The 70822-nt window shown below is 48.4% G+C and overlaps 2 protein-coding genes across 3 annotated transcripts; both read right to left on the bottom strand.

Annotated features, from left to right (window-relative positions):
• Window positions 1–16618: 16618 nt before the first annotated feature.
• On the bottom strand, window positions 16619–38687 carry ACTR5 (actin related protein 5). Of its 2 annotated transcripts, none has more exons than XM_047771103.1 (10): window positions 38166–38687; window positions 36761–36990; window positions 34094–34263; window positions 29626–29843; window positions 28626–28769; window positions 23619–23735; window positions 22760–22899; window positions 21607–21739; window positions 18010–19594; window positions 16619–16985 (listed from the first exon to the last, which is right to left on the bottom strand). In XM_047771103.1, the coding sequence occupies exons 1-9, from the start codon at window positions 38670–38672 to the stop codon at window positions 19358–19360; spliced, it is 1896 nt and encodes a 631-aa protein (XP_047627059.1). In that variant the 5' UTR covers window positions 38673–38687; the 3' UTR covers window positions 16619–16985; window positions 18010–19357. The 2 variants fall into 2 exon arrangements, with proteins under 2 accessions (XP_047627059.1, XP_047627058.1); XM_047771102.1 differs by having other exon boundaries at window positions 28587–28769.
• Window positions 38688–46499: 7812 nt separating this feature from the next.
• On the bottom strand, window positions 46500–51277 carry SLC32A1 (solute carrier family 32 member 1). Its single transcript, XM_047770318.1, has 2 exons — window positions 50658–51277; window positions 46500–48415 (listed from the first exon to the last, which is right to left on the bottom strand). The coding sequence occupies exons 1-2, from the start codon at window positions 51048–51050 to the stop codon at window positions 47228–47230; spliced, it is 1581 nt and encodes a 526-aa protein (XP_047626274.1). The 5' UTR covers window positions 51051–51277; the 3' UTR covers window positions 46500–47227.
• Between the last annotated feature and the right edge of the window lie 19545 nt (window positions 51278–70822).

Here is a 70822-nt window from a genome sequence, read left to right on the forward strand (position 1 = left end):
GTCCAGTTTTCTACAATATTCCATCAAATATCATATTTCTCATGTTTTCTTTTTTCTCTTATTCTTTTGCTCTAGATCCAGTCTCATGGTTGGTCTGTGCATATTCATAGCAGGTATAAGCCAGGATCCATAAGGTGCCATCTCAAAACACTGCTGTCGTCATGGAAACACTGTCCAGCTCACCCCACCCCCAAATGTTACCAAAAAACTCTCAATGTTTGTTTTTCAAACACCATGAAGAGAAATACAGACACAAAATTCCCAGAAACACTACTCAAACCGTCTATTCTGCCCTGTCCACTTACCTCACATGCCCCAAGTCCTCGCCTCTGCCTGGCTTCTGCCTCTCTCTCCCCTGTCTTTTTCTTTTTCTTCCTACTTCTACTTTCTTCCAGCCTCTGCAATTCTGTCTTTCTCTCCCAACTTCCTGGGCTCGACATCATAAGACTTAATTACTTGTTGACCATGTGGCATTAAACATGTCTATAATTTTATACATTTTTTTTGTCTTTTTGCCTTTTCTAGGGCCGCTTCCCATGGCATATGGAGGTTCCCAGTCTAGGATTCCAATTGGAGCTGTAGCTGCCAGCCTATGCCACAGCCACAGCAATGTGGGATCTGAGCCGGGTCTGCGACCTATACCACACTCATGGAAACACCGGATCCTTAACCCACTGAGCAAGGCCAGGGACCGAACCCACATCCTCATTGTTCCTAGTCGGATTCGTTAACCACTGCACCACAACAGAAACACCTATGATTTTATACATTAAAAAATCTGGAGTTCCCATTGTGGCACAGTGGAAAGGAATCCAACTAGGAACCATGAGCTTGCGGGTTTGATCCTTGGCCTCACTCAGTGTGTTAAGGATCTGGCGTTGCCATGAGCTGAGGTGTAGGCTGGCAGCTGTAGCTCCAATTGGACCCCTAGCCTGGGAACCTCTATATGCTGTGGGCGTGGCCCTAAAAAGCAAAAAACAAACAAACAAACAAAAAAATCCAACAGATTCTCCATTCAGGTCATGGAACTCTCTAATAAGAGAGTTCTGCAAGATTGTGAGATACAACATCAACAAACATCAAACAAACGTCAGTGGGGAGTTCCTGTTATGTTTCAGTAGTGATGAACCCGATTAGTATCCATGATAATGCAGGTTCCATCCCTGGCCCCACTCAGTGGTTAAGGATCCAGCATTGCTGCGCATGACCTGTGGGGGAGGTCAAAAACACAGCTCAGATCTGGAGTTGCTGTGGCTGTGGCATAGGCCAGCAGCTGCAGCTCTAATTGGCTCCCTATCTGGGCATTCTCATATGCCACAGGTACGGCTGTAAAAAGAAAAAAAAGGAGTTCCCGTTGTAGCATAGCATAAATGAACCTGACTAGTATCCAGGAGGACACGGGTTTGATCCCTGGCTTCGCTCAGTGGGTTGGGGATCCGGTGTTGCTGTGAGCTCTGGTATAGGTTGCAGACACTGCTCAGATCACGCGTTGCTGTGGCTGTGGTGCAGGCTGGCAGCTGTAACTTGGGGAAACAAAAGAGCAAAAAAAGAAATAAATACAAATCTCCAGTAATCAAAGAAGTATTCACTAAAACCACAGCATGATATAATTTACTGGTTATTAGAGCTTTTAAAATTGGAAATATGCACACTTCATCAAAGTGTGAAAAATGGATAGATACTTTTAGGGAGAGTATAAATTGATACTGGTTTGGGACAGTGATTTGACAATATCTGCAAACATTAAAAATCTCTTTTGGTCCAACAGTTTCACTTGCAGCAGTGTACCTTCCTGAATGCATGTATATGAAGGGGTATTTATGGCAGCATTATTTGCGATAAAGAATCTTGGAACCAGATTTATTCAAATGCCATTCAAAAGTAGAATAATTAAATAAATTATAGTATGAAACATAGTAGAATAGTATTCAAACGTTTAAATGAATGAGCTCCTTCACAAAGAATGGAAATATATGAATAAAACCCTCACAGTCTATTCTGTGACATAAAGGCCTGAATAAAGGGAAAAGGCACATTTCCATTTTAGGTTAGAAGATTCAATAAAGAAAAGATACCATCTTTCATCTTTCAATCTATAATTTTAATGGGATGCAAATAAGTATTCAACAGGATTATTTTGGAACTTAACAAATAGTATTCAACAGGATTATTTTGGAACTTAACAGACTCCAAAGATTATGCAGAAAAATCAAGAAAATCTTGACGAGAGAGAGATGGAGGGAGAAATCTGGGTAGATAACTCTGCCACATCTCAAAGTGTATTATAAAGTGAGAATAATAGTTCATTATGAGTTCAGGAATAGACAGAGAGATGAAGATGAGTCTGGAAGTAGACCAAAAAAATAAGGTCATTGAATAAATAATAAAGGTGACATTTAAATCAGTGGAGAAAAGATGAATTACTCAATAAGAACTGCTGGTACAACTGGCTAGTCATCCGAAAAGAAATTCCACTGGAAGACCCACAGCAAGACACATCATAATAAAAATGGCAAAAGTTAGTGATAAAGAGAGGATCCTAAAGGCAGCAAGAGAAAAACAGAATGTTACCTACAAGGGAACCCCCATAAGAATATCAGCTGACTTCTCTACAGAAACACTACAGGCCAGTGCTAAAAGGAAAACATATGCAACCTAGAATACTCTATCCAGCAAGAATATCATTTAAAATAGAAGGGGAAATAAAATTTTTTTCCAACAAACAAAAACTTAAAGAATACTGCAACACAAAACCCAGGTTAAAGGAAATATTGAAAGGGCTTCTCTAAACCAAAAAGAAAGGAAGGAAAGGGAAGAAAAAAGAAAAGAAAAAAAAAAGAAGAAGAGGAAGAACTAGGACTGAGGAAACTGCAATCAGAGAGCAGTCACTCAAATAAGCCAGCATACAGATTTAATCATGAACAGGCCTCAAACAAAATAAAATTAAAAAGAAAAAAATAAAAAAGAGTCATCAAAACCATAAAATGTGGGCAAGGGATGTTAGGAAGTAAATAACCCTTTTTGTTTGTTTGTATGTTTCTCTTCTTAATTTTAATATAGTAATGAAGTGTTTGAACTTACAGGACCATCAGGCTAAAACACACAATTATGGGAAGGGGTTAGCATACTTAAAAAACAGGGCAACCACAAGCCAAAACCAAATATTGCATTTGCAAAAAAATGAAAAAAAAAATACACTCAAGCAGACCATCCAACCGAAAAAAAAAAAAAAAAGAAAGAAAGAAAGGAAGAGAGAACCATAGAATCAACTGGAACACGAGGTTCAAATGGCAATAAATAATCATCTATCAATTATCACCTTAAATGTCAATGGACTGAATGCCCCAATCAAAATACACAGAGTGGCTGAGTGGATAAAAAGGCAAAAACATTCAATATGCTGCCTACAAGAAACTCACCTTAGGACAAAAGATACATATAGATTGAAAGTGAAAGGGTGGGGAAAAATATTTCACGCCAATAGACATGACAGAAAAGCAGGAGTCGCAACGCTCATATCAGACAAAATAGACTTTAAAACAAAAGACATAAAGAAAGACAAAGAAGGACACTACTTAATGATTAAGGGATCCATCCAAGGAGAGGATGTTACTATCGTCAACATATATGTCCCAAATACAGGAGCACCCAGATACATACAACAAATATTAACATAAAGGGAGATATTGATGAGAATACAATCATAGTTAGGAGACCTTAATACCCCCCTCACATCAATGGACAGATCCTCTAGACAGAAAACCAATAAAGCAACAGAGATCCTAAAGGAAACAATAGAAAAGTTAGACTTAATTGATATCTTCAGGACACTACATCCAAAAAAAGCAGAATACACATTCTTCTCAAATGCTCATGGAACATTCTCAAGAATCGACCACATATTGGGACACAAAGCTAATCTCAATAAATTTAGGAGCATAGAAATTATCTCAAGTATCTTCTCTGACCACAATGCCATGAAATTAGAAATCAACCATGGGAAAAGGAAAGAGAAAAAACCTACTGCATGGAGACTAAACAACATGCTACTAAAAAACCAATGGGTCAATGAGGAAATCAAGAAGGAAATTAAAAACTACCTTGAAACAAATGATAATGAAGACACAACCGCTCAAAATCTATGGGATGCTGTGAAAGCAGTGCTCAGAGGGAAATTTATAGCAATACAGGCCTTTCTCAAAAAAGAAGAAAGATCCTAAATTGACAACTTAACCCTCCACCTAAATGAATTAGAAAAAGAAGAACAAAAAAGTCCTAAAGTCAGCAGAAGGAAGGAAATTATAAAGATCAAAGAAGACATCAATAAAATAGAGACTCAGGAGTTCCCGTTGTGGCGCAGTGGTTAACGAATCCGACTAGGAACCATGAGGTTGCGGGTTCGGTCCCTGCCCTTGCTCAGTGGGTTAAGGATCCGGCGTTGCCGTGAGCTGTGGTGTAGGTTGCAGACGCGGCTCGGATCCCGCGTTGCTGTGGCTCTAGCGTAGGCCAGTGGCTACAGCTCCGATTCAACCCCTAGCCTGGGAACCTCCATATGCCGCGGGAACGGCCCAAGAAATAGCAACAACAACAACAACAACAAAAAGACAAAAAGACAAAAAAAAATAGAGACTCAAAAAACAATAGAGAAAATTAATAAAACCAAGAGCTGGTTCTTTGAAAAGGTAAACAAAATTGACAAACCCCTGGCCAGACTCACTAAAAAGAGGAGAGAAAGAACCCAAATAACCAAAATTATAAATGAAAAAGGAGAAATCACAATGGATACAGCAGAAATACAAAAAAACCATAAGATAATACTATGAACAACTATATGGCAACAAGTTTGACAATCTGGAAGAAATGGACAATTTTCTAGAATCTTACAGCCTGCCAAAACTGAATCAAGTAGAAAACAGAACAACTGAATAGACCGATCACTAGAAATGAAATTGAAGAGGTCATAAAATCACTCCCTACAAATAAAAGTCCAGGACCAGATGGCTTCACAGGTGAATTTATCAAACATATAAAGAGGAATTGGTGCCCATCCTCCTTAAACTCTTTCAAAAGGTTGAAGAAGAAGGAATACTCCCAAAGACATTCTATGATGCCACCATCACCCTCATTCCAAAACCAGACAGAGATACCACCAAAAAAGAAAACTATCACCCAATATCATTGATGAATATAGATGCAAAAATTCTCAACAAAATCTTAGCCAACCGAATCCAACAACATATCAAAAAATTATACACAATGACCAGGTTGGGTTCATCCCAGGTTCACAAGGATGGTTCAACATCCGCAAATCAATCAGCATCATACACCACATTAACAAAAAAAAAAGTCAAAAATCATATGATCATCTCAATAGACGCAGAAAAAGCATTTGACAAAGTCCAACATCCATTCATGATCAAGACCCTCGCCAAAGTGGGTATAGAGGGAACATTCCTGAATATAATCAAAGCCATTTATGAGAAACCCACAGCAAATATAATACTCAATGGGGAAAAACTGAAAGCCTTCTCACTCAAATCTGGAACAAGACAGGGATGCCCACTCTCACCACTGCTTTTCAACATAGTTTTGGAAGTCCCAGCCACAGCAATTAGACAAACAAAAGAAATAAAAGGCATCCATATAGGAAGAGAAGAGATCAAACTGTCACTGTATGCAGATGACATGATACTATACATAGAAAACCCTAAGGACTCAACCCCAAAACTACTTGAACTGATTAATAAATTCAGCAAAATAGCAGGATAGAAGATTAACATTCAGAAGTCAGTCACATTTCTGTATACCAGCAATGAAATATTAGAAAAGGAATACAAAAATATAATACCTTTTAAAATTGCACCTCACAAAATCAAATACCTCGGAATACACCTGACCAAGGAGGTAAAGGACCTATATGCCAAGAACTATACAACTTTAATCAAAGAAATCAAAGAAGATGGAAAGAAATGGAAAGATATTCCATGTTCCTGGATTGGGAAAATCAATATTGTAAAAATGGCCATACTACCCAAAGCAATCTACAGATTCAATGCAATCCCTATCAAATTACCCATGACATTTTTCACAGAACTAGAAGAAACAATCCAAACATTTATATGGAACAACAAAAGACTCAGAATTGCCAAAGCAATCCTGAGAAACAAAAACCAAGCAGGAGGCATAAACTCTCCCAGACTTCAAGAAATACTACAAAGCCACAGTCATCAAAACAGTGTGGTACTGGTACCAAAACAGACAGACAGACCAATGGAACAGAATAGAGAACCCGGAAATAAACCCTGACACCTATGCTCAATTAATCTTTGACAAGGGAGGCAAGAACATCAAATGGGAAAAAGAAAGTCTATTCAGCAAGCATTACTGGGAAACCTGGACAGCTGCATGCAAAGCAATGAAACTAGAACACACCCTCACACCATGCACAAAAATAAACTCAAAATGGCTGAAAGACTTCAATATACGACAGGACACCATCAAACTCCTAGAAGAAAACATAGGCAAAACACTCTCTGACATCAACATCATGAATATTTTCTCAGGTCAGTCTCCCAAGCAATAGAAATTAGAGCAAAAATAAACCCATGGGACCTCATCAAACTGAAAAGCTTCTGCACAGCAAAGGAAACCAAAAAGAAAACAAAAAGACAACTTTCAGAATGGGAGAAAACAGTTTCAAATGATGCAACTGACAAGGGCTTAATCTCTAGAATATATAAACAACTTATACATCCCAACAGCAAAAAAGCCAAACAATCAATGGAAAAATGGGCAAAAGACCTGAATAGACATTTCTCCAAAGAAGATATACAGATGGCCAACAAACACATGAAAAAATGCTCAACATCGCTGGTTATAAGAGAAATGCAAATCAAAATTACCATGAGATATCACCTCACACCAGTCAGAATGGCCATCATTAATAAATCCACAAATAACAAGTGCTGGAGGGGGTGTGGAGAAAAGGGAACCCTCCTGCACTGTTGGTGGGAATGTAAACTGGTACAGCCACTATGGAGAACAGTTTGGAGAAACCTTAGAAATCTATACATAGAACTTCCATATGACCCCGCAATCCCACTCTTGGGCATCTATCCGGACAAAACTCTACTTAAAAGAGACACGTGCACCCGCATGTTCATTGCAGCACTATTCACAATAGCCAAGACATGGAAACAACCCAAATGTCCATCGACAGATGACTGGATTCGGAAGATGTGGTATATATACACGATGGAATACTACTCAGCCATAAAAAAGAATGACATAATGCCATTTGCAGCAACATGGATGGAACTAGAGAATCTCCTACTGAGTGAAATGAGCCAGAAAGACAAAGACAAATACCATATGATATCACTTATAACTGGAATCTAATATCCAGCACAAATGAACATCTCCTCAGAAAAGAAAATCATGGACTTGGAGAAGAGACTTGTGGCTGCCTGATGGGAGAGGGAGGGAGTGGGAGGGATGGGGAGCTTGGGCTTATCAGACACAACTTAGAATAGATTTACAAGGAGATCCTGCTGAATAGCATTGAGAACTTTGTCTAGATACTCATGTTGCAACAGAAGAAAAGCTGGGGGAAAAATGTAATTGTAATGTATACATGTAAGGATAACCTGACCCCCTTGCTGTACAGTGGGAAAATAAAAAAAAAAAAAAAAAAAGAAATTCCACTGGAGCCCTATCTCCAACCTACACAAAGATGAATTTACACTGGATAAATAAATCGTGGCACAGGCACACAATAAACTACTACACAGCAAGAGGAACGAAGGAGCCATGGCTACAGGCAACATGGATGCATATTAAAAACAATGTTTAGAGATGCAGAATTAGGTGGTAAAACTGTAAGAGGCATGGACAGGAATGTTATATAAGCTGGTATAGTGGTTTCCTACATGGGGAAAGGAGATTTTTGATCAGAAATGATCATCCTGGGGGCTCCTGATGGGGAAGGGGAGGAGCGATGCTCTGTTTCTCGACCATGGGGACTGGCTGCATAAGTGTTCATTTTACAATTTGCTAGACTGTCCGTATATACATATATAGTATAGTATATTTATATATAGTATTTTTAGAGCCACACCTGTGGCATATGGAGGTTCCTAGGCTAGGGGTCGAATCAGAGCTGTAGCTGCCGGCCTACACCACAGGATCCAAGCCATGTCTGTGACCCACACCACAGCTCACAGTAACACCAGATCCTTAACCCACTGAGCAAGGCCAGGGATCAAACATTTGTCCTCATGGATACTAGTCAGATTTGTTTCCACTGAGCCATGACAGGAACTTCATCCCTTTATATTTTATGCCATCACTTAGGTTATTTTTTACATAAAAAGATTGAAAATAACTACATGGGACAAAAACGTAGGGTTTTTGTTTTTGTTTTGTTTTGTTTCATTTTCTTAGCGTGAGTAAGGCTTTGCTATCCAAAAGCAATTTTAAAAGATCGCTTGATTTGAGTCTATAACAAACTCTGCTGGAAAAACATCTCAACAAAGTCATATGACAAATACCGACTATGGGAAAACATCTGCAATTATATGACATTGCTTAGGATAACAGAGCAAAGGATTTGAGGGTAGCTTTTCAGAATCTTGTGAATGCATTGTTTATTAAACATAACATAAAAGTAAAGGAAAAAAGAATTGGAAGTTGTTTTTGTATTAATGGGAGGTATGTATCTCCAAGGTATACCTTTTACTGGGGGGGGGGGGGCAGGGCCTGCAGCTGCAGCATGTGGAAGTTCCCAGGCTAGGAATCGAATCGGAGCTGCAGCTGCCAGTCTATGCCACAGCCATGGCAACACCAGATCCAAGCCATGTCTGTGACCTACACCACAGCTTGAGGCAATGCTTAACCCACTGAACGGGACTAGGGATCGAACCCACATCCTCACGATCCTAGTCGGGTTCATTTCCACTGAGCCACAAAGGGAACTCCAAGGTATATACTCTTGTGCTGTGTAAAGTATGCTACTCTTTGTGTAAAAAGTATGCATACATGACGTGGATAGCCTGATTTCATCCTCCTGGTGTTGATTCTCATGTTTGTGGGAGATGGACACGTACATTTTTTCCCCATATTCAAAGAGGAGAAAGAAGCAAGCAGCTCCACATGTAGCAATACTGAATGACAGCTAAGACATACCGCTACATGACCAACAAAAAAGGACTCGGCAAGAGTAGTGCTATGTTTGCATCTTTTAATGGAGAACTTCACATACAAGAGCACAGAGAGAACAGGGCCCCTTTATGTATCTGTCATAGTCATGACAATAAACACATGGCCACTCTTTTCCATCTATACCTCCTCCGACTTCCCCACCCCACTTGACTATTTTTGAGCAAATCCCAGACCTTCATCTGCAATTACTTCAGTACGTTTTGCTCTAAGTTTTTTTCTCTCTCTAAAAATTTTTTTAAATGTTATGGCCATGCCCTCAGCATGTGGAAATTCCCGGGCCAAGGACTGAATCAGCAACCCACATCATAGCTGTGGCAACGCCAGACCCTTTAACCCACTGCACTGGGCTGGGGATCGAACCTGTGCCTCCACAGCAACCAGAGCCACTGCAGTTAGATTCTTAACCCACTGTGCCAGGGTGAGAACCGCTCTCTCCCTCTCTCTCTTTTCCACAGTCATATCTAAAACTGAGAACCTATCCATAATTCTTTCACATAATCAAATATCTAGACACTGTTCAACTTTCTCAGATTTTTTTCAGGAATTGAATTGATCTTGCTTACCAGTTGATTTCTTAGAAACAGGATCCACAGGTCTATGCTTTTGTATCTGTGCATGATTCAAATGTCTTTGAATTTACAGGTCCCCTTTTTTCATCCTCTTTGTAAATTCTTTGTTAGGGGGAAAAGGGTTGTTTAATGCAAAGGTTCTCCTATGCCGTCCTTCCTCCATCTGCCACCCCCAACCTTTGCAAGTTATTTGATGGAAGCAAAAAAAAAAAAAAAAAAAAGTTGTTTGTCCTGGAGAGTTTCCTGTGTTCTGGGTTTTGTGATGGCAGCCCCATGGTGTTATCATGCTTGCGATAGATTCTACTCACTTGCCCCATTCAGGTCTGCCTTCCATCCTTCTCCAGGAGGCTACATCAGCCAGGCTCGATAGCCCTGGGGCTTCAGTTGGGTGTGGCCACTAGGGGGCCCTGGAAGGAAAGAGAGGGAGGGAAAAGAATGGAGGTCAGTGTTTATTTCCCGACTCCTTCCCTGCAAGGTCACCTTGGGTTGGCTGTGCTTCTTGACTGAAGGTAACTGTTCCTTTCAAGACAGCTGCTCCTCACAGCTGCCTCCTCTTTCAGTTCTGGTCATTTCTCCCTCAGATGGTACAGGCTTCTTTGTCCCTCATCCCAGGACCCTGCACCATCCACACTCTGCCTTCACCTTTGTAATAAGTCCTCTTCTCATTTTCCTAATCCGAGTGCACCATCTGCTTCCTGTTGGAACCCTAATTTATAAGAGGTTTCTTTGTCCCCGGTATGTCCAATAAACTGGTAGTTAAATCTGGAGGCTTGATCAGATTTGGACAAAACATTTTTTATAAGAATACTTCATAGATGAGGTTTGACATGTTACATTGTTTCACATCAGAAGGCACAAAATATCCATCTGTTACAAAGATCCCCCTCAGCCTTTTACCAAATGGTTTTTAACTGGTGTTGGTGATTGTCTCCTATCAACACCGTGATCAGGAGCTAGAACGTAATGGTATTCCATCATTCTTTCTTCATGCATTAGCTAGAAAACTTCTATAAAGAAAAATTTCCTGGAGTTCCTTAGTGGTGAAGTGGGCTAAGGATCCAGTATTGTCACTGCTGTAGCTTGGTTTGATCCCTGGCCCTGGATTTGAACTTTCACATGCCGCAGGTGCTGCCAAAAGAAAAAGAAATATTTCCTCACCATCGACTTGGTTACCATGGGGTCCAGTTGGTACAGGACAAGCAGGATCCATGCCTGCTTCTTTCCCTTCTTTCTCTTGAATGATTTTTCAAAGGATGAGCTGGGTTCTCCAAAGGTAACCAATGGTGAATACATGGATTTCAATATTTGATGTTTTAACCCTTTCATTTTGGTTCTTTCTGATAATCAAGTTGTCCCATTTTTTTAGCCAGTGGGTGGGAGCTACTGAGCTCTTTGATATGACCTCGGGAGTCTTGAGGAGTCTTTGATCATTCCCTGCTTTCTGATGCAACAAGATATTCCAGGCTTATCTTATATATTTCCTGCCCCAGAAGTGGAATCAGCCATTTCTCCAAGGAGCCCTGGCTCCTTTTACTGAGAACTGGTATTTGAGAAGCCACTTGGGGGGTTTCCTGATTTCTAGATCATATTTTGCTAAGAAATGAATCCTTTTAGAGAGAAAATGCATCTTGTGTTCTTCCTGATATTTGTGATTCAAATTTAGTATTCCAGGACTTTAATTTTTTTTATTTTATATTTTTAGGCCTTGTAACTTATACTGAAAAATCTGGGTTCCTAATGACATTAACATAATTATTTACATATAGATATAAATATTTATATCTTCACAATAACTGTATCAATGTTATTCCTAACAACGTAATTACTGAAAACAGTAAGATTTCTTTGCAGTTCTTTTTTGTTCTTAGACTATATTCCACTAAAGGTGTATATTCAACTACTGTTTTTTCCTCACTTAAAGTCCCCTAATTCAAGACTTAAAATAAGACCTCTGTGAGTAAGCTACCAACTTTATATATAATCATGAGTTTTATTTGTTTCACTTTGCTTTTGATTTTTAAGGATCGTGCCTTTATTTATTTATTTATTGTCTTTTTGCCATTTCTTGGGCTGCTCCCGCGGCATACGGAGGTTCCCAGGTTAGGGGTCCAATTGGAGCTGTAGCCACCAGCCTACGCCAGAGCCACAGCAATGCAGGATCCGAGCCGCGTCTGCAACCTACACCACAGCTCACAGCAACGCCGGATCGTTAACCCACTGAGCAAGGGCAGGGACCAAACCCGCAACCTCATGGTTCCTAGTCGGATTCGTTAACCACTGCGCCATGACGGGAACTCCTCCTTTTTTTTTTCTTTTTAGGGATGCGCGCACAGCATGTGGAGGTTCCCAGGCTAGGGGTCTAATGGGAGCTACAGCTGCCAGCCTACACCACAGCCACAGCAACGCCAGATCCAAGCCTCATCTGGAACCTACATCACAGCTCATGGCAACGCCAGATCCTTAACCCACTGAGCAAGGCCAGGGATCGACCCGGTTGGATTCATGGTTCCTATCTGGGTTCATTTCTGCTGAGCCATGATGGAAACTCTAGATCATCTTTTCTTTCTGAGATTCTCTTCACTAAAAATTATCAATAAGGAGGCTCTCCATTCTTTTTTTTTTTTTTTGCTTTTCAGGCAGAACTGTGGCATATGGAGATTCCCAGGCTAGAGGTTGAATCTGAGCTACTGAGCTACAGCTGCCAGCCTACACTACAGCCACAGCAACAGCGGATCCAAACTGAGTCTACAACTTACACTGCAGCTCATGGCAACTGGATCCCTGACCTACTGGGCAAAGCCAGGGATTGAACCCGTGTCCTCATGGATACTGGTTGGATTCATTTCCCCTGTGCCACAACAGCAACTCCAGGCTCTCTATTTTTAAGGTGAAGACCTGGAGTCCCATTGAACAGCAGGAAGCAAAAACGAGCAAGCTCAAATTCAGAATCTGTGAAAGAAGAGGGCAATGAGAGGTTTTAAGATTCTGCCTCCAGAATTCATGTTCCTAAGATACACCTCCTTTTTTTTTTTTTTTTTTTTCTTTATAAGGCTGCATGTGTGGCATATGGAAGTTCCCAAGCTAGGGGAGGAACCAGAGCGGCAGCTGCTGGCTACGCCACAGCCACAGCAACACTGGATCTGAGCTGCATCTGCTATCTATGCTACAGCTTACATCAATGCTGGATCCTCAATCCACTGAGCAAGGGATCAAACCTGTACCTTGGTGGATATTAGTTGCATGCTAAACCCACTGAGTCACAACAGAAACTCCTGCTCTTACTTTCTTCATCCAAACAGATCCTTCTGGATTTATTTGTCTTTTTAGGGCCGCACCTGAGGCATATGGAAGTTCCCAGGCTAAGGGTCGAGTCAGAGCTGTAGCTGCCACCCTACACCACAGCCACAGCAACGCGGTTCCTACACCACAGCTCATGGCAACGCCGGATCCTTAACCCACTGAACGAGGCCAGGATCTAAGCTGCATCCCCATGGATACTAATCCCACATCAGTTTTCCTCTGAGCCATGATGGAAACTCCCCGGGATACCTTTTATTTGACCCTTCTCCAGAATCAGAAAAGAACCTTTGGGAGATTTTGCATCAGTGTCATCTTTGGTGCTCCCCAGAAAACCACTAAGTGGCACCAAAGAATTTGTCCCCATAACCCAAGACTTGGCCCATTAAGAGGGGATGTTAGCTAGGATTAACTGGGTGTAATTGGTTGGTCCTCAGATTTCCCAGTGTGTCTCAATAATCTTCTAAGTGATTCCTATTGTCAGATCCAGAATGTGGGAAAAACTGCCAAGAAAAGGAGCAGATCATCCTCCCCCGCGCCCCCCCCCCCCCCCCGGTGGGGTGGGGGGTGGGGGGGACCTCTGTTTATATTCCTGTCAATTTTACTCAGACTCTTATTTGTATACTTGAGCCTTTGTGCCTAACTTCTCACAATGGCTAAAGGAATGTCTACGACAAAGGCTGACAGGATAATTATCACAAAAGGATTAGTTCATACTCTTGGAATGTCCTTTACTGTGACTAGTGGCGAAGACATGGATATTGCTGGTTTACAAAGCCTTACAGATTTACAGCAATTACGATGAAACAAAGTCCACCTTACTGGTGACGTGTCCCAAGCTGAGGAATGATCCAGCAGATCAAGAGGAGCTTTACGTGCAGCCTCCACTAAAACGAGTTTCCAGGAGTTTGTCCAGGCTGGGGAATGCCTATCAACCCAACTCCCAGGCAAGCTGCAGATGGCTGCCCTGGGTAGGGAAGGGCTGGAGGAAAAGATACAGCCCGCTGTCAGCCAGATGGTTATCAAAATGTCAGGCACACACGCAAAGAGCAAGCAGCTGAATTCATCCCCCGATTCTTGCTGTTCAGGTTGAGGGATGACTGTCAGAACCCACTGCTTTTCCTCTGAAATGGCTAGGCAGGCAGAGCAGAAGCCCCTGAAGCCCCCTGCCCCATCCTGTTGCACACTCCTGAGAAGAAAGTGCAACCAGAGATAAGCAGCCCAGGAAGTGTCCTCCTCCCAGCCCAACTTTCCTGTACTGGAAACAGGCAAAGTGGAGGTACATGTAAAGGCATCTTTCTATTGACTAAATAAAACCACATTAACAATGTCATATGGGGTTTAGAACATAAGTAATAGTAAAACATGTAATATGCACGGCAATATCCCACAGTGGCAAAAGGAGATCTATTCACGGTAACATTCTTCCATCACATGTGAAGAGTGACAGATTAATTCATGGCAGGCAGAATGTCACAAATTAAGGATGTGTAGTTTAATCCCTAGAGCCACAATCAAAACTAATAATACAGAGAGGCACGATTAGATGGAGGAGATGAGATGGAATACCGAGAAATTACCAGTGGCTAAATGATGTGTGTTGGCCACTGAAAGTGGAGGAGGTATGGTTTGTGTCATTGGGGGCCGGGGGTGGGGCATTTTAGAGCCAGGACTCTCCTGGATGTTCTCTTTTCTTGCTTTGTGTGGCGACGGCAGGATCCTAAGAAGGTGTACCGTGATTCTGGTCAACAACACACTCCCCAGCCTGCACACACTGCTGACATTCCCTGGACACGCAGCCCAGGAAGTTAACCTTGTGTTAAGCTCTTTCTTTTTCTTTCCTTCCTTCTTTGTGTGTGTCTGTGTGTGTGTGTATGTGTGTGCTTTTTAGGGTCACACCCTCAGCATATGGAAGTTCCCAGGCTAGGGGTCGAATCAGAGCTACAGCTGCTGGCCTGCACCACAGCCACAGCAACTTGGGATCTGAGCCATGTCTGCGACCTAGACCACAGCTCATGGCAACACCAGATCCTTAACCCACTGAGCGAAGTCAGGGATCGAACCGACAACCTCATGGTTCCTGGTCAGATTCGTTTCTGCTGCACCACACTGGAATCTCCTATACATACACAATTTTTAAAAATTCTTTTCCATTATAGGTTCTTACAAGATATTGAATATAGTTCCCTGTGCTACACAGTAAATTCTAATTTTTTAAAAAAATCTTTGACAGGAGGAGTTCCCATCATGATGCAGTGGTTAAGGAATCATGAGGTTGCGGGTTTGATCCTTGGTCTTGCTCAGTGATTTAAGGATCCGGCATTGCCATGAGCTGTGGCATAGGTCGCAAATGTGGCTCAGATCTTGTGTTGCTGTGGCTCTGGCATAGGCCAGTGGTTATAGCTCCGATTGGACCCCTAGGCTGGGAACCTCCATATGCCGTGGGAAGCGGCCCTAGAAAAGGCAAAAAGACAAAACAAAACAAAACAAAACAAAAACAACTTTGACAGGTCAATTTTAATCTATTCACATTATAAATCATTTACTCATCGATACCACATTACTCTGTACTTTTTACTAGGTAGGCTCCCTCTTCTCCGCACTCCACCCATCCCTGAACTTTCTCTTGCTGGATTTGGCTTTCCCCAAAGTTTAGATTTATATGCTCTATTTCTAGTCTCTTTGAAGTTAGCCTTTGCTGTATCAGCATTACTTTCTTAAGGAGCTTATTCCAGTTCCCTCACTGCACAAGGGTGCAGGTGACATCTCTGGACCCTCCACAGGCATAAAACTTGCCCCTAGGGCTTATTTCTCTCTGAAACCTAAGACTCGCCTCAGTGCCAACTTTTGGTTACCAATCTTTTGATTTTTTAAAAATTCATTTCTGATTCCCATGATGCTGGGGCAGGGGTGGGGGAAAGCAGGGAGAAATGGCATGCATGAGCTTGATGTGGGATCTCAGTTCCCAGACCAGAGACTGAACCCAGGCCGCAGTGGTGAAAGCACCAAGTCCTAACCACTAGACCACCAGGGAACTCCATGATTTTCTAAGTTCAGCATTACAACTTTTAAGTTATGTGTCATACCAACTTTTCACAAAAAGTTGGTGCAAGAAGGGGGCTCTTTCTGGGTCACCTTAGTCTGCCATGTTTCCTGAAATCCTTAGATGATTTCATTTATTATCTCATTTGATCTTCCCACAGGATAAAAGGAATTATTCCCATTTCCATTTTTTCTTTTTTTTTTTTCAGGGCCACAGCCAGGGCACATGGAGGTCCCCAGGCTAGGGGTCCAATCGGAGCTGTGGCCACGGCCTATACCACAGCCACAGCAACAGGGGATATGAGTCACATCTGCGACCTACACCACAACTCACGGCAATGCTAGATCCTTAATCCACTGAGTGAGGCCAGGGATCAAACCCACAATCTCATGGATGCTAGTCAGATTCATTCCTGCTGAGGCACAATGGGAACTCCTATTAGGTTTAAGCTTTTCCTTTTCTTTAAACAAATAGCCCGATTAACACAAAGTTAATGAAGTTGTTTTTATTTACTTTTCACCTACAGTTTTAGTTAGAATAATGCTAGCTGCTGCAACAGATAAGGCTAGAGCGCTCAGTCGCTGATCACAGTAAAAGTTTATTTCTCACACGGTGAAGAACTTGCAGGGCCTCTGCTCCAGTCATTTTAGGGTGCAGCTCCTTGCATTCTGTGGCTCCACACTCCTCTTGGGCCACAGGCAGCTCTCTATTCAGCCAGAGGATGGGGAAGAGGCCCATGAGAGGTTTAGAGAAGCCAGGCCTGGAAATGGTGACCATGTCTTCTGCCCACAGCCCATCAGCCAGAACTCAAATGGCTGCAAGTGTGAGCTCGAGGGAGGCCGGGAAAGGTACTGCAGCTGTGTGCCCAGGAGGAAAGGAACATTCATTTAGTAAACAGTCTCTCTGCTTCCATTTTTTATTCTATTTTTTAATGTTCTTAAAATGATTTAATCAGACAGTTCTGTAATAAGGCTCCATCCTTTAGGAAGGCATAAAATCATCTGCATACTGTATGATTTTGCTCTTTCCATTTCTTGCTTTAGTGTTCTCTGCCCATATTTTAACATTTATTTTACTCTTAACTTCTATTTTCTTACCTTTTCACCTTCTTTGTTGCTTTGGCAAAACTGTTTATTTCCAGAGGTGCCAATGGAAGGTAAAGGGGGCCAAAGTGGGGACACCCCTACCACATCTCAGCCAGGGAGAGGGGCCCTGATCACTCGAGGTGCTCCCCCGCCCCCCAACTTTCAGAGCTGCCCTGACTCAAACCCAGAGCCAGGTGGGACCCACAGGCAAGACTCTGCTTCCCCTGGGGACAAAAGCCCGAACCTGGACCATGGGAGTCAATTCCTTCACAACACTTGGCTACGTCATCCCCACCTTGTCTTCTGGAACAATCCTGGCAGGGTCAGAGGGAAGGCTTAAGACGTCTCAATAAGCAGGGCCCCCGGCTGAGGGGAGGTCCGTGGTATGGACTCCTGATTTGTTGCTCTCAACAGAGAAGACAAGCTAGTCTCAAACTTCCTTTGTTCTCAGGTTTAGTTTCACTTATCTATCCCACCGGTTGGTCATGCATCAAAAGTCCTGTGAGCCCTCAGCAGCCCTCGGTCCAGCACTGGGCTGTGTGTGCTCCAAGCTGAATGAAACCACCTTCTGCTCTTGGGGATGCGTTACACTTTATAAGAGACCATCCGAGGGCAGAGAAAAGGCTCATGGTATGTGACAAGTGCTCCGTTGGCAGTTTGTGTGAGTGGTTGAGAGGGAGCAAGAGAGCTCAAGGCCCAGCCTCACCACAGCCCCAAACCTCCTCAGGTCCAGGTGACAGGCACCTGAGGGGCCCAGCTTACCACTTTTGATGGACTAGGCTGCGGTCCAGCTTACCTGCCCACCCAGGGTCCTTCCTCATCCAGGCTTGACTTCCATGGCCATCTTTCGTCCTCACCACTATTCCGGCTGTTTTTAAAATGTTGACTGCAGGGAGGACCCCTGTCTCCCCAAGCCTAGTGGCAGTTAGTACAACTCCTCTTCCCAGAAGCATGATAGGAAAATCTCTCATGGAGGCCGGTCCTGCCTTCCTCGCATCTGTCCTTTCTTGGCAGCTCCCGCTGTCACCAGCTCCCCAGCCCTGGGGCCCAGCTGGGGTCGGCCAGTGGCTCTGGCAAGGCCCTGGGAGGTCGACTGGGCCTGGGTCTTCTACCTCCTCGTCCACCGCCACTGCCCCCTCCTGGTCTTCGGGGTCTAAGCCCTGGAAGGCTGGAGCTGCAGGAGGCCGTCCTCAGTGACATGGGTGAGCGGACTGGTGCTGGGGTGGCTTCCATGGAGGGCGGGCCAGAGACTCCCTGGGGCGTCTAAATGTATGGATTCTGCGACAAGGATGCTAGCAGCCCAGGGGTCTTCTGGGCTCAAGTACTGGATGTGTTTGAGAGTTAAAGTTCTCATCAAGCAAGCTCTGTAAAGCAGAGGGGTTTTTTGTCCATTTATGATGAAGCGACAAAGGTCCAGGGAATGTGAGGCTGTAGCCAAAGTGAAAAGGCTAACTTTTCCCAGTCTGCTTCTTTCTTCAGAAAGGCCTTAAAAAGTTAAGCAGTCAACACACTCACGGGGACAGAAATTATTTAAAAATTGTAGGAAGACCTGACATGATGGAAAGTTGGGCCTCTAGCCCTGCACCTGCCCACTCAGAAGCGGGCACGGGGCAGGCCCTAACAGAGTGACTTTGTGTGACTTGGTTTCCCTCTTTGGGCTCCTTTTCCTTATTTCTAAGTGGAAATAACAGGAGAAGGGAAATATCCCCAGGCCCCGAGACTGTGTGGGTGATCACTCTTATTACATAAATGTCACCTTTTCACATGTACATGAAAGAACTCCACCTGCTGGGCATTCACGCAATCTCAGAATAAATTTAGAAGAAAATCTACACTGACAATATAAAATTTAAAAGGTTTTTTTAAAAAAGGCTTTAAAACATAGTAGGAGGTAAGTAAGCCTGTGCAGCACGGCCATCTCTGTCCCCAGCCCTGTCTGCATTCACTGCTACAGGAAGCAAGGGCCACGGCTCATCCAAGACAGCACGCCACCGAAAGTCCCTTCTGGCCCTCAGCTGTCCTCCCCAGGAGAAATCCTCTTGCAGCCAAACATTCCCAGCAGACTAGGGCCCGACACAGCTGGCCGAGCCACTGTCCTGTCTCACCGGCCAATGTGGCCCCAGGTCTCTGGAGGCGCCCCTCCACTAGGCCTGCTCGCCGGCCCCGCCTTTGCTGGACGCCTGGGCCTCGGAGCGCGAAGCCTGCTTGGGCAGGCGGATGGGGACGTAAACGTTGGAAGCGCAGTGCTCCTTGAGGTAGCCTCCTCCCTTCTCTTCGTAGTCCTTCCGGGTGATCCACACGTCCTCGTCGTCCAGGTGGTCCAAGGCCCAGCCACGAGCACCATACCAGGCGTCCAGCACGGGGTTTGAGGCCAGCTGAACCTGAAACGCGAGCAAGCAGTCACTGGAAGGGTATCTTCCATCACAGCCAAGGACTGAAGTTCAACAAGGCCAGGTACAGCCCTTAGGTTTTGTCCTTAGAAATATACACACAGGAGGGGGGCCCCCCACTGATCCCAAGCCCAGGCAGGACTATCTCTGCACCACAACAAGCTGAGCGGAAATGCCCCACACTCTCCAAGAGGCACAGACATGAAGAGCCCACGGGACACGACCCCACAGCTACTTTACTGACACAAGACCTGCCACTCTGGGCGGGAGTGGGACCAGCCACCCCGCCTCCTGCTCGCACGCTGTGGACCACAAGCTGTCAGATGGAGAAGCATCCTGGTCTGGAGGAAAGGCCTGCCTGATCCCCTGTCCACCAGTCACTCTGACCATGGTGGCAAACGAGCCTTAGGGGAAGTGAGAGCAGGGAGGCTGACCTGGGGTCTCTGTGATGCTGCTGGTGCTCCGTTCCTACTGCTTATTATCGGAGCAAGGCTGGAGTCAGCAGCCCCTGAGTGCCCCACAACTGCACTGAGCGGCTCCCTGGGTGGGATGTACTCCAGCTTCCACTGGGCCACCTCTTTTCTGGAGTTGCCTCCCTTACGTACCCCTCCCTCTCACCTCCCCCCTCCAACACCCCCACAAGTCCCAGGTTGGAATGGTGGTTTCAGAAATTTCTGAAGTAAAGGGCAGGTGGAGTCAGCACAGATGGAGGAGGATGAGACAAGGGACTTGCAAGAAGGGGCCATCAACAAAGTCAGAGTCACAAGAGCCCCGACCGCTCTGGCTCGGACATGTCAGTGAGGCACTCACTCCTCTCCCAGCAGAGGGGACGCGCTAATTGTGACAAACCATGAGCAGGGTTATAGGCTGCGTCCTAGGAGTCCTAGGGAACCATGGCACCTGGAGTGTTCTTAGGGACCCTCAACACATCAGTAATGTCTGTTTCTCACACGCGGGCCCTGTGCTGAACGCTGACACACTCTACACTGAACGCTGGCAATAGCTGCTGCAATAAGCCCCTTCTCACCGCTGAGAAACTGAGGCTTGGCCGATCCTGTAACCGTGTCAGGACCAAGATCCAGAGGCCATACCCTGAATGTACAACACGTCATGCAAGACAGGGGGTCAAAGCCGGACCCGGGGCCCTGCACCACGTGGGCCTTGCCGGCCTCTCCACAGCACCCCCCCCCCCACCTTCAGCAGCCACAAGCTTCAGCCACGCGAGGCTGCTGCTCACCCCTCGGCAGGTTTCCGGCCCCTGAGCCTGTGCTCCTTCCGGCCCTGGGAGCGCTCTCTCCACAGACTCCATGTGGCAAACACCTCCTCACTCTCAAAAGAATTGTTTCCAAGAAGCTGTCCCTGAATGGCAAGACTCTTAGAGGCCTACATCTCTACACCCATCACGCTCTGGGTTACCCCGCCTGTTTACTTGGCTGCTGCCCCCCCAAATAGCAAGCTCCTTGTAGTCAGGGGCTGATGGGAGCTCAGACCACGTTTCTTTGTGATCAGGGATCTGGGAGACACACTGTGGGGTATCCATGCCCTACAGTCATTTTTCTAAGTGTTTAGAAGAATGACGACATGGGAAAATGTTCATGACAAGAAATTCAGGTTACAAAGCCGTCTATACGCTTGTATGTGTAGAAAAGCTGAAAGAAAGAAGAATCTTCACAGACAGTCCCCCAAGCTTGCGGCCAGGGGCCTGGGTGAAGAGAATGCCTTATTCTCAAGGCACGCTCCTCTGTGCTCCTGGAATGTTTATGACATGCAGGTCCTCCCTTGCGCATGAAAACAAAGAAGTATAGAAAATATGATTTACATTCCGCTTAAAAACTCTAACACAGATTAAAAACCAGAAGGAAAGCCATGAACGCGTTAACGGCGGCTGTCTCTGGCTGATGGAATTAGAAGGGAATTTTTCTCATTGAGACGTCACTGCTTTTGCAATCAGAAACAACTTAATTAACGTTAGTTAATCAGCTGGCTAGATAAACAAGCAGTACCTGAAAAGAAGACTGAAAGGGTCTCATCTCCAACAGCTCCTTCTCGATTCTGCCCTTCATCCCAGGATACATCATGTTCCCGCCAGTGAGGAAAACGTTCTGAACCAGCAGTTCCTGAACATCTTTCGGGTACCTGGGAACGAGACGAACTCTCAGCTACGGTCCCTCCAATTGGGATGTGAGCGCTCAGTGCAAAACAGAAAACAGCTCCACAAAAAGCTAAAACAACAAAACAAAACTGCCCTCCATTTTTCATTTGTGTCTTTACAGAACGCCAAAGAGCTAGTCAAGTAATCAGAATGGTCAATCCATTTCCTTAGTGTGATTGTGACTTTCTTATGCCTGCTTTTTTTTTAATTGACTTTGTTGAGGGTTCCTTTAAATACATTTGGATGAAGTCTGACAAATTTATATCCCCAGTAACCATGACTACCACCGAGCTATAGAACATTTCCATCACCTCCGAAAAGTCCTGCCTCTCCTTCTGCCATCTCTTTGTTTTTTTTTAATTCAATACTAGTTTTATCTTCTACATGATTGATTACTTTCCCACCCATTGCTAGACAAAGCTCAAGTTTCCATTCTGTTTATTTTTTGTCTCTTTAGGGCCACATCTGTATCATATGACGTTCCCAGGCTAGGGGTTGAATTGGAACTGTAGCTGCCGGCTTACACCACAGCCACAGCACAGCTCACAGCAACGCTGGATCCTTAACCCACTGAGCAGGGCCAGGGATCCAACCCACGTTCTCATGGATACTAGTTGGGTTCGTTATTGCTGAGTCACAATGGGAACTCCTCCATCCTGTTTGAACCAACAGCAGCCAGAGTACCACAAAATCATGGTTCCTATTTATACAACTTGAATTATGAAATCTCACACTGCGGGAAAAGGCCTATATAAACCAGTTGAGGGAGGCATATTCTTAGAGAAATTCTTAAAACTCCTCAAATCAACTGCTCGAATTACTCACACGCTCAGAAAAGAATTAAGAGCCCTAACTACGTGCCAGGCTGGTGAGAGAGAAAGAGTACTCTCTGTGTGCAGCAAGTCACTGAAAAGAGGTGCTGTCCTACCATTAAATCCGCCACGCAATGTGAAATCTAAGGAAATGGTTCAGGAAGATACAAGCAAGAGAGGTTTCTGTCTCACCTGTCCAGAATGTACTGCAGTGTCTCCGCTATGCCGGCCTGCTCTTCTCCAATGAGAGAGGGCTGGAAGATAATTTCTGGAGCTCGAATTCTTTCTGTCCCAACAAACAGCTGATGGTATGCTGCCAAGTTAAACACGGGCTTTAAAAACCCAAGGTTTAGAAGATATTTTTAGGCCGTAAGGACAAACATTCCAGCTGCCAGTTTCCTCAAACTGCATTCCTTGTTCTAATATAACTTCTGTCCTTTGTGCCAGCACAACCTCTCCTCAACTCTCTTGATTTGTTAATTCAATCTGCTACCTTCCTTTACCTTTGAATTATAAACCACCACACATCTCCATCATGAAATGGTCCCTGAGATGAAGGGAAAGACTTCTGGAAGAGCAGCAGCAGAAAGGCTGACCCTTGGAAGCCCACATCTCCTGCCAGGGCCTCACTTGGCTCTTGGTCCCTGCACAGCCGCACAAGCCTTCCACTCGGGTGTCTCGGCCTCAGGTCAGTCTATCTGATTGCCATTGTAATGACAGAAACAGACCCAAATAAGGATGAAGCGTCATGACACTGGCTTAAATTTAAATAAAACCAATAAAAGCTGGTCTTTGGGTCTAATGTCCCTTGTCACTTGCTCCAGTGCTTCTACCAAACAGACTGTTTTCTCACAGATTCAGAGCTTAGAACCCCAATCCATCACCATCGGGGGGAAAAAACCCTGACTTTGGAAGTTTTCATTACTGGTACTCTCCTTTCTAGAGACTGGGACTTCAGGGGAAAATATTCCTAAAGAAGCAGACTAGACCTGGCTGGTCGTTTATGTCAAGCTTCAAAGCATCAGCGTGGTCGAGGCTATGGGAGGCCAACCTGGACCGTGGTCACTGGCTTCTCTGCTTCAGGCGTTTCATCTGAAAACAAGGGCTCGAAATCATTGATGCTTTCCACTTCTTCCAGAGACGGTTCGAGCTGCTCCAGGTCAGGGGTCTGAGAAGAGAATAAACACAACAACAGAATCTGTAATTCAGCGAACCTTGCTTAGTCCTAAAGAACTGGGATCTCACCCAATGTCCTACAAGTACATCCATACATAAAAACTATGAAACCTTTTCTGAACTATTTGAACACACACATGAGCATGAGATGAAAGACTAAGAAGCCAGGGATGAGCTTTGCGCTCACCTCCTACCCTTCCCACTTACACAAGCCTCATCCACTCCCAACTTCTCTCTGGAGCCTTCTGGGGGGCCCCATCTTCCTGAACTTGGTCCCAGGTGTTATTACCCACTGCTGCCTTTCAGACCAGCTGCTGTGTGACCAGACAACCTAGACCTGGGTTGCGCATGTCTGAATCTCAGCAGCGCTGCGTCCAGCCTTGCAACCTGGGGCGCACTTCCTCACTCGCCCAAATCTCGGTTTCCTTATTCGTTAAATGGGAAGGATGATAGAACTAATGGAATTGTGAAAATTAGTCAAGATGACACTTGCACAAGTGCCTGGCATGGGGGGCGGTGGCCAGTCTTTATCAGCCAGCCTGAATGTTATCCTTCAGACACACACAGCAGAACAAGGCAGTAATCCGATGGGATTTTATTTTCGGAAAATAGCTTGCGGCAGTTGGGATGATAGGTTTAGGAAGAGGCAAGCCTAGCGGTGGGGAGACAGGATAAAAATGTGGCGTAGTCATCTGGAGGAGGGCTGAAGTGGCCGAAGTGTGTCAGTGGCCCTGGGGATGGATGGTGGACAAGGACACGCTTCCAAGGTGGGATCCAGAGACCCCAGTGCCCTTCAGCAGTGGCAGTTGCCAATGATAGTAGCACATGTGACTGAAATCAAGTTCTGCAGACCTTAACCAAGTGTGGTGGTAGGTCTGTAACAGACCTTAACCAAGTGTGGTGGTAGGTGTGTGTGATAATACAAAAGGAGTTGTGAGGAAGGATCAGGCTGCTTGGCCTGGGCCCTGAAAGATGATTTGATTTCAGTACCTATCACATGAGGAGGCAGGGACACTTGAGACAGAAAGAAGCACCGTGCAGAGGGCAGGGAGAGTGTGGGGATGGAGCCTGGAGGGGGGCGGTGGCCAGTCTGGAGTATGGTCCCATAGGGCTATTTTTTTTTTTTTTTGGCTTTTTAGGGCCACACCCACAACATATGGAGGTTCCCAGGCTAGGGGTCGAATCAAAGCTACAGCTGAAGGCCTACACCACAGCCACAGCAACCCAGGATCTGAGCTGTGTCTGCAACCTACACCACAGCTCATGGCCACATCGTATCCCTCACCCACTAAATGAGGCCAGGGATCGAACCAGAATCCTCATGGATACTAGTCGGATTTGTTTCTGCTGCGCCACAACAGGAACTCCCCTGTAGCGCTATTCTTTGAGGTACTTAATCACCTCTGGACTCCCAGACCAGAAATGAAGGGTGGACGCCTGGGCTACACCCTCCAATGTCTCCCCAATAGAGGGGATTATAAAATGTTTGGGTTTCAAAAGGCTTTTTCTGCTGCAACAAAAATAATATTTTCCACCTTCATATCTACCTATATTCAAAAGCGTGTCACCTTAAAAACAAGATAATTTCTTAGTTTCACTAAAAATGGCAAAAAGAGGAGTCCCTTGGTGGCCTAGTGGTTAAGGATTTGGTGTTGTCACTGCTGTGGTGCAAATCACTGCTGTGGTGAGTGTCCGACCCCTGGCCCAGGAACTTCTGCCTGCTGTGGGTGCGGCCAAAGGAAAAAAAAAAAAAAAAGATATTTTACTTATCCTAATTCATATGATTCATAGAGGAACAAAGCTCATAATTTGCCTTTTTTGGGGGGAAGGGGGTGCTGCACCCACAGCATATGGAAGTTCCCAGGCTGGGGGTCGAATCAGAACTGCAGCTGCCGGCCTACACCACAGCCACAATGACGTGGGATCTGAGCCAGGTCTGCAACCTACACCACAGCACACGGCAACGCTGGATCCTTAACCCACTGAGTGAGGCCAGGGATTGAACCCAAATCCTCACAGGTACTAGTCAGGTGGGGTTCATTACCACTGAGCCACGATAGGAACTCCCCAAGCTCCTAATTTCAATGCCAACAACAGGCATTCAATAGAGAAGGGCTTCTCAGGCACAGCTGGCTTCTCTTCCCCTAGAGTTTGCCAGGGTCTCCATATGTATTGGGTGGCACCTGGGAACATAAATATGACCACTGTTTTGGAAGTGAACAGGATGACAATTTGGCAAAGCCCATCAGAGAGGATACAGCATGCTCCCTGGAACAGCCCTGGGCAGCATAAAGACAAGCAGAGGTCAGCTCTGATCTTGGCTAGTCAGGCAAGGGAACTTTCAGTATCTGGCCCACTGTTTTCCAAAGAAAGAGGATGCTTTTGATGCTCTCTGCCCCACCCCAAAGCTGCTGCGTTTGTTGGGATACAAGGTGAGCATCTTCTCCATTAGATTCTGCATCAGGAATGCTAACACAGCCTCTGCCTTTACAGCATCCTCCTCAAACACCTGCAAAATAGCGAGGACTGGGATGGATGGTCTGTGGGAAAAACTGGATTTTAGAAAACACTGGAAGTTTAAAAGTTTAGCTGTATTAATCCAGTTCAGCCGGGTACTGCTTAGATGGCATTTCAGTATGAACCGTGGTCCACACAGAGCTGTCCTCTCCATTCTAAAGGGATTATATTGTTGGAAAACACGACAAATACTTTTGGAAAGGCAGAACTGCCTGGCCAGTGTTGGGGCCAGATTTTTCCCACGAATGTTACTGTAACTGATCCTAATCTCTAACGATCACCCTCAATACATGTTGACTGACCATTAAAGCTTTGGGAACAGATTGATTCATCAAATTTGTTGTACATAAGGAAATCTTTTTTTCTTTTTTGGTCTTTTTAGGGCCGTACCCACGGCATATGGAGGTTCCCAGGCTAGGGGGCAAATCAGAGAGCTGTGGCCACTGGCCTATGCCACAGCCACAGCAACATCAGATCTGAGCCGTGTCTGCGACCTACACCACAGCTCATGGCAACGCTGGACCCTTAACCCACTGAGCCAGGGATTGAACTTGCATCCTCACGGATGCTAGTCAGATTCGTTTCTGCTGAGCCAAGACGGGAACTCCTGTAAGGAAACCTTTTAAAGTCCAACATCTCAAAATCTCCCCAAGCCCACAGAGATCTGAACACATCCCGTCAGAGCACAGAACAAAGCGGGGATCTAGTTTGCTGAGTGACTCGATGGAGTGGCTCAACTTCAGGACATGTAACACGTGCAGAAAAATGAACAAAGAAAAGGAACAACTGGTTTCCAACAATGGGAAACACATCTTCATAGGTGTTTGGTTTTTCTTTTTAAATCTGAAATCCCCCACCTGCAGCCTGTGGCTCAGTGGTCCACCTCCGGCATAAAGGTGCTGACGCCCTATGGACGTGTTGATAAGCATGGTAAGACTAAGTACAGATGCGTAAACAGCAAAGGCAATGAGGATCTGGACCCCAGTAAACAAGAGCTCGAATCTGAAACTCGGACCTGAAAAGTGGGAGGAGCAAACTGAATAAGGCACGTTAGCTCTCCCAAAGCTGACATGGGACACGGTATGAGGGTAAGATGACAGTCAAGGTCCCTTCTCCCCGGGATCTCAGGGATTCAGTACACTGTGCCCAGGAAGCCTGACTCGGGCTCTGCTCTGTCAAACACGCATGCTCACGGCCAGGCTGCTGTCCTCACGTGGTCTACAGCCTGTGCGAGAGTTGGGGAACGAGAGGCTGAGAGCAGGAACCCTGAGAGTCAGCCTCCAGCTGAGACAGAGTCAAGGCAAAGCGGGCTGCCTGCTGAGCCCCAGGTTTCTAAGGTCCCTGGTAAGCTCTCCTCTACACGCAGCAGCAAAGCAGGGTTTTCCACAGGACTGTTCCTTTCTAGTATATATATAGGTTTTAATATTTAAAGTTGATTTAGCAACACAAACCAAGAGCTAGACTGGCTAATCCTGCCCCCAAAGTGTCACAAGACCATGAACAAGCTCGTTTGATTTAGAAACTCTAGAGACGACAGATTCAGGAATGATGCGCCCACTTATTAACACGTGGCAGGAGGGACAGGAGGGTCAGCCAGCAGCTGGGGGCCAAGGTGTGACCTGCAGGCAGCCCTTCACCACACGGAGCCCAGTGCTAGGGTTTGAGTTACCCAGGGCCCCATCTCAGCCCCACCACACCGCCCTTTTGGCCACATCAACACTTATTCACAGTCCACTGGCTGGAAAACAAAAAGGAGAGATAAAGAAGATCAAAGAATCAGTGTTCAGTAACTAACAAAAGGCTGATCTTAAATCAACCTGCAAATATCCTACTGAGCATGTCTATCACAGTGATGGTAAAAAATTCCTAAACTCTTTGTGAAGCAGGATCCCTGACCTTGGGGAGCACTGAGGTAGGGAGGACGCGAATGAAAGGACAATCACGATATATTTAAAGTAAAGGGGGTATATGACTACCTGCCCAGGAACCATCGGGAGGGGCAGGTTCAGGCTCGAGAGGGGCGCCACAACTGGCGGGCAGGTTCTTCTCATTCCACGCGCCTCGTCCCCCTCCCAGTGGGGGGGGGAGTGGGGGAAGAGCTCCGCCAGGTGAAATCCTGGGGTCAGCACTTCAGTTGGTACAAGGTCAGAGCCATCCCTGCCGCACCCGTGTGCTTGCAGACATCACACGGCGCACTGCTCTCTCCCCGCCCCCGTCTAGCCACAAGCCCTTCAATGTCGGCCTTCTGCAGGCACCCCTCCTGCCCTGAGAAAGGGCTGTTCTCTCTCTGTGACCCCATGGGACCCCCTCCTGAGGCCCGCAATACCTCTGGCTTGCTGTCCACCACATCCACCTCGAGGCTGACCTCCGCTTGAAGCATCTTCTGCTTAGCCTGCTCCACTGCTGCACTGAGCTTCTGTATGTAGGACTGCAGCTCCTCCGGGGAGTCCATGTTCAGCTCTATCAGGGCTTTGTGGAACTGATCCATCTGGCCATCCTCTAGGAGCTCCTGCAACCGGAGCAGCCACAATCCATCCTCAAAGACGTGCAGAGGGACAGTCACTCACGGGATGGAGAGGAGGCGCTCAGAAGCTGAGCAGAGAACTACAGCAGAAGGGGCTCCCTGAGCTCCCCGGCTGCCCACCTCTCCATAAAGCCCCTTCTCCCACCGAGGCTCCACAGAGCGGCCCTCCTCTCCAGCCGCTGCTGGGCTCCCAGCACATCACCATCTCAGCACCACCTGACCAGGCAAAACGCATCTATGGGGACGGATGTCAGAAATCTTAGCTTTTGGGTGGGAAGAGGTGCAAAAGTTACTAGGAGGAGACTGAGGGAGCCTCTGAGCTGCTGGTAATGCTCTATTTCTTGATCTGGATGTGGACACCTGGTGTGTTTCAGCAGTGAAAATTCACTGTACACTTAAGATCTGTGCACTTTGCATCATATGCTGCTACACTTAAATTAAAAAGTTAAAAATTGGAGTATCTGCTGTAGCTCAGCAGGTTAAGGATCCCATCTGTCTCTGAGGTGGCTCAGGTTCGATCCCTGGCCTGGTGCAGCGGGTTAAGGATCTGCTGTTGCTGCAGCTGTGGCTTGGATTTGATCCCTGGCCTGGGAATTTCATATGCTATGGGTGTGGTCAAAAGAAAAAAGAAAATTAAAAATCAAACAAAGGAGACTTACAAAGACAAGTCTTTATCTTTCAGAAACGCCTGCTGCTCTACCATCCTCTACACGGTCAATGCCCTAGGCTCCTTCCTGACCCCAGAGGGGCTGAGACAGCTAACGCATTTCATGGTTGAGGAAGAATACACAGGAAGAACATTTTCTGGGACTCCCCTGCCCCCACCAGGCTCTGCTGTCACCTGCACGTAGAGCAGCCTGTCCAGCCGCTCCTGATCCAGCTGCAGCTTCTCCTCCCGCCGCCGGGCGTTGAGCTCCTGCAGCCGCCGCAGTTGCTGCTGTCGCCTCTCCTGCTTCTCCTCAGAGGTCAGGGTGCTGCCTAGGAGCTTGCTGGAAAATGGGAGCTGCATCTTGTGGACGTTGTTTTCGTAGTAATCAGGGCATCGCCATTTCTGCAATTCTTCAACGGAACGATTTTGGAAGTCAGGAAACAGAAACACTATTAGCACTGAGATTAAAAAGTCAGGACGAGGGTCATGCTAAGACGGTGAAAGCACACTCGGCCCCATCTCTGAATCCGCCCCATCCATGAAATGCAGCTACCAGACCCGGACTTGATGTCAACACACATGTGCTGAGAGATCTGCTCAGTAAAGTTCTTCAGACAAAAATGATACCATCTGGAGCATCACAAATGAAGGAAAGGCAACAGAAAGGATGAAAATCTGGCTCAACATAGTAGCTTAATCTCCTCTTGAGTTCTTTGAAATGTTTGAAAACTGGAAGTAAAATCCGTGACAACATCTGATGGGTGTCCAGTGTGCGTAGGTGTGACACACAAGACAAATCCGACACATAGGAGGAAGGATAAAGGGACCTCCGGAGTGCTGACCTCGCCATGTTCCAATTGAAATGGTAAAACAGAGATTCTAAGAGGACTGTGAAAAGTCTGCTTACTGTCATCTGTAGACGAACTGCCAAAAAAAAAAAAAAAAAGCCTACACAAGAGATATTCAGTGAAAAGCACAATGGATACATTAAAACAGAAAACCACAAAAAAATTTTTAAACATTCAAATAACACAAAAGAAGGCAGGAGGGAGACAAAGGAACAATAAAAGGAAGGAATAACAAGCAAATAATCAAATGGTGAACCTAAATCCAAACACAGGAAGAACTGAATTAATTGTAAATGGTCTTAATATATCACTTAAAAGATAGAGATGTACAGAAGGGATTTTTTTAAAAAGGGATCTAACTGTCAAGAGACTCGCTTTGAATATAATGATATAGGAAGATTAAAAGGACAGAAAGATACATCATCACACAAGCACTAATCAAAGGAAAGGTGGAGTGGCTGTATTCATGTCCAAATAGACTTCAAAGTAAGGCAAATCGCAAGGGATAAAAAGGGGCACTATGTAACGGTAAAAGATCAATTTGCCAAGAAGATGTAAGAATCCTAAATGTGTACCTAACAAAAGAGCTTCAGATACTTGAAAGCAAAAACTGACAGCACTGAAAGGAGAAATAGGAAAATTCACAATTATCCCTGGAGATTTCAACACTCTTAATATTTAACTGCTACCAGACAGTGGACGTTCTTCGACCATATTGAAATTAAACTAGAAATAAACCACAGAAAAATAACAGGAACGTCTCCAAACACCTGGATATAAATTAAGATATTTCTAAGTACTCAGTGGTTCCAAATGAAAAAGGCTTAAGGGAAATTAGAATATTTGAATTCAATAAAAATGACCAATAAATCAAAACCTATGGACTACAGATAGAGCATTGCTGAGAAGAAAATTCAAGTTTTAAATGCTTACATTAAAAAGAAGTTATCATTCGGCGTTTCCATTGTGGCCCAAGGGAAACGAACCCAACTAATATCCACAAGAATGCAGGTTCAATTCCTGGCCTCAATCCGTGGGTTAAGGATCTGGCACTGCCGTGAGCTGCGCTATAGGTTGCAGACATGGCCTAGATCCCGAGTTGCTGTGACTGTGGTGTAGATTGGCAGCTACAGCTCCAATTCAACCCCTACCCAGGGAACCACCATACGCTGAGGGTGTGGCCCTAAAAAAGCCAAAAAAAAAAAAAAGTTATCCTAATAATATAAGCTTTGACTTTAAGAAACTAGAAAAAAAAAGCAAAAGAGGAGTTCCCATCATGGCATAGCGGAGATGAATCCGACTAGGAACCATAAGGTTGTAGGTTCGATCCCTGGCCTCGCTCAGTGGGTTGAGGATCTGGTGTTGCCGTGAGCTCCGGTGTAGGTCAAAGACGTGGCTAGGATCTGGCATTGCTGTGGCTGTGGCGCAGGCCAGCAGCTGTAGTTCTGATTCAACCCCTAGCCTGGGAACCTCCATATGCCACAGGTGGGGCTCTAAAAAGCAAAAAAAATTAAATTAAATTAAATTAAAATAAAAAAACAATAAAGAGCAAAATAAACCTAAAGCAAGCAGAGGAAAGGAAACAATAAAAAGAATACATCAATGAAATTACCTAAATAGTCCTATATCTATTAAAAAAATTGAATTCCTTCAGAAAAAGAAATCCCCAGGCTCAAATGGTTCTACTGGAAAAGTCTTCTTTTTCTTTTTTTTTTGCCATTTCTTGGGCCGCTCCCACAGCATATGGAGGTTCCCAGGCTAGAGAGTGAATCGGAGCTGTAGCTGTCGGCCTACGCCAGAGCCACAGCAACTAGGGATCCGACTGGATCTATGACCTACACCACAGCCCATGGCAACGCTGGATCCTTAACCCACTGAGAGAGGCAAGGGATCAAACCTGCAACCTCATGGTTCCTAGTTGGATTTGTTAACCACTGAGCCATGACAGGAACTCTGGTTCTACTGGAAAATCTTATCAAACATTTAAGGGAAAAAAAAATCAATTATTTACACAATCTTTTATGGAAAGCAGAAGAAAACACTTTCCAGCTCATTTAATAAGACCAGTATCACCATGATACCAAAATAAGACAAAGACAATATGAGAAAACTATAGATCAATAACCCTTATGAATACAGACACAAAAACCTCATAAAATATACCTAACTGAATCCAGCAATGCCTGTAAAAAAAAACACATATGAGCAAATAGGGTATATTCCCCCCAAATCAAGGCTAGTTCAATATTCAAAAAGCAATGATTATAATCTTCTATATGAACAGTCCAAAGCACAAACACGCAGGACTATATCAGGTGTAGAAAAAGCATTTCAGAAAAATCAAAATCTATCCATGAGAAAAATGATCAGCAAAAATAGGAACAGAAAGAAATTTCCTCGGAACTTCCCGTTGTGGCTCAGTGGTTAACGAATCTGACTAGGAACCATGAGGTTGTGGGTTCGATCCCTGGCCTTGCTCAGTTGGGTTAAGGATCCGGCGTTGCCATGAGCTGTGGTGTAGGTTGCAGATGCGGCTCGGATCCCTGCATTGCCGTGGCTGTGGTGTAGGCCGGCGGCTACAGCTCCGATTCAACCCCTAGCCTGGGAACCTCCATATGCCGCGGGAGCAGCCCAAGAAAATAGGCAAAAAGACAAAAAAAAAAGAAAGAAAAAAAGAAAAGAAAGAAAGAAATTTCCTCAATTTCATAAAAGATATCTGGAAAAAAATGAGAGCTAACATCATATAATTAATAATGAAAGACTAAATGCTTTCCCCACCACAAGATGAGGAATTAGGAAGAAGGGCAAAGATGTCCACTCTTACCACTCCTGTTAAACACTGTGCTAGAAGTCCTAGCCAGTAAAATAAAGCCAGGAAAAGAAATAAAGGCAAACAGATTAGAAAGGAAGAAACAGAACTGTCCCTATTCACAGACAATACATCTATCTATAAATTCCCAAGAAATATACAAAAACTAGAATAAGTTTAGCAAGATCACAGGATACAAGGTAAACACATAAAAACTCATTGCATTTCTATGCAACTGGAAACCAAAATAAAGAAAATAAGAAAGAAAGAATGAATTAGGCATAAATCTAATAAAACATGTACAGGGTCTATATGCTGAGAACCATAAGGTGCTGATAAAAGAAATCAATAAAGACCTAGACAGAAGTTCTGCTGTGGCTCAGCAGTAGCGAACCTAATTAGTATCCATGAGGACACCGGTTCAATCCCTGGCTTAGCTCAGTGGGTTAAGTATGTGGTGTGGCTGTGGCGTAGGCTGGCAGCTGTAGCTCCCAATTGACCCCTAGCCTGAGAACTTCCATATGCTGCACCTGAAGCCCTAAAAAGCAAAAAAGACCTGGATAAATGGAAAGACGAACTATGTTCATAGATTAGAAGCCTCAACATACTAAAAAAGGTCAAATCTCCCCAATCTGGATTTAACCTTATATCTGGATTTACATTTACAATGTTGTTTTATATACAACCTGATCTACAGATTTAATCTATTTGCAGCCACGATTCCAAAAGAACTTTTTCGTAGATATGGACAAGCTGATCCTGATATGTATATAGAAAGGCAAAGGAACTAGAACAGCCAAACCAATTTTGAAAAAGAATCTACATATACAAGTTATCAGTTGACTGAAAAGTGTGTCAGGAAAGTAAACACCAAAAAGAGAAGGGAATGCTAAAAGGTAATAAGAGTAAAAAGATGATCAAAAGAGCCATCCTGGGGACAATCTAAGGAACACCCCAAAGAGAGACAGCATCAGAAAGCGGCAAGCAAACGTCTCTTGGCTACCTTCCACGTAATCCTCGGCGATGTAGCTGTGCTCGTGCAGGATCTCCTCCATGCGGCTGAGAGTGATGGCTGCCAGGTGCCCAGGATACTTCAGCTGCAGGAGGCGCTGGAGGTAACCAGCTGCCTGGCTTCCTCCCAGATTGATGCGCTTGCAGTTTTTAGCATCCAATCTAAACCAAGGGATGGAAAAGAGCATTGAGATTTGTGGCAATGTGGAGGAAAGAAAGAATATGGGGCGGGGGGGATAATTTAATGTACAAGGATGAGGAAGAAACTGACCAGCTGCATAAACTTAAAACCGTACAGTTAGAAGGGACTTTAAAGTTGCCTTAGTGCCACCTCTTAACCACCACAGGCATTCCTAGTCAATGCCCAGACAGCACATGAACATCTAACTTCCTTTTTTTTTTTTTTTTTGTCTTTTTAGGGCTGCACCTGAGTCATATGGAGGTTCCCAGGCTAGGAGTCGACTTGGAGCTGCAGCTGCCGGCCACAGCCACGCCAGATCTGAGCCGCATCTGCGAACTACACCACAGCTCATGGCAACACCGGATCCTTAACCCACTGAGCGAGGCCAGGGATTGATTTGCATCCTCGGATACCGGTCGGATTCATTTTCCCTGTGCCACAACGGGAACTCCCGAACACCTAACTTCTGGCAAGAGTCTCGGAAGGCAACCAGACTCAATGGCAAGAACATGCTCTATGAAGTCAGACCCTCCTGTGCCTCATGTAATTCTGGGCCATGTATCCCAGAATTAGCTGGGGAAAATGTTAAACATGCTGATTCCCAGGACTCGTTTGCACGTCTGGTGGGCCTGGGAATATGCATTTTAACAAGCTTCCCAGGTAGCTCTGGTATAGGCCCGAGTTTGAGAACCCCTCCCCTAGACACTGCACTTCCACTGAGGCAAACACACTGAACAACTACACACGTATTGACCTACTGTAATCTCCTAAGAGTACCAGGCCCCTCTGACATGAAGCATAGGGAGGAGAACCAGAGTAACTTTATTTTCTTAATGTGAGAAAGAAGAGCAGAGCACTGCAACTTGCCGTGTATTGAAATGTCGCTGCTATATCACACCTCACCAGCAGATGCCAGCACAGAACAGGACATGCCCCAAGCTGATCATTTTTTAGCCTTCACATAAAATCATTTTCTCTCAACATAACATAAAAATAACATGATTTTTAATTTCTGCATATTCTGTTTACGTAACATAGAGAACTCTGTATACCAGAAGTATCTGGTAATGTCTAAAAATTACTTTTATCTTCATAAATTTTTGTAAAAACTTCAAGAGAAATATAAGGCTTAATAAACTGAACAGTATTTACTTTCACTTAAATATTCAGACTGTTTTATAAAATTTTATTGATTGCCTACCACCTATATTATCTCGTTTCATTCTCAGGGCAATCCTGAGAAATCAGTTTTTTCCAAGGTTTATCTGTTAGGAGACTAAGTGAAGAAGTTAAGCACCTCATCTTTTAGCAGAGCTGCAAATCCAGGCTTTCAACTCCAAAGCCAGATCTCTGCTCTCTACTGACACACTCTCTATGCACAAATAAACCTTCCTAGGAGAGCATGATACTGGACTAGTCTCTCTCTTCTTAAAACACTTTTTTTTTTTCCTCAGGGCCACACCCACGGCATATGGAAGTTCCCAGGCTAGGGGCCAAATCAGAGCTGCAGCTGCCAGCCTGAGCCACAGCCACACCAAATGTCGGACCCAAGCCACATCTGCGACCTACATCATAGCTCACGGCAACCCTAGATCCATAAGCCACTGATCAGGGCCAGGGATTGAACCTGTGTCCTCAGGGATACTAGTCTGGTTCGTTACCGATGAGCCACAAGGGGAACTCTGAAAAGCTTATTTTTTAATTGCACTACGGTTAATTTGTCGCATATATATATATATATATACATATATATATATATTCTTTTTCAGATTCTTTTCCACCATAGATTATTACAAGATAGTAAATATAGTTTCCTATGCTATACAGTAGGTCCTTGTTGTTTATCTCCTTTATATACAGTAGTGTGTTATCTGTTAATCCCAAATTCCCAATGTATCCCTCCTGACCTAGTCTCTCTATCAGACAATGAAAGCCCAACTATAAAACCAGAAGAGATTTTAAACATGACAGAAACTATCCTCGCCTTTTATGCAACATGAAAACATTTATTAAGTACCTATTATGTACCAGTTACTGTTCTTAAAAAGAAAAGTCTGAAAGTTTAAACAATCAAGATTAAAGAGCTTTAAATAAACTTAAAAAACCTTCTTAACAAAAAAGTGACTCCAGAACACAATGACAATCTAAGTTAAATTTATTTAAATAATATACTTCAAACATTTTTATTGATTGCCTACTACCTACAAGTACTGTGTTAGCATCTCACTATAAATCACTCATAAAATTCTAGAATTATGGATAGAGACCATTTACCCCAACTCAATCCAGGAAGTCGCAAATGATGGATGGTAAAATAATTTACCTATGCTCACATAGTGAGGTAGGTGGGAGCTAAGCCCAGAGGCTAGCTCATGGGCCAGTCCCTGCTCTCTCCACTCAACCTTTAAGGCAGGTGCCCAATGAGCGTTTCCTAAATGCTTCTCTAAACAGCCCTCAAATGCCCTAAGTGCAACTCACCTCCCTTCTAGGATGGGTAAAATATGTGTACACTGGTAGCCAGATGAAATGATGAGCCCACTTGAAATCAAGTTCTTTGGTGTATTGTGGTAGAAGCTGAAGAGGCTGTCTATTCCATAGGCAACCTTAGGAATCCCATAGCACTCAAAGAGAAGCTCGGACATCATCTGTCGTGAATACAGCGGGTTGCACACAGCTTCTGTCAACACTATGGGATGATCAACACAGCCCTACTTGGAAAGAAAAAAGCAAACTGATCAGGTGCTAAAAGAATACTCCTTTTGAAGCATAAAAGGAAACCCACATCATTATTGCAAGGGCTGAACTGGCTTTTGGTCTCCAATCAGTAACCTCATCTGAAGCAACTGTAAAACACCCAGCTCTCCCGGAAGTTGTTTTGGAAAATATGAAAGTAGGGTCAGCTTAAGGTTATTAACTATAACCCCACCCAAACTGTCAGCCAATCATGTTGGATCTGTCTTCAAAATATCTCCAGAATCCAACTATTTCTTACACATCCCCAATTCCTCCCTCAGTTAAGTCACCATCATCCCTTACCTCCTAACTCAACAGCCTCCTTACTGGTCTCCCTGTTTTAACCCAGGCCAGTCCATTCTCCACAGAGCAGCTCTGGTGATCCTTTCGGAACATAAGTCACATTCCTCTTTTGTTCAACACCTTGCAAATGGCTCCCCATTTCACTCAGAGTAAAAGCCTATGAGGTGTGCAACTTGCCCCCTCATTAACTCTGACTTCCTCTTCCACTCACTACCCTTCCCCTCACTCTGGCTGCCCTCAATTAGGATCAGGACACACCCCTGCCTCAGGGCCTTTTCGCTGGCTGTTCCTTCTCTGGAGTATTAGTCCCTCAGGTATTCACAAGGCTTGCCCCTTGCTCAAACATCATCTTCTTGGAATCCACCCCTAACCATCTTATTGAAAAGATGTAGCTTTCTCCTCTCCTTCTGTCATGCTATAGAACCTACTACTTAATCCTACTGTTTATTGTCTGTCTTTTCACGCTAAAGGGTCTTTCCATACTAGCTCCATAAGCACAGGAGATTTCGTGTTACGTTCATGGACGTATTTCAAACACCTAGAAAAGTGCCTGACACAAAGTAGGTGCTCAGTACATATTTGTTAATAAATGGATGTAGTAACAACAGAGCACAGACGCCCGAACGTATGCTCCAAGAGAACGTATGCTCCAGTGGTTCACTGCTACACCCCAAGCGCTTAGCACAAGCCTTATACACATTAGGCGCTTAATATTTGATCGCCATAATAAATGAATGACTAAATGACAATCAGAACTCCTGGAGTGACTATTATCCCTCGGGGAGCGGAGTGAGCGGGGACACGACCTCAACCCTTCCCTCAATCCCAACCCCACCCCGCCCTTCACCTGTGAGGAGACACCCAGATGCTGGAAACTGTAGTCAAGCAGCAGCTCCTGCAGCTCCAGGTTTACGGGCACGTTGCGGTCGAAAGGTGAGCGCAGCATCCAGCGCAGGGGCTCCAGGCTGCCCAACGCGTTGCCCACCTGGGGGCCCGCCCCGCCCCGAGCCCCGCCTCGCCCTCGGGCGCACACAGAACGGAACTGCAGCCGGGGTTCGGGGCCTGGGTCCGGCCCGGGGCAAGCCCAGCCTGCGCGGGCCTGGAACGACCCGTTGTCCAACACCAGTGGCACCGGCTGTGGCCCCTGTGCCACCGGGCCGGCCTCCAGCACCGGATCCGGAGCGGCGCGGGCGTCGCGGAATGGGAACACATTCAGCGCCGGCCCAGCCACACTGGCAGCCGCCATCTTGGGGCGCACGCGCTGGCCCCGCCCCCGACGCAGCGTCCTCCCAAACAGCGCGAAACCCCGCCCCCGCGCGCAACGGAGGGCCTCCGAGCCTCCTCTCAAGTCCATCCAGCCGTTTCACCCAACTCGCCCCTGGCAGCCGAGGCCGCCTCCGCGATCGTTAGACTCCGCCCATCCTGGCCGTGGCTGAATCTCGCCCCCAGCTCCGATCTGACCACGCCCCTTCGCCCTAGCCGGGACTCCGGTCCAGTGAGCTCCGCCCCGAGTGCGTTACGTCACCATGACACGCCCCTTCCTGGCCTTCAGAATCTAGTACTGAGGCCGGGTGCCTCTCCGGGGCCCCACCTTTTCGCCTAGCCACGCCCCATATTGTAGGGTAACTCACGTTCAACTGTCCTTGGCTCCGCCCCCACATGATTGCTTTGCCGTAAGCCTCCCTGTCAAGGAAACAAACTCTGGGGTACCGACCTCTCGGTATCTTGACCGAGGAGCTCGCTACTTAGGCGCGTTCACTTTGTGAAAATTCATCAAACTATCCACTTATGATTTGTGCACTTTTCTGCACGTGTTCTATTTTATAACACAATATAAATTTTTAAATAGATTTATGAACTCCCACAGACTGTGCCCTGTCAAAGACTTCAAACACTGAGAAAAGGACTGCTCGTTGTTACTTAACATATATATTTTTTCTCATTAGTGGTATAATTCCTCTGCATGGTCATCTAGCTTGGTGTGATCATGTGACTAAGTTCTGGCCAATGGGTATGGGAGTGGAGGTGATGCAGCCGTCTTCCCACCCAGTTTTTGCTCTAAAAGGATCCGGCACCTCTCTCCTCCACTTCCCCCTTACCTCCAGGCAAGGGGATAGTAAGAGTTAGAGGAGCTGCCTTGGCTCTACCCTCCCAGCTCTGAAACACTTAACTTTGAGAGATAAAAGCAAGTTAATTGTAAAAAGTGGTTCTAAGTAAACATCCTTAACAAGAGATGAGGCCTCAAAATACTCTCAATGGGATCACCGACCCACTGAACAAGGCCAGGGGTCGAACCTGCATCCTCATGGATGCTAGTCAGATTCATTTCCACTGAGCTAGGACAGTAACTCCTCGGGCTATTCTTTATCAGACTTGACTTCTAATCTCCTTCTCCTTCTTTGCCTGACTTTAAAATATTGCTGTTCCCAAGGCCCTTGGCCCAGGGTTTCTCTTTTCATCCATTCTCCAGGTTGACCTCTGTTGGGCTGCACCACACAGGCCCGCAAGCTTTGTGATTGCCCAGCATTGAGGCTGAAGAAAGAACCCAGAGACACAGCAACAGAGACATCAATGGTTTACTCCATAGGGAGTCTTACAAGTCTGAAGCAAAAGGTGCTGGAGTGATTTCCCACCATGTACAACAGACGGTGGGCAGGACATGGCAGCAAAGTTCACTACTCAGGGAGAGAGAAGGAGACGACCATTTTGGGGGGAATTGACATCAGGTTGGCTCATCAGCTACCAGGGAAACCAGCAGCTGGGGCAGAGGGCAAACATGTAGGTAGCTGCTGATTAAGTCCTATGTACAGATGAAGAGGGGATTGGTCAAGCAGGGGATGTACAGAGAGCAAAAGAACAGCCATCTTGACTGGCCTGATCATATAACGTTACACTTTTCTGTTAACTCCAAAACCATCTGAGTTTTAAAACAGAACAGGAGTAGTTCATGAATTTGCTAATTATTCTCTGAGGAAGACATGGTCCACGGTGTTTCACACATGACAGGCCTTCCTATGTAAAGTATTGTGCACCCATACACATGCATTGTGTGTCTGAGGTGTCTAGCACATGGCCTAAATTAGGCAGCTGCTCAATAAACATTGAAAAAGTGAGGGAGTTCCCATTGTGGCTCAGTGGTAACGAATCCAACTGGTATCCATGAGGACACAAGTTCAATCCCTGGCCCTGCTTAACGGGTTAAGCATCTGGCGCTGCCATGAGCTGTGGTGTAGGTTGCAGACACAGCTTGGATCTGGTGTTGAAGAGACTGTGGTGCAAGCTGGCAGGTACAGTTCTGATTTAACCCCTAGCCTGGGAACCTCCAAATGCTGTGGGTGCAGCCCTAAAAAGCAGAAAAAAAAAGTGGAAAAAAAATTATTTGTGTGTTGACTTTTGAAAATACATTATTTATTGTACAAAATGTATTAAGTACATTCAGTATATCAGATAGTGGAGACACAGTAGGGAGCCAAACAGAGAATGTCCCTGCTCTTGTGGAGTTTACTGTACTTAAAGATTGTTGCCATGGACCCATTTTATGTTTCCTCTTTTCTTCCTTTCACCCATTGGTCCATCCACTCATCCACCTCTTCATCTCTTCATCCCCTGACCAATTCATCTACTCATCCTTCATTCACTTATCTATCTATTATTCATTGGCTCATCTATCCAACCATTGATCTTCAAGGCACGTACCCACTGATTCACCCATCTATTTATTCATCCATCAATCCACTGACCTTTCTCTATATTATGAATCCCAAACTAGTGGCACATCAGGAATCTAAAAAAAAAAAAAATCTGAATCTCAGGGTGAGGATGGGGAACAGACATCTCTGAATATCTCCCCCATTTAATTCTGATGCACACTGCCTGGCCCCATCTAAGGACAGACATTTAGGAGTCATTGTACTAGATTCGAAGCACTGCGAAGAGAGGAGCTGTCTTAGTTTAGCTTTCTCAGAAAGCAGATGCTGAGATAAGGACTCAGGTGCAGTTAATCCTCTGGAAGGTGATTCCAGGAAGGACAAGGGAGGAGGTAGGGGAAGGGAGACAGGGAAGCAGGGACAAGCCAAATAAAAGGCGCTCTGATGGGTTTGTGGACACAGGAGGTTCAATCCTACTAGGAGCTGCCTTGTGGAGGAGACCACCAATAATCCCATCGCAGGACAGAAGACATTGATTGTCAAGTGATTGAGTATTTGGGGGCTTTTAACTCCCCACCAATTCCAAGTTGTGCATCCAAGGTATAGAAAACCCTCGGGCAGAGGAGAAGACAGGCATGGAGGGAGGCACTCTGTCATGGTTCTCTGTCGGGTTTCTGAGATGTGTCCACAGCTTCAAGTGAACTCAGATGCGCCTGAGGGTATAGAATGGGGCATTGAGCCCTACCACAGAGGGCCATGTCTCTCTTGTTTACTGCTGCATTGCTGGGGCCTGGGACACAGTCCTCAGTCCAGTGGCCTATAGTAGGTGATCAACAGATGTTTGATGAATCCTGTGTGCCTCCCAGAATTTGTTTGTGCCAGATACTGGGTAAAAATTCTTTAATTTTTGTTCGTTGTTTTTGTTTGTTTGTTTGTTTGTTTGTTTTATGGCCATGCCCATGGCATATGGAAGTTCCCAGCCTAGGGGTCAAATCAGAGCTCCAGCTACTGGCCTACACCACAGCCGCAGCAATGCAGGATCCAAGCCGCATTTGTGATCTATAGCACAGCTTGCAGCAATGCCAGATCCTGGGTGAGGCCAGGGATCAAACCCACATGCTCATTGATACTAGCTGGGTTCTTAACCCACTGAGCCACCACAGGAACTTCTGTGGGTAACAATTCCTTTAATTGTGTTTTCCCTTTGGACTGTACTTCCTCCCCAGGCTAGAGTCTGTACCATCCCCTCAGCAGCATCCTCAATTTCTTTACCCTATTCTCATTCCACTCCCAGAGGGTTGCTGGGAGCTGCTGGAAGCCCATATGGCTGGGCCCTCAGCACAGCTGGATCATCTTGCTGGCTATCCCTGGCCAGAGGACTCTCTTTACCTGGCTCCTACTGGACCCCATAACTGGCAGAGGTGGTACCACCATAGCATCAGCTATCACAGTAGCCTGACTCTTGAAAAGACTCAATCTAGGGAATAGAACTCAGTTCCCAAGTGCTACCTCACACCGAGGGAGGGCTTCACTTCATTTAGGAGAATGCCAAGAACTTCAATAGTCGAGATCATACTTTATGCAAAATTTTGAAAAATCAAAATTTGGGTTTTTTTTTTTTTTTTTTTGGTCTTTTTGCCATTTCTTGGGTGGCTCCTGCGGCATATGGAGGTTTCCAGGCTGGGGGTCGAATCGGAGCTGTAGCTGCCAGCCTACGCCAGAGCCACAGCAACGTGGGATCCGAGCCGCATCTGCGACCTACACCACAGTTCAGGGCAACGCCGGATCGTTAACCCACTGAGCAAGGGCAGGGACCGAACCCGCAACCTCATGGTTCCTAGTCGGATTCGTTAACCACTGCGCCACGACGGGAACTCCCTGAAAAATCAAAATTTGAAAGTGAATTATGATGTTCATAACACAATGAACAAGATAATGCTTTTTTTTTTTTGGTCTTTTTAGGGCCACTCTTGTGGCATATGGAGGTTCCCAGGCTAGGGGTCGAAACAGAGCTCTAGCTGGCAGCCTACACCACAGGCACAGAAACTCGAGATCTGAGCCACATCTGTGACCTACATCACAGCTCACAGCAAGGCCGGATCCTTAACCCACTGGGCAAGGCCAGGGATTGAACACTCGTCCTCATGGATACTAGTCAGATTCATTTCTGCTGGGCCATGATGGGAAATCCAAGAAAATACAATTTAAAGAAAAGATTGTATTGTTGAGATTTCGTTTTGCTTCAAACTCCACATGGCTGAGCCTCATGCCGCTACTGGCCCTGTGCTTACCTGACACTGTATGTCTATGTTTTGGGGAAGGAAATATATTGAGGTCTGCAACTCTTCTATTTTTCTTCTTCTTCCTCTTTTTCTTTCTTTCTTTCTTTCTTTTTTTTTTTTTTTTTTTTTTTGTCGCACTTGCAGCCTGTGGAAGTTCTTGGGCCTGGGATTGATCAGAGATGCAACTAAGGCCTATCCCACAGCCACAGCAACAATGGGTCTGCACCACATCTGAGACCTCTGCTGCAGCTTGCGGCAACACTGGATCCTTAACCCACTGGTCGAGGCCAGGATACAACCCACATCCTCTCAGAGACAATGTCTTAACCCCCTGAGCTACAACAAGAACTCCACAAGGTAAATTCTTGAAGGGATTGATGGATAGCTATGGGGTAGAGAATCCAGCACCATAAAATGTTAATTGTTCAAGCTATATATTGGAAATCTTTCATCTTGTTTGTATGTTTGAATTTTTTTTTTTTTTGTAATTTTGAAGAAGAAAAAATAAAGGGGGGGGGGACCCTGAGACTGACTCCCTGGGATCAAAGCAGCTCCACCCCCTTATTCCTTGGAGGTCCAGGCCTGGCTTCCCCACCAGACCCTCCCGTGCATTGAGGACACAGCCGTCCAGGCAGTCTGCCTCTCCTTGACTGAAGCCCTTCTCTGTCCCAGCGTTTGCGATCCCTGCTTCCCACCAAGAGAAAGGCCTGGATCTGCTCAGCTTTCTGACTGGTGCCCATGGAGCCTGGTTGACTCCCTCCTTCCCTCCAAGGCCCCTAAGTGGGGAACAGATCATTCCCCGAAGTAGGATGGGTCATTTAACAAATCTACAGCAGCCTTCTATGTTTTTTGGGAAAAAACATCAAATGGCCACTTTTGAAATGTGGAGGTCCTGAAAGTAAAGCACCGATAAGCAGTCATTATCAACCGGGCGGGGAGGAGAGAGCGCGGGGTGTCTGGGTGACAAGAAGCATTTACAATTCTAAAGACCTTCGAGTGCCGGCACCTTGCTGTCTCACCGCTGGGGGGCGAGACAGAGCGGGATCCCCAACGAGCGTCTGCTTCCTCCGGGGGACAATACTCTTGGTGGTTCCCAAGGCTCTGGGCTGGATCAGGGTCTGAAGCAAGTGGAGCCAGGATTCGTGGTAAGAACAGATGGGAACTGATGGAACCCTGGCTGGACCGGGGGGAGAGGAAGGGGGCGGGGGAGGGATTCCAGAGGTGGATTTCCTCCCTCCTCACTTCGACCCCCCCCCCCAATCTCCCAAAAAACTTGCCAGGCCTAATCCACCCCCTGTCGAACTCAGACTGCGAGCTCACTGGGGACCCGAGGAGAGCTTCGGAGTTCTTTTCAACTTCTACCCACGCACTTTGGTCTTGGCGGGTGGGGGAAATACAGAGATAGATCCCATCTTTTGCGTTTAGGGTTGGGCGTCTTGCCCACTAGGGGGCAGGCTTTCCCTTGGGGGCTCCTAGGAGTTCCGTTCTCCCGCCTTTGCCCTTCTGGACCCGCGTGGAGGGGTGGTGAAGGAGGAGAGAACCCCGGATCCTGCAAGCTGAGCACAAAGTCCGGAGCTAGGGTACAGTGGAGCGGATCCGGGCAAGTCCGCAGAGGTGGCAGCCGCTGGCCGGGGCCTGCCTCGTGTCTCATTTGTCCGTTTAAAGATGGGAAGGACGGAGCTGATGCAGTGTGATACTCCCACTTTCCCTTCCACTGCATAAGTCCGGGCTTTTTCTGAAGGCTACAAACCGAACTCATGCTCAGGGTGGACCCGAGAGTGTGTGGACCCTCCGAGGGGCGACAAAGGCAGGGCAATGGGAGAGGAATAGCCATCTCTTCAAGCCTGGGAGACATCAGAGGGCATAGGGGCACTGGAAACTGAGAAGCCTCTGGCAGCTCTGGTTCTGAACCCGAGACAGTAGTGACAGAGGGGCATCAGATGGATGACAGCGGCCATCCCCCCTCCCCCCCACCCCGTTTAAATCGTAAGAGTCGCCAGCGGCCGAGGAGACCGGATTTTATCCCCCTTGAGACCCCCTCGCGTTGGGTGGCTGCTTAACCAGGGCCGTGCAAGGTCACCTCTGTCGCAGGCACGCGCTCAGGGATGCACTGCACACACATGCATGCAACACATTCATCAAGAGTCTCACAAGACGCAGATACCACCCCCCATCCCTTCCTGTAGGCGTTTCTCTCTCACACAAGCACGCAGCTCAGCCACGTGTCACAGCGGGTGGGGAGAAATGGCCACCGTGCTTAGGCATTCTCCCCATTCTTTCCTGAGTGCCCATCACAGCCAGAGAAATTGTTTCAAATGAGGCCTCTGCCCTGGTGGGAGAGACCCAGGACCTCCGGTGTGGCTTCTCTTCCAGCAAAGAGCTCCTAAACCCCATCTGGAAGGTCTGACCATGACCCTTGACAACCTTCCCCAGGACTGATGTTCCCGGAAGCAGCACAAGGGCTGCCCCTGGAGTAGCATCTGCACCAAAAAAGGATGAGATCCTCTGAGTCATTTAATTTAAGTGAACATTTTCAAAACTGCTCAAGAAAAGGGGCAGCTGGGACCCAAAGGGCTCTGCCTGGTGATGCTAAACAGCCAGATCTCTTCACTGTGGCTGTGTGAACCCCAGCTTGGACTTGAGGAGGGTTCCTCAGGGCAAGAGATGCCCGGGAGGCCAGGTTGGCATGGACCCTGGGAAATAATACAACATTCTGCTGACTACCTTTACAGCTCTCATCACAGCCAGCAGTCATAGTGCGGATTTCTGAGTCTCTGTCTGTTGTCTGCCTGTAAACTCCAGGAGGGCAGGGCTGGATTTGTTTCTCCTGGTGGCCAGGTAGTTCCCAGCTCTGGGGGACTGTCCATAAATATTTTTTGAACTACCCAGTAAGGCTTTTGTACATATATAAAAACTTCTTTTTCCTACTTTCTTTTATGATTGAAGGTTGAGAACCAAAGTCTCAGATGGATCCAACCCCCAGGAGAGATTTGGGAGTGGGGGGAAGACTCGTCCTGGCGGCCGGGGACCCAGAAACCGTGGGCGCACCACGTGCTCCTTCCCCTGAATCCCCCAAGCACCCGGAGAGTCTCCCTCGGTGCAGATCGCCCTTCGCGCTCCCTGGAGCTCTCGCGGACTCTACAGCTGTTTCTCTACCCTTACTTGCTCCACTGGGCAGGCCAGAGTCGGTTCCCCTACCACCCAGTGCCGGGATTCCCGCTGAAAAAGGCAGAACTGAGACAGGGCCGCCAGTGCCTTTGTTTCTTCTTTATTTGCGGATATAATTATACACCGCACTCTAAGTTAGAGATAGATTTTTTTTTTCTGATATACATTTCATCTTATTCACCACGAGCACACCACACGCACAGTAGAACAGGTCCACAACCTCATAAATTGCACAAGATGAGTTTGGATTCCTGAAAACCGGCAGGTAAGCCGGCCCCGCGGAGGCTTCTTGCCTCCCCGCTTCGTGGAAGGAAGTCGCCCACCCGAAACGGATTTCCCAGCCAGCCTTTCCCGCTGCAAGGTTGAAATGTCTCGGGAATGGGAAGCGCTCTTGCTGGAAATGGCTGGACGGTGCAGATTCCGAGCACTGATGGCTATGAAATGTCCCCCCAAGGTCAAGTTCCTGCGCCTGCAAGCTGCGCCCTCTCTCCCTTCCTTCCCACCCCTCTCGGTGACAGGGACCAAAGTGTCGGGGCCCCTCCTGGAAGGACAGATAATTCCGCCCCACAGATGTGCCCCCGCATCCCCCGAAACCAGGGTGTTGTGGAAAAGAAAGGTCAACAGAAACGCGGACGCGATGGATTGTGGATCCCTATCCCCTCCCACCCCAACCCCCCAAATCAGAAACTAGGAACCGGAGATGTTTAAAGCTTGGCTTCCCAAGCGCAGCGGCAGGGCGCACAGGGCAGGTGGGGTGGGTGGGTGGGGAGGGGGCAGAGCGCTGGAGTGCGGCCGGGGCTCGCCCTCGAGCACTAGTCCTCCGCGTTGGTTCGGTAGGCCTCAATGAGGCCCTCCAGCGAATGCACGAAGCCGGACACGCTGCAGATGCCGCCGATGACGAAGATGGCGACATCGAAGAAGACTTGGTGCCACAGCAGCTTGCGCCAGAGCAGGCGCAGGTGGAAGAGGCTGGGCAGCAAGAAACAGAGGCCGGCGCCGGTGAGGCTGCCGGTGAGGCCCATGAGCAGCGCAAAGTGCGGCACATAGATGGCCATGAGCAGCGTGAAGACGACCAGCGCGCAGCGCAGAGTCAGCCCCCACGATTTGAGGCGCCCGTCGCCCCCGTAGCAGGCAGGGAAGAAGGCGCGGCTGCCTTCCTGGAAGAGCGACTTCTCCAGCACCTCGACAGCAGCGAAGAAGGGCAACGGGTAGGACAACAACGCCTTGGCCACCAAGAAGATGTTGACCACGGCGCGGATGGAGCCGGGCAGGTTATCCGTGATGACCTCCTTGGTCTCATCGGCCCAGGTGAGGTAGGCGACGAGCGCGAAGAGGCCTTTGAGCACGCAGGCGGCGATGTGCGTCCAGTTCATCATGCAGTGGAACTCGCTGGGCTGCTGCATGTTGCCCTCCAGCGAAGGCAGGAAGATCTGCGACGTGTAGCTGAACACGATGATGCCAATGGAGATGGGAAACTTCTTGACGTCGATATAGAACTTGACCTTCTCCCAGGCCCAGTCGCGCGCCCGCGATAGGCAGTAGGCAATGACCAGAATGTTAATGACGAAGTGGGCCAAAGTGCACAGCAGGCTGAACTTGGACACGGCCTTGAGGTTCTTAAGGAAGGCGCAGGGCAGTAGCACCGCCGTGGCGATGATGGACCAGGACTTCTGCGACACGGGCAGCCCTGGGAAGCTGTTGTACATGAGGTTGCCGCTCACCACCACGTACAAGATGCAAGTCATCACCAGCTCGATGATCTGCGCCACGTTCACCACTCGGCCGCCCAGCGTGGGGAAGCGGGGAGCGCAGCACGCGTTGGCGATCGCCACGTACGAGTCCCGCACACGCACCACCTCGCCGTCCTCGTTCTCCTCGTACAAGCAGGCGATGAGGATCTTGCCGGTGTAGCAGCACACCACGGCGGCGAAGATGATGAGGAACAACCCCAGGTAGCCGCCGTGCAGGATGGCGTAGGGCAGGCCCAGCACGAACATGCCCTGCGGGGCAAAGAGTCAACCAGAGCCCGGCGCTCAGTGAATGTGGCCTCAGAAGAGAGGGTCTGCGGGAGTGACTTAAGGGTGTAGCCGGAAGGGGGCGCTAAGGAGAGTGAGAACGGGGCCCCCAGGAAGGCGCGTTAAGGGTAGGCTGGAGAGGGAGTGCAGAGCAGCCTAATGGGAAGCCTGGGCGTTAAGTCAGAGATGGAGAGGGAGGCGTTTAAGGAGAGAACTGGGAAGGAATGTTGTGCTGAGCGGCTGACCGGTGGAGAGGGGGCTGAGTAAAGGGTCAACCCACAAAGAAGGAAAGGGTACTGGGAGATTTTTGGGGGGTGGGTCCTGGGGATAGAATCGGAAGTGGGGACGCGGAAGGAGGTGAGAAGGGGCTGGAGAGGGCGTGGTCCGAAAAGGGCGAGGAGGAAGGTAGAGAGCGGGGTCTGAGCCGCTAGGAAAAGGGGACACGGAGTTTAAGGTGGGGCTGGAATGGGATGCGAGGAAGGTAAAGAGGGAAACGCAGGCGCCTAAGGGCCGGACTGGAGAGGGAAGCGTTAAAAGCGGCAGTGGGAGGGCAAGGAGATAGGGTGGGGAGGAAGAGGGGTTGAGTGTGGGGAGGGAGGGTTCGGGACTCTTCGGGCCAGGCCGGAATTGGGTAGGAGAGACCGACCCCTAGGGAAGGAGGCTGAGTGGTAGAGACAAACGGGGTTAGGAGCCTATGGCGAAAGCACGAGCGCTTTGGCAAAGGCGAAATCTAGCGGGAATCTGCAACCAGAAGCTATGAGATCGGGCAGGCATTGTGGAAAGAGGGTTTAGAATTCAGACGGGATTGCAAAGCTAACGAAATCCAGGGTACCCGAGGCTTGCAGGCCTCCAGGCTCCCACCCTGGCCTCTCTCCAGGCCTATAGAACGGGCCCTTCAAAGATGCCCCAGGTGAAGGCTCAGGCGGCAGCCGAGGCAGGCGCCCTCCCCGGGTCCCTTGTCCGCGTGACTGTCCCTCCCGGCCTTAGAGCGGGAGGCGCCTCGGGTCGGACCACTTATTGCGCAGGGCCCCGCGGAGGCCCGCGGAACTTGGGTCCCCGAACAACCCTGTGGCGGCCTCCACGTCTCGGGAAACCCTCGTTCTGGGCCCCAACGACCGTGCGCTCCGAGGGCGTCGGTGGTAGAGGGGTTGGGTGCAAGCCGCAGGGCTCGCGGACGCCTGATGCTGAAGCCTCCGCAGCCCTGCGAGCTGAGGCCTGCCGGCCCTCATCAGCTCCCGGGGTCGTTGTGCAGACTCCAAACCCGCTCCCGGCGGAGTCCGGCGCCGCCTGGTGGGGAGTCGGGGTTGAGAGTAAGGGAGACAGGGTGGCGGGCCTGGAGGCCAGAAACGGTTCCGAGCATCTGGAGTCAGCTTCGCCAGGCTCATACGCGGAGGGGCTGATCTCCTTTGCGGTGTAGCCGGGATTTCGGGCGAGAGGGGTGAATCTGTGGGCAGGTAGCGCTGAGGTACCGGGGACCATATTGTGCGTGTGTGTGTGTGCATGTGTGTGTGTGTATACCTGTTTGTGACCAACAGGGCTGCACCTAAGAGCGGCTGGATCCTGTAAGCAAGAGTCTGTGCATATGTGTGTGTGTGTGTTATGTTAAAACGGGTTTATGCGTGTGTCCTTGGTTATGCACAGGTATGTGTTTCCGTGTAGGGGTGTTTAAGGACACTCCTGTGGTCTATATATAGGTGCCTGTCGTGTGCTTCGGTGACCAGCGTTTGTTCGTGGGGGAGGGGGGCTGTGGGCACGTGTGTCTGCTGTGTACATGCGCGCTGTCTATGCATGTGTGTCGTGTGTATCGGGGGAGGAGACTCCCAGCTCAGCGATTTCCTTCTCCCCTTTCTGCCGAAAATACAGCTGTGAATCCATTCCGGAGTCCCAGGCAATACTGTTCCCTCCAATCCTGATTTTTCTTTCTCCCTCATCCCTCCCCACTCTCCCTCCTCCTGCTTCCCTAGCTTTTGCAGGGTCTCAGGGCAAGAGTAACGACCAAACCTCTGCCTAGGTGTCCTGCAGCTGGGCCGCGGGAGGGGGGCTGGGTCAGGGCGGGTGACACCGCCTAGGGGTGTAGATGCCCGCGCAGGGCTGGGAAAGATGGGGCAAGGCGAGTTTCCGGGTGCAGAAGGGATTCTCGAGACTAAGATCACCAGGGTCTCTGCTGGGTAGAGCAGGGCGCAGAACTAGGGGGAGGGGGCGGCAGCGCCGGGAATCCCGCGCTTACCTGGATAGCGTTGGTCACGTTCCAGCCTGCCTCCCACGCCGTGATCTTGGGCTTGTCGTGGCCCCCGAACTCTCCACCAGCTCCCAGGGCCTGGTCCTTGGAGCCCGAGGGCGGCAGGGGTGCGCCGCCGCCGCGCTGGTAATGGATGTCTCCCTCGACGGGCGGTTCGGTGCCCTCGTCCCCGCAGGGCTCGCCCTCGGTTTTCAGGATGTCCATCTGCAGGCCCTGACGATGCTCAAAGTCGAGGTCGTCGCAGTGCGCGAAGCCCACCGCCTCCTCGTCGGTGGCCGCCTGAAAACCCATCCTGGCGAACATGCCGCTCACCTTGGCCTGGGACTTGTTGGACACGGACGTGGCCACATTGGACAGCTTGCTGCGGAGCAGGGTGGCCATGGCGGCGGTGGGGCCCGAAGAAAGGACAGAAGGGGCTGGGGACGCGGGGGTCGCTCGGCAAGGCGGCGAGGGCCAAGGGGGCGCGAGGCCGCTATCTTCGCTTGCTATCCCCGCGGCGCCCTGGGGCGCTCTGGCTCATGACCCGCTCTGCTGGCGTCTGAGGCTCGCTCAGAGGCGACCCGGCGGGTTGGCAGGCGGGCAGCGGGGCTGGCGGAGCAGCGGCGGCGAGTGCACTGCGGAGCTGCCGCGGGGCGCGGGCTGGGCTGCGGAGGGCGGCGGCGGCGGCGGCGTCAGAGCGGCTACGCGAGGCTGGCGCGGCGCCCCCACCCGTGCGCAGCTCAGTGCGCTCCCGCCCCTCGGAATCAGGCTGGGATTGGGGTGGAGGGGGGGACGCCGGGAAGGGAGAAAGTCCGGGGAGCAGGAGGTGTGAGGAGGGGGCAAGGAGAAAAGAAGGAAGGCGCCAGGGGATTCCTGAGAACTGAGATGGGGACAAGAGAAGGGCGCCCAGGGAGCAGGAGAGAGCGCGCGAAGGAGGGGTGCGGAGGGCGGAGTGGGGGCCGGAGTGCTGCATTTCTGGGGGTGGTGCTAAACTTCGATCGTGGCCCTTCCCACCTCGCCGCCGCAGGGAGGGAGGGGGCCTGAGAATGCAGATTCTCTTGGTCCCCCGTCCGTGACTACCCCCTTCAGAGTCCGGGAGACTTTCGGCCCCCAGATCCTCTGGCCAAGGACTGGTCCAGGCGTCCAGAAAGGCAGCAGGACAGTTACCTGTCTCCAGCGGCGTGGGCCGTCTGAGAGTTGATCTGTCTCCCTGGCACCCATCATTGGCACGTCAACCTGGTTGCAAGCCGCCCTCCCCACCCCACCCCCTTGAAGGCAGAAGTGTCTGGCATGGAGATCCGCTCTCCGCTCTTTGGAAGGCTCAGCTCCGGCCTCGGTCACTGCGGGTGTCACCGCTCGTCCAGGGACACCGAGATGGAAGTGATTCTGCGGGTCGCTCGCCGCCAATCGTTCTCCAAACGTGTGCAGAATGAAGGCGAGAGGTTAGCTGTTCGCTTTCTTTTCATGTCGGGGTCTGGAAGGAGGCAGGACCGAAGGTACCTGTCGACAGCCTCGAGGCCGGTCTGCGAGTGCCCACATCGCGGAGGGGCGAAGCCGGTGTCCAGCCCAGAGGAGAGGAGGGCTCCCAGCGAGCGGGCCCAGGGCGCGGAGGCGCACGGTGCACCGGGGCCCAGCTAGCACTGAGGACCGCAGAGGGCCGGGAAAACCTAGACTGTTTCTGTTGTGTGGGTTGCGAGTGTGTGCGCTGAAGAGTAGGAGAAAGACCCAGAGACAAAGACCGATTCTGTCTCAGATATTGCTACGGGCTGGATCTGAGTGGACTCCGAGGGTGAGATTTGGTATCCGTGTTTATTCTATAAATGTGTCGTTTTGCTCGCATCTGAGCCTGTGTGTGCGCAGAGCTTGTGTGCTGGAGTGTGTGTGTGTGTGTGTGTGTGTGTGTGCGCGAATGGGTTGCTTGCGTTTTTGCCTGTATGAGTCCTTTAGTCGTTGGGTCCATGGCTGGCTGGACGTGGGTTCTTGGGTATGTTCCCTGCTGGGCTCCTGCCCAGGACTCCTTAAGCAGTTAACAGCAGCATCGGCAACCTGGCCACCCCAGCCTAGATGGAGGAAGACTACTGGCTGTGACTGGCAGTGGGATGGGGAGAATCTGAAGGAGACCAAAAGAAAGGGGCTCCCAGTGATGCCCTACCCCCTCCCAAGACCCAATCTCTCTGAGGACCCCGGTCTCCTCCTCCCCTGCTATATATCTAGATTAGCTCACGTCAGCGCACAAGTAGGGCGGCCTGAGGGCTCTGACCAGGGAGTTGGAGCTGCCAAGACAAGATAGGCTTCCCCGCTATCCCCATCCTCCCCCACCCCCACCCCCAGCGCCCCACCGTCTCTAAGAAGCTCCTTTCCAAACAGGGACCCTCCACCATATCAGACAGAGATGTTTGTAATCTCTTCCCAGGTATCCTCTTAAATTCTCTCAAGATCCTGCCTGTGTTTAAAAAAAGAGAGAGGGAGACGGTCTGGCAGAAATCAAGACAGAAACTCTCCTCCCTAACCTGCAGCACCCCCCGCCCCTGCCCCATGAGGCACCAGGACAAGAAAACCTCATCATAGAACCCTCCCCCCAGCACAGACCCTCCAGAGCATGATAGGACTCAGAACCAAGACAGGATAGGGATCCTCCCCCCCAAACACAGAGATTCACTCTTCCAACAACAATAGCTGGCTTCTCATCCAAGAGATTTGCCCTATACAGAGACCTGATCCCCACCCCAATCCCCAGATGCTGGGCAGAGAGAGCCTTTCCCGGCTACAGATTCCTGTAGATAAAAATCTCGACCTTGCAATCCTCATCCTTCCCCTTCTGCTCTTGTTGAAATTCGTTGGTTCCATGGGAGGCGATCTGAGCAGAGACTAGATAGAGTTCCCTGGTGCCCCCTTCTACCCTATACATACCCAGACCTGAAGATGGTCACGGATGCTGCTTTCTTTGACAAGTGAATCAGTGCATATATGTACCGGTTAATCATTGCTAATTCATATATGGATGTTACGAAGGTGCAGCGTGCTTATCTTCTCTTTCCTTTTCCCTGTGGATGCACACTGTTGTGGGGCTTAAGGTGGGCTTTGAATTTCTTTCAGGGTCATTCATTTACTCATTTATTCATTCATTCAGTGAACCTTCTCAAAGCCCTGTTGTGTGTGTGATTCTCTTCTGGCTGACGATGACACAGGCATGCTCCCTGTCTGTGTTTCCCACCTCAATTCTTGGGTCTAGGAGTAGGGACCTCTGAAAGTACTCAGGCCACTCACCCTCTGAAGTGCTTACCCCCCTCCCCAATCATCCCAGCAGAGCCTCACTTTCCTTCTCACTGTACTAAGAAGCAAACCCAGACCCAGCAGGAAGATGTCCTGCTCAAGGTCACACAAAGTCCAGGGTAGAGCTGGGCTAGGACCCAGGAGCCCCGATGCTTCTCCGGTGAGCCTTCCCCTTCATGACCTCATCTTGTCCTTCCATCCACTCTCCCTGATTGTTTGGTCCATCACTGTCCAAAGAGATGAAATTGAAAATCAGACTTGGGAGTTCCCGTCGTGGCTCAGTGGTTAACGAATCATACTAGGAACCATGAGGTTGCAGGTTCAATCCCTGGCCTTGCTCAGTGGCTTAAGGATCCGGCCATTGCCGTGACCTGTGGTGGAGGTTGCAGAGGCGGCATGGATCCCGCGTTGCCATGGCTCTGGCGGAGGCCGGCAGCTACAGCTCCGATTCGACCCCTAGCCTGGGAACCTCCATACACTGCGGGAGCGGCCCAGGAAATGGCAAAAAGACAAAAAAAAAAAAAAAAGAAAGAAAATCAGAAAATCAGACTCTTGTCTTTCTGGGTATAATCAAATGCCAGAAGCCCCTATTTGCCTGTGTGCCCCCTCTCCTGCTGTTTGCAGTAAATGCTTCTCCCCAGGCAGAAGACCAGCAAGACAAGCTCCCAAGCAGCCCCTCCCTTATTGGAAAACCCAGCTCCATCATGTAGTAGCTGTGTGACATTGGATGGCTCACTTAATGTCCCCTAGCTTCCATTTCCTCATCACTAAACTGTGAAAATTAAAATGGACTCCTAAAGTTATTGAGGGGATTCAATGGGATCATGTAAATAAAATTCTTAGGGAGTTCCCTGGTGGGCTATTGGTTAAGGATCTGGCATTGTCACTGCTGTGGCTCAGATTACTGCTATGGCTCAGGTTCGATCCCTGGCCAGGAAACTTCTGTATGCCATGGGCACAGCCAAAAAAAAAATTCTTCTGTATGTAGTGGGCACATACCAAGGGCCCAGTATGTGGTAGCAGTTGTTTTTATTATTGTTGTTATTATTGCTCTATCCCGTGGCCATTTCTCATCATTTGGGGGAAAGTGAGTGTACAAGAAAAAGTCCATGATTGGGGCTGAGAGTGGAAGTGAGTTGAGTGCACACTCTGGCTTTGCCCACCTCCTTAGCCTCACCCCTTCCAGTTCTGGGCTGACCTGAAGGGAGAGGAATTGAGGGCGGAGGGCAGGGGGCCTGGAGGCAGCCCCAGGAGACAGAAGGACGACCCACGTAGCTGGTAATGAGCTGGGCTGTGCTCTAGAGAAGCCCTCAACCTCCAGAGTCCCTCAATAGCTCCTCTACAGGCACCCTCATGAGAGGAATTTGCAGCAGCTTGGCCCCCTGAGTTGAAACACAACACACACATCCTCACATCTACTCACACACAGAATGACAAGCCAGCTGACAGATGCACAAAGAAATGAGGACCGAGAGATTCAAGTTCATTGGCAGATTCACACCGATTGACAGAGCAACACAGGCAGGTCAAAGACAGACCAGCCCATTCACACAGTGACGGAGACCCAGATGCAGGAACATACATCTGCACGTGCGCGCACACACACACACAAACACTCACACACAGATTCACCCTGATACCAATAGTCAGGCACCCACAAAAGCAAGAATACCCCTAGGTGATCACCAAAGGGGAAAAGAGGAGAGAACAAAGAGACAAAAGGGGCAGAGGAGACATAAAAAGGAACATGCTGGCAGAGGAAGCATGGACAGAGCAGGATGTGCCAAGCAGAGGCAGCAGCCAGCAGGGCACAAAAGAGAGAGAGATGCCCTGGCCTCCCTCTTGGTCCATGTCAGAACCAGAACTGTGACTAAGACAATGAGGATGGGGGTGGGGGATGAGGGAGCAGGAGCCTCCACTGCCAGCCCTGGGAGTGGGGGTGAGAGCGCTCCTCCCAGGGCCACACAGGGTCCCAACTTCTTGGGGACCTGGGCTGCCTGAGAGGGATCAGCGAGGGACCCCTAGGACTCCTGCCAAGTCCCGTGACAATAGAGCTGTTTTCTGGATGCTGCCTGGACCCTGGGGAGGGGGGTTCCCTCTCTCAAAAGGAGTTTATTCCATTTGTCTTCAGTACCCAGAGGGTTAAAAGCCTGACTAGCAGAAAAAGAGGACACTTTGGGGGAATAAATAGGGTTAAATCGAACTGGGCTTATCTCCCAGAGCAGGCAGCACCATGGGGGTGGGGCACAGAGCCCCTGAATTAATGGCCTGGAAAGCCAACATCATGAGCATCATTTCGGGGCTGAATGATTACAGACAGACCCCCTCCTCTTGCTTCTCCAGAGCATGTTCTGTCTGTGAGCCTTTTCCTGCTGAGGGGACAGGCGCTTGCCCTGTAAATCCCCCTCCCCCACTCAAGCTAAGGCATTGGTGAGGTTTCCCTAGAGCTGGAGAAGGCCATGCCTATCTTGCCTCAAACCAGAACCTGATTTCTTGATGCTGTGTCCTTGGGCACAAGGGCGGGGAGGGTTCAGCAAGGCTGAGGGTTCCAAGTGTGCAATCCCTGCCCGGAACAAAGACCTTGATTCTTCTGCCTTCGGTGAGACAAATCACGTGGCACCATGGATGGTATAGATGCTGCCTCGGCTAGTTCAAGGTAAAACATATTACAATACATTAACAACCTTGTAAATATTAGCGGTTTTCCTAGCTGAAATAGAGAGCATCTCACCTCTGGGGTCGTGCAGGCAGAGGCTAGATGTCCTCTCAGAGACCATATGGAATCCTGCCTCAGAGCAAGGGAGGCTGGATTTCATGACTTCTGGGCTTCAAGGTTCATGCCTTTAGTGTGGATGGCTCTGAGAAGAGGCTAGGGGACAGGGGACATGGGGACCCAGGCCTGACCCTCAGCAGCCTTTGAAACCAGAAGATGCTGCCTAGAACTGAAGATGGGACCTTGGACCAGACATGGTGGGTTAGACCAAGGGTTCCTGCCCTTTATGAGAATGCAGCCTCCTGTTACACTGGGAAGCAGGGAGCCTGGTGATCTCATTCTCCACTGGGCCCCAGTACACAGTAGCAACTCAATAAATATTTGTGGGTTGGATTAAATCCGTATCACAAAACCATTCCCCCCGCCACCATGAACTTTTAGTATAATTGGTGGAGAAAAACGCAGAGGCAATGGCTAAAATCCAGCTCTGAATTCTCTGTTCTGTAGCTCTTCCAAGTGGATTTGTCTTCTACGCTCACTGACATCACCTTCTGCACAGTTGAGAGTGAGCCATACACACACGTGTGAGATGCGATTTTTGTTCAGAGAGAGCTTGGGGTACACACCCAGATGCAAGAAGTCCTTGAAGGCCTCTCGGAAACCTTAGGAATCTGTGGGTTGCTGGTTATAACTGAAAGAGACAGCGGAGTGGAGGCTCTGACTCCCTGCTGAGCCCTGCTGCGAGGGCCCTGGACTCCAAGAGCACAAAGGTGCTATGCATCTGGCCTCTTGGAATTGCAAATCTGTCGGTGCGGAGCTGACCTTTACTGAAAGTTTTTTGTGTGCCAGGCTTTGCTGAAAGTACTCTGGGGATTGTCTCCTTAAATTCCCACAATCCCACAAAGGTTAGGCTACTGTCACCGTCAGAGGCTGAAGGTATGGACTGCAGGACTGGCCATGGGGTGATGGGATGGGATGGGTACAAGCAGAGAGAAGGGGTGGATGGATGGATGGATGATAGGGGTGGGAGATATTAGAACTGGGGGGTCAGAGCACTTGGGGTAATCTTTGCTCAGAAGGATCAAGGGTTAGTCTTTGCTGATCCAAACTTTCCCTCACCCGGATAGCCTGCCTCCCTAAGTGCTGTGGACTAAATTGTGTCCACATAAAATTCATTATGTTGAAGTCCCAACCCTCAGTGTGACTATTTGGAGATAGACCCATTACGGAAGTAACTAAGGTTAAATGAGGTCATAAGGGTAGGGCCCTGATCCCATAGCATGAGTGTCTTTGTAAGAAGAAGCACCAGAACTTACGTGCTTTCTCTACCATGTGAAGGCACAGTGAGAAGGTGGCCATCTGTAGACCAGGAAGAGAGTCCTTACCCGAAACCAACCCTGCAAGACCTTAACCTGGAACATCCAGTCTCCAGAACTGTTAGAAAATAAATGCCTGTTGTATAAGCTACCCAGTCTGTCATATTTTGTTATAGCCCTCAAGCTAAGACTTTGAATGACCTGCAGGTCCCCTACCAGCATTAGCTCAGTGGGCAAAGATTTTTCTAGGTCACCATCTCTATGAACATCTGATGAAGTTGAAGGGACCCCTGCTCTCGAAACACACACAAAATGTTGCACAGGGTTTCAAATTTTCTGTAGCCCACCCACGACGACTCTATGGCCTTGAGCCTAGGAGTCCATTCTAAAAGTTTCTTTCTCTTCCAAATCTGCTGAGAACTGGCGTCAGGCAAGATATCAACATTAATATTTAGCAAATGCTGGAGTTCCCTTGTGGCTTAGTGGGTTAAGAATTAGGCATTGTCTCTGCTGTGGCACTGCTTACTGCTGTGGCTTGGCTCCAGACTCTGGCCCCGAAACTTCTGCATACTCTAGGTGTGGCCAAAAAAATTAACAAATGCTTATTCTGTGCCAGGCTCTAGGATAAATTCCTTTCCTATGTTCTCTCACTATTGCCTTCTAGTATCTCTGTGGGCTTGAGTTAGTTTCCATGTCCATTACAGATGAGAACACCAGCATAGAGAGAAGTTAAGTAACTTGCTACAAATCTCACAACTAAGGAGTGGTGGATGCAGGATTCAAGCCCAGGGTCAGAGCTGACATTATAATCTCCACACTCTACATGATTCTGCCAGGAGGGGCTGAACTTGAACTCCATGGAGGGGCTGAAGTCCAGATCTGGCTCCCATTGGCCAAACAGATCTTCTAGTCTGCTCTTGGGCATCCCACCTGCATGGCCAGGTGTCTATGTCTACTCTGGTCACCCTCATCTTCCTCCCAAATATATGGACAATGCCTCTGGGACAGGGAGGTGGGGAGGCAGAGGGGTATAGGCATATAGTAGGTGCTCAGAAGAGCTTGTGATTTCACTAAAGTCTGGGTGGCTTCGAAGGGCTGGGCCCTGTGTCCTGGGCTTTTTATCCTCAAGAACACATGGCTCTTCCTCCCAGGATGACTTAGCCTCGCACAGCTGCTAAAGGCTCCTGAGACATCAACTGTTTCTTACCCTGGGATGTATGAGCTCACACCCAGAATTGGTTATTTTTTTGTCCTTTTAGGGCTGCACCCGCGGCATATGGAGGTTCCCAGGCTAGGGGTCTATTCAAAACCATTGCTACTGGCCTACACCGCAGCCACAGCAAAGCCAGATCCGAGCCGCGTCTGTGACCTACACCATAGCTCACAGCAATGCCGGATCCTTAACCCACTGAGTGAGGCCAGGGACTGAACCCGCAACCTCACGGTTCCTAGTTGGATTCGTTTCCGCTGGGCCATGGTGGGAACTGTCAGAATCAGTTATTATCATTATCATTATCATTATTATTATTATTATTATTATTATTATTTGTCTTTTTGCCTTTTCTAGGGCCGCTCCCGCGGCATATAGAGGTTCCCAGGCTAGGGGTCGAATCAGAGCTGTAGCCACCGGCCTACGCCACAGCCACAGCAACGTGGGATCCGAGCCGCGTCTGCAACCTACACCGCAGCTCATGGCAACGCCGGATCGTTAACCCACTGAGCAAGGCCAGGGATCAAACCCACAATCTCATGGTTCCTAGTCGGATTCGCTATCCATTGCGCCACGACGGGAACTCCCAGAATTGGTTATTATTATTTTTAAACTTTTTGGCTGCATGGGTGGCATGCGAAATTCCCAGGCCAGAGATCAAACCTACGCCACCACAGTGACAGTGTTGGATCCTTAACCCACTGAACCACCAGGGAACTCCAAGAATTGGTTTATTTTATTTTATTGCATTTCATTTCATTTTTGCCTTTTAGGGCCACATGTGTGGCATATGGACGTTCCCAGGCTAGGGGTCTAATCGGAACTGCAGCTGCTGGCCTACCCCATAGCCACAGCAATGCCAGATCTAAGCCATATCTGCGACCTACACCACAGCTCACAGCAACATCGGATACTTAACCCGCTGAGTGAGGCAAGGGATCGAGCCCGCTTCCTTATGGATACTAGTTGGTTTCATTCCCACTGAGCCGCAATGGGAAATCCAGGTTAATTTTATATTGCACTATTTTATAGCTAAAAAAATCTGCCGTCAGATTCTAAATCTCCTGGAAGACCAAATACTGCTTTAATTGTCCTGGGCCTTATGACAAAAGAACAGAGGGAGGCTAAATCCTAAATCATGCAGAGCTATATTCACTGTGCAAGTGGCGATTTAATTTCAGCAACACATCATCCATCACATGAAATGAATCATGTCATTTTTGAAGTTACTGGTTTTGTAGCTTTGTTTGTATCACATTGGTACATTGTGTTGACCTTACCCGTTGTATAAAGCTAAAAGGATGAGGATTTATGCCTAGCTTTATGTTTGTACGTATCATAATAAAGATAATTTGTCAATTGTTGGGAGGGGGCTGTGGTTTTTATTTTTTTCCCCTTTAAAAATGGCTCATGTATTAGTCAAGTGTGAGAAGCACGCGTTCAATTCATTCTGACCAAGTAGAAAATAAGCTTCACACATTGGTGCCCCACACACAGCCCCTGCCACCTGCACGGGTCCCCATCCCCAGTACGGCTCCCCCACTGCTGCCTTCGAGGGGAAATATGACAGCGTAATGAACAGTTGTACGACGTGCTATAAAAAGGCAATTAAGGGAACTATTGGACTGGGACAAGCCAGCGTGACCTGGTTAATAGCTCTGAGCCGAGCGGGCCATGGGGAGGGGGAGGGGTTGGGGGAGTGGGGCTTGCTGCTTTACAGTGAGGGGCTGAGCTGATCCACCCACTGCCTGCCAGGTACTGAGGGCAGCTGGGCTGGCCTCATGATCAGTGGGTCCAGGGACAGCCCAAGGTGGATGTTGGTTCAGAGCTCAGCTGCAGAACCTACTCTGCCATTCCCGGTTGAGTGAGCCGGGCAGGTGACCCAGGGTCTCTGAGTTTGAGTTTACACATCTGTTAAAGGGGAATAAAAATGATTGCCCTGGAATGATGTCCTGGCAGAAGGAGGAAGGAATAGGACAGTCATTATTTAACTGGTCAGTGCTTGGAGCCGCACACAGAGCCCAAAGGAAGATGTGGAAGAGGATTTTGACTTTGTGTGTGTGTTCTGATCAGCTCACCCAGGCTCCCCATCCTTCATGGGATGTGTGTTCTTCAATCAGATCCCTTAGAGTTGCCCACGTGGTCATCCATCGTGAGGTCACCCCTCCCTTTTGCACCCTCTCTCATCTCCTCAGCCCCTCAGTCCCTGTTCTCTCCGCATGCCCGTATTTGTGAATCATCTTTGGCACATGCCAACCTTTAGGATGGGGACAGAAACACCTCCTGCACCATCCAAGCACCTGCTTCACTCTACTTCACGGTGCTGGTGGAAGATTACTGAGACAGCACATGAAAAGTAGACAGAGAAGCCCCTGGCACATAGCAATGCTCAATAAAAGCAAGCTCTGGAGTTCCCATCGTGGCTCAGCGGTTAAGAAACCCAACTAGTATCCATGAGGACTTGGGTTCGATCCCTGGCCTTGCTCAGTGGGTTGAGGATCTGGCATGGCTGTGGGCTGTGGTGTAGGTTGCAGACGAGGCTCGGATCCCGCGTTGTTGTGGCTCTGGCGTGGGCCAGCAGCTGTAGCTCCAATTCAACCCCTGACCCCTAGCCTGGGAACCTCCATATGCTTCAAGTGCGTCCCTAAAAAGACAAAAAAAAAAAAAAAAAGCTAGCTCTTCTTGTGGTCCCAATGGGGAAAGCTCTGGGTTTCTATTTAACACTAGCACGGGAGGCACAGAATGAATGTTTGTTGACTGAATTAATGAATGAAACCCCCGCTCAGTTCTATTATCTAACAATTGAATTGTACACAAATCACTCTCTGAGCCTCAGTTACTCATTAGTCAAATAGGGATGTGATCCTGCCACCTGGTCAGAGAGACACCCTGCAAACTGCAAAGTCCTGCCCACCCACCATAGGAACTGGTTTTATTCATCTCCACACTCACCTCTACTCATCTGTGCCTGGCACCCGAGCCTAGGAGGCTCAGCCCCCCACCACATGCATTTATCCTAAAATAGGAAACCAGCATGCATTTTGGGCTGCATGGCCCCCTCCCCCTCCCCACCTCCTCAGATGGAAGTGGAGCTGAGAGCCAGCCCAGCGACAAAGGAGCAATCAGGAGTCATTACGGCTCATTTAGGGTGGGCATGGTGATTGGCTGAGAGGCCTGAGTTTGCTCTTCACTCAAGAGGAAGAGGGTCTGAGCAAGGCAGCTGGAAACCAGTCCCTGGGCTACTTGTCTCCAGTGACCGATCCCTGGGGTGGCGGGGCGGGGGGGGGGGGGGACTGTGAGGGGCAGGAGGGTCTCAGAAGGAGATCCTGTCCTCCAAGGAGGCAGTGATTCTCCAAGTCTTTGCACCAGCATCCCCAGCCACTGAAGGGGGCATGATGCTGACCTGGTAGAGTTTAAAGCCATTATCCCACTGCAGTCACGACAAAGCCCAAACTCCCTCTCCCCAAACTCCCTCTCCCGCATGCACAGCCTGTAATGCCCATGTGCCCTGACCCCAGCCTGGCTCAGCCGCTTCCTGTCCAGCAGTTCCTCCGAATCTCTATCCTCTTCCTCTCCGCCCCCACTCCCAATGGCTCTCATCTCTGGGGTTCAGAACCCACACTTCCAGGCAGGCAGGGCCACATTCAAACCCAATCTCCACCACTTTGTAACTGTGGCCAGGAGACGTGCTTCACCTCACAGAGCCTCAGTATCCTCATCTGTTCAGTGGGGATCATTGGAGCACCCTCCCAGGGTGGCAGAGACGATTACATTAAAGGAGATAAAGCACCTGAAAGATCTCACCTCTAGTACATCCTTCGTGGATATTAGCTTGTGTTATTACGTATTTTTAGGTCACTGCTTAGATGTCACCTCCTCCAGGAAGCTCTCTTTGATTCCTCGAGCCTGATTTGTCTCCTAAGTTTTCCCACCACCCTCTGTGCTTTGCCCTGGTCTGTTGCAGGCACAGGCAGGTGTGGCCCGTGTCACGCTTGTCCTTGTATCCCGGAGCTCAGCACAGAGCCTGCTGCGGAAGATGCTCTCCAAAGTCTTCTGGACAAACCGCTGTCCTGGCAGCCAGGGCTGTGGGGATGCCAAGCACCCCTGGTCTTCCAGCCCTGAGGCAAGGGGAAGTGGGGCTGGGTCCCCACGCCACCCAGTCTATACTTCAGGGGGACCAGTCCCCTCATCCCAGCCCCTGGACCACCATCCAGATTGTACCCCCAGCTAGGAAGCCTTCCACCCTCTTCCTGTCCTCCTGAGCCTGTCTTGTTGGAGGGGCTTCCCAGGACCACCCAGCTCTACGTGGTACATGGAGAGTCAAATCCGCCCTCAGCCCCACACAGATGGACGGCCTCTCAGGGTGTGTATTTGAGCTGAGTCTGTGTTTTTCTTTCTTTCTTTCTTTCTTTCTTTCTTTCTTTCTTTCTTTCTTTCTTTCTTTCTTTCTTTCTTTCTTTCTTTCTTTCTTTCTTTCTTTCTTTCTCTCTCTCTCTCTCTCTCTCTCTCTCTCTCTTTCTCTCTCTCTCTCTCTCTCTCTCTTCCTTCCTTCCTTCCTTCTTTCCTTCCTTCCCTTCTTTCTTTTTTAGGGCCACACCTGCAGCATATGGAATTTCCCAGGCTAGGGGTTGAATTGGAGCTGCAGTGGCTGGCCTACACCACAGCCATGTGGGATCAGAGCCACATCTGTGACCTATGCTGCAACGCCGGATCCTCTAACCCACTGAGGGAGCCAGGGATCGAACCCGCCTCTTCATGGATACTATGTCAGGTTCTTAACAGGCTGAGCCATAATGGGAACTCCCTGTGCGCTCTTAATAATTGTAATAGCAGCTACCACTTACTGAGGCTTTACGTTTTCTATCTAATGTGGTAAATGTATTCTCATTAAATGCAGTGTCTCGTTAAATGTTGTGTTTCATTTATCCTCAACCTTAGCCACTGGCTGAGGTCCAAAGGGGGATTCCTGGAGTTCCCGTCGTGGCGCAGTGGTTAACAAATCCGACTGGGAACCATGAGGTTGCGGGTTCGGTCCCTGCCCTTGCTCAGTGGGTTAACGATCTGGCGTTGCCGTGAGCTGTGGTGTAGGTTGCAGACGCGGCTCGGATCCCGCATTGCTGTGGCTCTGGCGTAGGCCGGTGGCTACAGCTCCGATTCAACCCCTAGCCTGGGAACCTCCATATGCCGTGGGAGCGGCCCAAGAAATAGCAACAACAACAACAACAACAAAGACAAAAAAAGACAAAAAAAAAAAACTGATCAAAGGGGGATTCCTGGAAGGATGCTGGGGTCTCAGGTCCTCATGGGAGGGCAGGAAACAGCCTGGCCTCAGGGGAGCTGGGACCAGGGACCCACTCTGCTCCTTACTTCTGTTTCTTTAACATGTCACCTTTGTTTTTCTTCCACTGTGAACTGACTGTTTCCATGTCGAGGGGACACAACTGCCACCATGTCATAGCTGTCACCACAGAGGGGGACGAGGTGTCTGCCAGCTCAAGTCCAGTGCCTGCCTTGCTCATAGGGTGGTTGTGAGGATTAAGTGAGCTCATGTGCGTCAAATCCTGTGCTTTTTGGCAAACTTAGTAAATGGGGGCTGTGATGCCTGTTGTCGTTGTCGTTGGTATTACGATCACCAGCTTTGACCATCTTCGGCCTAGGAGGACGTGACCCTTACAGGCAGGCATGTGAGGCGGGAGCCGGTGCGATCTGGGTCTGTTCCAAGGATGAACAGACCTTGTTCTGAAACATTTGCTCACACCAGAGACATGCCCCAGACCTGGCCTGCCACCTCGGCCAGGGCGCTGACCAGACTCTAGAGCAGGGCCAACATGGGCTCTCTACAAGCCAGCCAGCAGCCCAAGACCAGGGTTCGCCTCTTAGGGACTCACAGCCAGGGCTACTTTGTCAAAGGAATGTCGCCAGAAGACGAGGAGGCCTCCCCCATGCAGACATAGGAGCCAAGAGAACATGCCCACCGAGGGGCCTCCCGTAGAGGGTGGCCCTCAGTGTCAGAAATGCAAAGGCCACAGGCCTGCTTGAGGCAGGGGGTCCTCTTTGGGGGGGTCTCTGAGTATGGATCCCACAGACAGGGAGAGATCCTTTTGTCCCCCGAGGCACTGGGAGTTGGGTCAGCCAGACCCAGCCCGCCCCAGCCTCCTCCCTCTGACTCCTAAATCAACTCTGCCCTCGGTGGGTGCGACTGCTGCAGACTCTCCCCCTCCCACCCCTACCTCCGCCACCCTCAACCCCTGTCTTGTTCTCCCAGCTCCTGCTGCCGAGGCTTAGGCCCTAGGGCCTTCGATGTTGAACTGCTGTTTAAAGCACTGATGAGACTTCCCCACTGGGCTATTATAAATGGAATCCTGCTGTCAGGGGGTGCCCGCTGCCCCTGGAGATCAGAGAAGGTGGCCACCTGATTCCAGGGCTGGCAGGAGTCTCTCTGTGAGATATCGGATCTTTCCAAGTTGGATGGAAGATAATGTGAGAAAAGGAATATGTATATATATATATATATATATATATATGTGTATGTATAATTGGGTCACTTTTCTGTTTAGCGAAATTGGCAGAACCTTGTAAATCAACTATAATATAATTTTTTAAAAAGAAAATCACAATAAATGGCTTTTTTTTTTTTTTCAGGGCCATACCCCCGGGCATGTGGAGGTTCCCAGGCTAGGGGTCCAATCAGAGCTGCAGCTGCCAGCCTACACCACAGCCACAGCAACTCCAGATCCGAGCCGCATCTGCGACGTACACCACAGCTCACAACAATGCTGGATCCTTAACCCATTGATCAGGGCCAGGGATCGAATCCGATGATGAGGTTTCTTTTCTTTTTGCTCCCCGGGCTCTTGTATTCGAGCCTTTCTCCTCTTCCCCTTCCTCCCCTTTCCTCAGGTTGGCCTCTGATCCCCACCCCAGGAGTTCTTTCCTGCCATCTGTAGCCACTGCCATCACGGAGGTGCAGAGGCTACGACAAGAGAGATGTGAAGTTTAGGGAAACAATTTCGGAAAGCTCAGGGCTCCTGGGAACTCAGCTAATGCTTTCTGGTCCAAGATCGATAGGTTAGGAGATGCCCAAGCCCTTAATTAAGCTAAGTCCTTGAGAAGATGAGCTGTAACTAGGAATTAACTGAGCATTCTTTTCCCACCCAACAAGAGGGTGACCCTTTATTCAGCATTTCCTTGGAGCCAGATATTTCCTTTTTTTGTTGTTTTGTTTTCCTTTCTTGATTTATCTTTTTATTTTACATGGTTGAGAAAGAAAAAAATGTATATAATATATATATAGTGAAAATTCTCCCTCTAACTCCTGTTTCTCATCCCTCCACATTTTGACTCTCGAGAACAAACACCATTACTGGTTTCTTTCCATTCGTCTATACAACAAATATAAATATGTAAACCAGTACAAATATATATTCCTATTGTCTGTTTTCTTTTTTATTTACACAAAAAGTAGCACATTCGACACCCTATGCTATGCTCTTTGGGTTTTTTGGGTTTTTGTTTGTTTGTTGCCTAATTATCTTTGGACAGCTTTCACCTCAGAATATAGAGATTATTCAGCATTCTAAAGGCGCTGAGAATAGCATTCTCTAATTATTTTCCTTCCTTCTTTTCTCTATATTCCACAGCTTCCCCCAAACAGATACGTCATTCATCCATCATTTATTCAGCATTTACCAGTCCCCTGTTCTGTGCCCAGCCCGGAGCAGGGAGTGGGGGCTGAAGAAATGAATTAGCCCAGCCCTCCTTGCTCAGGGCTCAGAGGCTGGGGGGAGCCAAGTTAGAGCCGGCAAACTGTGAGGGGGGGAGTCTCTGGCTTGCGTTGTGGTGACTTGTCTTCTGTAGGCCTTTGATGTGGACTGGGTTTCCTCTTTCTTATCTCGACTGCACCAGGTCCACACGCTGGCTGATGTGGCCTTCCAGATCTCCCCTATTCTGGGGCAAGGATTTCTCAGTGAGGTTGGGGGGATTTCTGAGACTCTCAAGCAGGGGTATGTGTATGTGAGTTTTATAAAAGCAGATTCAGCAGCAGCATTTATATGGTTGCTCTGGACGCAAACAAAAATTCCCACTATGTTCGTGGAGTTCCCGTTGTGGTGCAGTGGAAATGAATCTGACTAGAATCCATGAGGATGTGGGTTCAATCCTTGGCTTCACTCAGTGGGTTGGGGATCCAGCGTGGCTGTGAGCTGTGGTGTTGGCCGCAGCTGCAGCTTGGATTCGGCCCTAAACTGGAAACTTCTATATGCTGTGGGTGTGGCCCTAAAAAGCAAAAAAATAAATAAATAAAATAAAATTCCATAATGTTCTTTTTTTTTTTTCTTGGTCTTTTTAGGGCTTCACCTGAGGCACATGGGGGTTCCCAGGCTAGAGGCTGAATTGGAGCTCTAGCCACGGGCCCAAGCCACAGCCACAGCAACTCGGGATCCAAGCCGTGTGAGTCTGTGACCTCCAATGGAGCTTAGGGTAAGCCCGGATCCTTAATCAACTGAGCAAGGCCAGAGATCGAACCCAAATCCTCATGCATACCAAATGGGTTTGCTACTGCTGAGCCACAACAAAAACTCCATGACTTGAGGATTTAAAGGGCTAATGTTGCAAACGTAGGACACTGCCCACCACAAAGCCATCAATATCAGATGAATGTCAACGATACCCTGATACTCAGGCTGCAGGAAGAGGCCACTTCTGAGCAGGGGCCTGAGAAGACGGGGGCCGTAGCCAAGAGCCAGGGACCGGTGAGGGAGGAGGTGCTGGAAGAAGCTCATTGATTTAATAAACTCACCTCTGGTCTCGGCCCCCTTCCCCAGCCCCCTGGAGCTCATCCTCTGTCAGGGTCCCTCTGGGCAGGGCAGTCTGTTTTGGTCCCGTTTCCATTACACACATGGCTGAGCAGAGGGGGAGGGGGGCAGCGGCTGCCAGGCAGGAATTAATTGCCTATTTGGACCCCTGCTGTCACCTCAATGGAGGATACAGGACAGCTCCCGCCTGGGCCTGGGCTGGCTGACAGCTGGGTGGGGAGGGCCCCTCCATGGGCCCCGCTGAATCCATGCCCTGGCCATTTGGGGAGGAACCATGGCAGAGCCAAGGTGCCTTCTGTTCTCTTGGATGAAAAGACCTTCCGGTCCTGGCCAATGGTACTTGAGGCCACCTGAGGGCTCTCTGTGTTGGGGACTTTCTTGAAGGTAGTAAGAGTCGCTTTGCTTTAGTCTCTGAGAAGTGGCTCTTGTGAAGGGAAGAGCATCCAGGACTCAGAGTTGTAGGATCCTGGGTTCTCCTCCTGGCTTTTCCACTCACCGGCTGTGTGACTTTGGGGAAGGCACTTGCCATCTCTGAGCAACCACTTTCTTCCTCTGGTTAGGAAGGAGACAATCACAGTCCAGCAGACCTGTGCTTTTTCTACGTCCAGAATCCTTTCTTAGAGAATCACCTGCTTCCCTCCCCATTTCATAATATAATATAATATTTTATAATAATCCTCCTTGGTGCCAATGGCAGGGGTTGGGCCAATGCTGCAGATCCCAGCGACAGAGATATGACCTGGGCTTAGACATCCGCATTGTCTGAGGGGCCTTTTTTTTTTTTTTTTTTTTTTTGGCTTTTTAGAGCTGCACCCACTGCATGGGGAAGTTCCCAGGTTAGGGGCTGAAGCCAAGCTACCGTTGCCGTCCTACACCACAGCCACAGCAAAATGGGATGTGAGGGACATCTTTGACCTACATCAGAGCTCATGGCAATTCAGGATCCTTAACCCACAGATCGAGGCCAAGAATCAAACCCGCATCTTCATGGATACCAGTCAGATTCATTTCCGCTGCACCACAACAGGAATTCTGAGGGGCTTTTTTGGAGCATGTTTGAGGGAAAAAATCTCATTGCTTACAATATAAAGAGGCCTGAATAACACAATTGCCTGTTTTTTGAAGGTTGTAAGGGTAAACGGTGGAAGTAATGCACTTGACAGTACTTTGCAAGTTTCAAGGCACAAGGTGCCTTGCGAATAAATTCATCATCATCCCCCTGTCACCATCGTCAGCATCACCATCATCAACACCGTTGCCTGGGCCCAAAGGCCTTTGCTGGGATGAAACGAGCTTCCTAATCATTTGGCAGTGCCTTGCAGGAGCCCTAGATTCTGAGGCTAACTGTATCCTCAGTGGGAAGGGTTATCTGATCGATTAGTGATGCCTGCCCTGGGTGCAGGAGGGGATAATGCTATTTTCTTGTGGGTTAAGGATCCGGCACTGCTGTGAGCTGTGGTGTAGGTCATAGATGCAGCTCAGGTCTGGTGTTGCTGTGGCTGTGGCTGTGGCTGTGGTGTAGGCCGGCTGCTGCAGCTCCAATTCAACCCATAGCCTGGGAACTTCCACATGCCACAGGTGTGGCCCTAAAAAGGAAAAAAAAAAAAAATCAGTGACAAATACAAAGATACATTTTGATTAGTATCCTCTTTGAGCCATCTTCCTGCCAACCACCCCATGATAAAAGCAAGATGGACTTGGTCTGTTATTCATCAGTACGATCACCTCACAAAAGTTTTCATGCCAGGACTAGGCATGAACTTTACACAGGAGGCCTTTAATGCTATGTAATCCTGCCGTCTCTTTGCTCGATGATAAAGGAACTTTCATGAGAAAAGCCATTCTACCAAACAGGATGGCTTTAGACAGTATCACAGCCTCCCAGGAGGGACCTATGCCATCGTTGAAACAGAATGCTGGAGTTCCTGTAATGGCTCAGTGGTTAACGAATCTGACTAGCATCCATGAGGACACAGGTTTGGTCCCTGGCCTCACTCAGTGGGTTAAGGAGCCGGCGTTGCTGGGAGCTGTGGTGCAGGTCGCAAACGTGGCTCAGATCTGAGGTTGCTGTGGCTGTGGCGTAAGCTGGCAGCTACAGCTCTGTTGGATCCCTAGCCTGGGAACCTCCATATGCTTGGGGAGTGGCCCTTAAAAAAAAAGCAAAAAAAAAAACATACAAAAAGAACCCAGAATGCTGTGCTTTCATTCCTGAAGAATCTGCTTATGTATCTCAAGTGCTAAAACACACGCACAAACAGATTAAGGCCCTCAGTGACCTGTTTCCAGATTCGGGAACTCTTCTGGGAAAATGATTTGGGTCTCCAAAATCCTAGTTCCAATCTCTTTTATTGACCCTTAAATGTTGTTGGATATTTATTGCTGCGTTTCTCTTGATTTGTATCTTTTACAGACACATCCTCCAGGGCTTAGCATCCAAAACAGCTACAGGGGCGATGCTCACAAGAATGGCGTTGGCCTGTGACTCTCCCAGCAGAGAAGCCAGGTGTTTATTCCCCTCCCAGGCAGGCCGTGTCCCTTCTCAGCAGGAAGCAATAAATGATTGGTCATCGCTCTCTTTCCTCCTTTAAGGTTTTTTTGGTTTTTTTTGGTTGTTGTTTTTCCCTGGGCATGTGGAAGGGATTGAACCCATAACGCAGCAGTGACAACGCAGGATTCTTAACAGCTAGGCAACCAGGGAAAATACCTGGAGGGGGAATGATAGGGATAAGAGGAGGATAATTAAATAGTCAGTTTAGAAATCCCACTTCGGGGTTAAAGACAGAAAGGGAATTTTTTTTTTAAAGGCTACACCTGGGGCATATGGAAGTTCCCAGGCTAGGGGTCAAATT

Source organism: Phacochoerus africanus, chromosome 3 (genome assembly GCF_016906955.1).
Source record: "Phacochoerus africanus isolate WHEZ1 chromosome 3, ROS_Pafr_v1, whole genome shotgun sequence".
In the NCBI taxonomy this organism is placed as follows: domain Eukaryota; kingdom Metazoa; phylum Chordata; class Mammalia; order Artiodactyla; family Suidae; genus Phacochoerus; species Phacochoerus africanus.

What these genes read in the sequence shown, in the direction of transcription:
- ACTR5 (XM_047771102.1), bottom strand. Translation starts at nt 38,672, where the DNA reads ATGGACTTGAGAGGAGGCTCGGAGGCCCTCCGTTGCGCGCGGGGGCGG. An exon ending in CTGCAGTACATTCTGGACAG is followed by an intron (nt 21,740 to 22,759) that starts GTGAGACAGAAA and finishes TCTCGTTCCCAG; the next exon opens with GTACCCGAAAGATGTTCAGG. An exon ending in CCTTTCAGTCTTCTTTTCAG is followed by an intron (nt 19,595 to 21,606) that starts GTACTGCTTGTT and finishes CTCGCGTTTCAG; the next exon opens with GTTCAGCTGGCCTCAAACCC.
- SLC32A1 (XM_047770318.1), bottom strand. Translation starts at nt 51,050, where the DNA reads ATGGCCACCCTGCTCCGCAGCAAGCTGTCCAATGTGGCCACGTCCGTG. An exon ending in ACGTGACCAACGCTATCCAG is followed by an intron (nt 48,416 to 50,657) that starts GTAAGCGCGGGA and finishes TTTGCCCCGCAG; the next exon opens with GGCATGTTCGTGCTGGGCCT.